The 70976-nt window shown below is 42.2% G+C and overlaps 4 protein-coding genes and 1 long non-coding RNA gene across 8 annotated transcripts in view; 1 reads left to right on the forward strand and 4 right to left on the reverse strand.

Moving 5' to 3' along the window:
- Nucleotides 1–4645: 4645 nt before the first annotated feature.
- Nucleotides 4646–14240, forward strand: Znf3 (zinc finger protein 3). Of its 3 annotated transcripts, XM_015491529.2 has the most exons (6): nucleotides 4656–4797; nucleotides 5955–6070; nucleotides 7770–7906; nucleotides 8809–8900; nucleotides 9188–9314; nucleotides 11995–14240. In XM_015491529.2, the coding sequence occupies exons 3-6, from the start codon at nucleotides 7852–7854 to the stop codon at nucleotides 13062–13064; spliced, it is 1344 nt and encodes a 447-aa protein (XP_015347015.1). In that variant the 5' UTR covers nucleotides 4656–4797; nucleotides 5955–6070; nucleotides 7770–7851; the 3' UTR covers nucleotides 13065–14240. The 3 variants fall into 3 exon arrangements, with proteins under 3 accessions (XP_015347016.1, XP_015347015.1, XP_048645999.1); XM_015491530.2 differs by lacking the exon at nucleotides 5955–6070 and having other exon boundaries at nucleotides 4646–4797; XM_048790042.1 differs by lacking the exons at nucleotides 4656–4797; nucleotides 5955–6070 and adding an exon at nucleotides 6182–6762.
- Nucleotides 14241–17471: 3231 nt separating this feature from the next.
- On the reverse strand, nucleotides 17472–26279 carry LOC125612394. Its single transcript, XR_007342766.1, has 3 exons — nucleotides 26230–26279; nucleotides 21309–21343; nucleotides 17472–19288 (listed from the first exon to the last, which is right to left on the reverse strand). It is a non-coding gene; the product is annotated as an uncharacterized LOC125612394 (long non-coding RNA).
- A 282-nt stretch (nucleotides 26280–26561) lies between these two features.
- LOC125612402 (endogenous retrovirus group K member 19 Env polyprotein-like) lies at nucleotides 26562–31492 on the reverse strand. Its single transcript, XM_048790099.1, has 2 exons — nucleotides 31370–31492; nucleotides 26562–28490 (listed from the first exon to the last, which is right to left on the reverse strand). Exon 2 carries the CDS (start codon nucleotides 28443–28445, stop codon nucleotides 26562–26564), a length of 1884 nt encoding a protein of 627 aa, XP_048646056.1. The 5' UTR covers nucleotides 28446–28490; nucleotides 31370–31492.
- Nucleotides 31493–50114: 18622 nt separating this feature from the next.
- On the reverse strand, nucleotides 50115–60962 carry Zscan21 (zinc finger and SCAN domain containing 21). Its single transcript, XM_015491533.2, has 4 exons — nucleotides 60837–60962; nucleotides 55332–55824; nucleotides 54887–55076; nucleotides 50115–51307 (listed from the first exon to the last, which is right to left on the reverse strand). Exons 2-4 carry the CDS (start codon nucleotides 55728–55730, stop codon nucleotides 50466–50468), a joined length of 1431 nt encoding a protein of 476 aa, XP_015347019.1. The 5' UTR covers nucleotides 55731–55824; nucleotides 60837–60962; the 3' UTR covers nucleotides 50115–50465.
- A 9673-nt stretch (nucleotides 60963–70635) lies between these two features.
- Zkscan1 (zinc finger with KRAB and SCAN domains 1) overlaps nucleotides 70636–70976 on the reverse strand; it is a 20826-nt gene continuing 20485 nt past the window's right edge. For both annotated transcript variants that reach the window (XM_015491532.2, XM_015491531.2), the window contains one exon: nucleotides 70636–70976. This exon is cut by the window's right edge and continues 6782 nt beyond it. The gene's annotated coding sequence lies outside the window, so the exon portion shown is untranslated.

Consider the following 70976-nt stretch of genomic DNA (forward strand, 5'->3'; position numbering starts at 1 on the left):
AAGTCTGTAAAGCACCCACCCCTTTCAGACTGCTCATTACCCAAGAGTTGGACAAGAAGAAAAGAACTTTTTGGAAGAAGGTCATGTTCAGTGACTAGACTGTCTTCCTGACCTCCAAGAGGAGGTCTGATGTTGATGGAGGCTCCTCCAGTGCTTGACAATCAGATATCACAATAATGGGTAGTGTGGAGTGTCCACTGAACACCTTGATTACAGACCCAATGTTGAGTGGCCTTTGCAACAAAAGGCACAATGATGGTAGACTGCAGAGGAAACCCAAAAATATGAGACGGTGTAGTTTCTAGGACCAGAGGGCCAGAGGATGTGGCCTGAGTCTATGGGTTGGACTGGAACAGGCACACAGTAAACTGAAAAAGTGTGGACAGAGGCCAGGGGCAGTGGTGCATACCTATAATCCCAGCAAGTTGGGAGGCTAAGGCAGGAGGATCACAAGTTCAAGGCCAGCCTCAGAAACAGTGAGACCTGGTAGCAAAATAAAAAAATAAACAGAACTGGGGATGTAGCTCAGTGGTAAAATGCCCCTGGGCTCAATCCCCAGTAACAAAAGTGTGGACAGAAGTGAGGCCCTGTGTTAGTGTTTAGCTGCTGTTAACAAAATATCTAACAAAAACTTGAAGGAGGAAAGATTTATTTTGGCTCATGGTGTCAGAGGTTTCAGTCCATAGTCAGCTGGTTCCTTTATTTCTGGGCCTATGGTGAGACCAAACATCATAGTAGAAAGAAGTCAAGGAGCAAAGCTAGTCACCTGGTGGTGACCAGAAAGCAGACAAAGGGATAAAGGAGCTAAGGGCATGCTCCCAAGAATCCACTCCTTTCAACAAGTCCCACCTGCAGTTTCCACTATCTCCCAGTAGTCTACTCAGTTATGAATCCCTCAATGAATTAATCTGATGAAGTCAGAGCCTTCGTGATCCAATCACTCCTCTAAATTCTTACCTCTGAACATTGCTGCACCTGGGGATCAATCCTTCATCACATGAGTCTTCAGGGGACATTTCAAATCCAAACCTAAACAGGCACCAAGAGTAGCTTCTATAATAGGTGTCAAAGGTCCCATGCTATCAGTTGACCCAGAGCAGGAAGGGGCTTCTGAATGGTGTATGTTTGGCCAGCATCTTGGTGCCAACCATTCTGATCAGAGAACAGGTCCCCACCTTCAATAATCACATGAATTTACCCAACTGTCAGATAGCAGGTAAGATTTGCTTCCTTAGCTTACGGCCCCAAAGAATGTGTCTTTAATTTTCTGTGTACTTTTCTAAGTGGTAAACCAAGCAACAAGGCCATTCACAACAGCTCAATTCAGTAAAATGTGGGAAGGCTCATCCAGGGCCAGGTTCACCAGACTAGGAAAGGGACAGCTTTGAGCTCTTTGCCTATAGAGCAGAGCAGTGGCGTCCACTTTCAGTTTACATGCTGTTCCTGGGGTTACACAGCCACAGCAGCCCAATGAACCCTATCAGGTAAAACTTAGCTAAGCAATTAGTGAATGAGGCCCAGGCATTTAGGGGAATCTCTGAGACTGGTAGTGTCCATTGAGCCACATCTCTGCCTTAGTGGGTTTCTCCCAATGCCATAACTGTCAGTTTTTCATATAAAACTCAGATGCTGCTGCTTAGGATCAGGGGATGACTGCTCTCCTAAGTACACAATTTCTATTTGGCTAGCAATGCCTTTTAGACTCTTCCCGTTTTAAAAAATCATCTGGTTCTACTTGTCTCCATACAAATGAGAATTTCAGTCTGAAGAGTGCCAAGCCTTGGCTAACAGAGTAATTGGTTTTTCAAAAGGGGTGTATGTGGTGGCCATTTCCAGCAGGTGGCGCTGTGATGGTGAAAATCACCTGAGTACCTGGGCTGCAATCATTTGAAAGTAAAGCTGGGATTTCCTTCTCTGGATTCCTTACTGTTCTTGCCAGACCACTTGGGAGGGGAAAATGGAAGTGGCTTGAGGAATGATCCTCAAGTCCCTCTATCACCCCCGAATGGGAGAGTTTTCTCTAACACTTGCTGGGTCTGAGTGCAAGCTCTTGTCCCACTGCTTCCTACTATAAAACATGGAGCCCTACTGTTGAATCTGGGTAGCTTTCCCCTACAGGAACCAGAGAAATCTAACACAGGCATGTCAAGAACTGGAGCATATGACAGCCATCAGGAAACTCTGCTAATCTTACTCCTTTCCCCCATCACCCTGGGCTGAAAGATCAGGGGGGAAGCCAGCCAACCTGCCTGCTGGGCATGTGGAGACTGCAGAGGGGCTATAGGAGTCCTGCTTTTTGATCTGTTAGTGCATGACCTACACAGAAGTAACTTTTTAAAAGCAGTCCACCTTAATTTTTTTAGGGGGGATGCTGGGTGTTGTGTTTCTGCCCCCATTGTCATATCATCCCTGAAAGCTTGCCTGGTTTTAGCATAAGGGTAGGTCTTCCAGGGCAGCAGGGCTTATTTATTTTATTTTATTTATATTTTGCTCCCTGATGAAGGCCCCAGCTTCTCTGCTAGCCCCCTATCTCATAATCAAACAAACTTGTGGTACCATTTGGGCAACCTTTCACACTGCTCAGCCTCTAAACCATGACCCCACTTCAGTTTGTTATCAAGTACAATGGTAGGAGATCCTGACTCTCTCCCCACCCTTCACTTGAGCGAAGGCTTTTGCTGTTGGATCCCAGAGAGACTTCTTTTATCTCTAATCCTGACCCATGTTTTACTTCCTGTTCCAGAGAACCATGTCTATTGGTGTCCAATTCTTGTTGCCAAAGCTATTGAGTTTGGGATTTGGCTTACATGCTTTAATAACTTAGCCTGTTAATGATTCATGGTTATTGGCAGAAAACACAAAAATCCTGATTCAGAGACAAAGGACTTTATAGAACAACAAGCAACATAAGCACCAGCAAATTTGTTTGGTTCCCTTTGCTTCCCATGGGAGATGTATGGGCCCAGATGGAGCCTACACATGCAGTAAGTTGCTTTGCAGCTGAGATGGGGAAATGTACAGCTTTTACAGCAAGCAGTAGCAAGCCTGCTCTTTGTACAAGGGAAGATGTGAGTCTTTTTTGTAAGGAAAGAACTGAATGAAGGAAATAAAGAGAGAGGAGAGGTGGCTCAGCAGTTACACTGGTTTATTCAGGAACAAATCTGTGGAGGGGGGCACAGTGGAGACTGAGACCCCTCTTCTGCTTACAGCCTCAGAAAGTTATAGGAGTATGAGGGAGTAGGGGAATTTTTGAGGTTAGCCCGTTGCTAGAAGGTTGTCAGAGAAGGATTCTTGTTGAGTCACATCCATTCTTTGAGGTGGTCACTGTTCTATATTGAATCAGGTGTTTTTAGGATTCTAGTCCCAGATAATGATTTCCTTTCTTTTTATGATGATGGAATATTATCTGGGGTTTAAGGTCAAGCTGAGTCAGAGTGACTATGAGGTGACTCTTGTTCTAAGATGGAGGCTATGCTTCAGAATGGCATTCCTGTGTCAAGTTCTCCCTAACATTCCTGCCTTTTTCTTTTTGATAAGAAAGAGGTGATGTCTCTTTAAACTATTTCCATATTCCTTTTGATGGATAGCTCAGAGGTTCTGATCCCTCAGGGCAAAGCCCCACTGTAAGATTTGGGGATAAAGAGTCTATTTTTTGTCAAGTGAGAAAGCCACTTTGAAAGGGGTTAAGTAACCATGAGAGTGTTTTTCAGGGTATCAGTTTTAAAGGTGTATTATAGAAAATGAGGACCTGGAAGTTGATTCTTTCACAACTGTATCCACACATACTTTGGAAAGATGTGCCGATCCGCCATTGCACACTTCTACCCTCCTGTCTGAAGACTGCTGCTTTCTGACATGAGGGCCAAGCAAGACTACCAGTGCCCATTCTTCCACTGAATTTTGGTGAGGCTTACTTTTTAACTTTATTTTTAAAAATTTCTTTTATTTAAAATCCATACAGAAGTTTAAATATTTTCTTCTCCACCTTGGTGGACTACCTTCAGCATCCCTTGGCTCCTGGCACCGCAGTTCAGGAGTAATCAGTAGCACCACTTCTGAAAACTTGCTGGGAGTTATCAGGCCAGGTTCTGGGACAAACACCGTGAGTGAACTACAACTGGACTGAGCCCCAGAGCAATAGAATTGATCGTATGGAAGGTTCTGGGAGCCCACGACCTGTCCCCACGACTGTCCTTGGCAGAATTTTTTACAAATCTAGCCACCCCAGTTCGAGGAACTTCACTCTACTTGCATCTTTCTTTCCTTGACACTGCCTACTTTGACCTGTTCTTCTTGCTCTAGAGGAATAAGCAGAATAATAAGGACTTGAAAAAAACAAGGGATGCCTAGATCTGAGGGGGTATCTGATCTTTTGCTCAGATTCTCACTAGGGTATTGCCCCCAAGACCGTGGTGCACATGCCTGCGCCCTGAGGCCCAGGGCCTCTGTCGGCCTTTTTCCTCGACGCGGCCAGCAGGCGGCGCAGCCGGCCGCCTGCGTGGGGGCGACAGGCCCCCGAATGCGGTGTTAGCGCTCGGGCCTTCGCCCCTAGCAGTCGGTCTTCTGCCCAGAGTCAGCAAACCATCGAGAGTTGAGGACCTCCCATTTTCCTAGAGAGAACAAGTGGGCGTTGGGGGCCGGAGGCGTGGGGGGTGGCTGGTGAAAAGAATGACCCGGAAGCGAAACGCGAAGAAACTTCCGTTCTTTGTTCTGTCCCGGGTGTGTGGGTCTGTGACAGGGTCCAACCGGGCCTGGTCCGTGTCCGCCCCTCCCCCACCTCCTGTCCCTGTCTCTAGGGTAAGTCCGTCTGTCCCCGAGGCTCGCGGTGAGGCGGAGGCTGTGGTCGCCAGGGAAGGGGGTGACGTCCGTGCGGCTTGCCGCCTGCGGGGGTCCCCAGGCCCGCCGGAGCAGGGTGCGGGGAGGCACCCCTCCCTCCCCTATAGCTGGTCCCCGGGGACCCCAACACACGCGCACACGCCCACATACACACACACAGACACGCACACACACACACACACACACACACACACACCACGGACCTTGCGTGGCGCAGGGAGGAAAGGGGCTCCAGTTCTGATTTTGTGGCTTAAACAGCTCCCAGCTCGAGTGTTTAAAAGTTCCAGTGTAGCCGTAGAGGCGTCCCTCTGTAAGACAGCGGATGACAGCGACCTCAACTTGCTGTTTGATGGTAATAGTTTTCGGCGATTGGGCAGGAGAGGAAGTTGACTTAGCTGACTTCATGGATCAGAGAGTGAACAATTAGAACTAAGGCTGGGAGCCGGGTGCAGACTCAGATTCTGGGCACTGTCCCGCTGGGAGCCGCCCATAAGTGGTGTCTTTTATGGGAGTGATCCAATAGGCTCTGGTTCCCGTTTTCAATCATATTGATCCCTAATTTGATCTGCTTTGGAAGTGGGATTGAACACAGAGTGGTGTTTATGCTCTGAAGGGCATGTGTAAACTCCACAAGAGGACAGCAGGATGATGAACTTGAAATTCATGGAATAGTTAGAGGAAGTTAAGGTATTTTGCCTCCAGAAGAGACGTCTGTGGAGAGTGGACATTGTTTGGTTTCAAGTGTTTGTTGAATAGCTGTTGAAGTTCCATGAGGGCACTAGGTCTGGGGGGAGGTGAGGGTCCCCTGGAATGGGTTTTAGCATCCCTGAAGTACTCTCATAGCTATGCTATGCTGTGCACAGGTGGAGCAGACTCACTGTTGAAATAGCTGTGTGTCCAGCAAGTTAGCTGACAGAATGATGGGAACTTCTTACCCTGGGTGAAGGTTCACCTGGAGAACCTTCAGCTGCATTTCAGATTTTTCCAGGTGCAACAGAATTATCAGGTTTTTTAAATATTAATCAGTATTTATTATTGTTATGTCCTCTTTTTAATCTAAATATTTGTATTAGAAATAAAGTTTACATGAATATTCCTTTTTCTCTTTAATAATGTAGCATTGGCATCAACTAAAATCAGAATTCCCAGGAACTTGAATAGAGGCTGCTAGATTCTCAGTCATTGTGACTTTGAATTCTAGGGAATAACTTCAAAGAAGGAAAGGACCAGACAGGTAAAGTTTTTCATAACCCATTCTCACTGCCAAGTGATCTTTCTTAGCCCCCAGGAGCAGCACCAGGGAAAGGGATGGGCAGGGGAAGGGCCCTGTCTGGGCTCAAAGCTTTGGGGGCACAATGGAGAGTTTCTTTCTGTGAGAAACGTTGTTTACTGATACAGACACAGGGAACTTGTTTTCAACAATATGCCTTTGAGTTCCAGCTTTGTTTAACACAGTTGTAAAGAGAGAGTATTGCCTTTTTCTCTGGATTCAGAGCTTTGACTTGCCTTTCTAAGGGAAGCTTGTTGTTTTGTTTTGTTTTTGGAGATGGGGTCTTGCTGTGTTGCCCTGGATGGTCTTGAGCTCATGGGTTCAAGCTAACCTTCCACCTCAGTTTCTGAATGTTTGAAACTACCACTGTTTCCAGCTTCTTAAGAGTTTGTTCTAAGAGTTGACTTGTTGTGGGTGTCTGCTTACAGTCTTGGAAATTGTAAAGGTGGTTGATAGGAAAAAAAGATGCCTGGCTCTGAAACAGCCTGACTCACCTTGATTGCCAGTGGGCCTGCCTCATGCCTGATTCAGTGTTTTCCACTGTGAAATGCCATTGGCATTGGCATTGGGCATACTGTATCCTTGCTATCCCCAAACTAGACTTGTGTGCTTTCTCGTGACTCTCGGACAAGGCTCTTCGCGCTGTTATGCCTTAGGTAAATAAAGCAGCCTATAATGACGAAGCAGATACTTTTTTGCATTTCTGATTTTTTTTTTTAACTCCTTGCTATAGTGCCTTGCAGTATAGCTGGCTTTCAACAAATATGTGAGCAAATGACTAAATAGATAAAAGGTAGTGGATAAAACCTTGAGTAATTTTTTGTTTTGTTTTGTTTTTGTGTTGGTATGCTCTGGTGGCTGCTGAATATGCTGGATGTACTGATCATGTCACAGCCATTATCTGAAGTAGAAACTCCTACTTGAGGTTCAAACCTTACTAGAGAAACAGAGAGGGCTGGGGATGTGGCTCAAGCGGTAGCGCGCTCGCCTGGCATGCATGCGGCCCGGGTTCGATCCTCAGCACCACATACAAACAAGGATGTTGTGTCCGCCAAAAACTGAAAAATAAATATTAAAAAATTAAAAAAAAAAAACTAGAGAAACAGAGAATAGACTTTTTGATGATATCAACTGAGGAGTGAAGACATTTGTGGGGGATAAAAGCAGAATAATGAAGAACCTTATGTTTAAAAAAAAAAAAAATTTGGTCCCTGCTGGAGAAACTTATATTCTGATCCAAAGAAATGTCTTATTAGAAGAGGAAGATAAAACAAAGCTGCTGCCTTCTCAGTGAGAGGAAGCACAGAAACTGGGATTATTATTTTCATCCTTGTGAATATATATACTCACTTTTCGTTTTTATAAATATCACTGAGAAGCCAGGTGTGGTGGTGCACATCTGTAATCGCATAAACTCAAGAGATTGAGATAGGAGGATCTTAAGTTCGAGCCCAGTCTCAGAGAGTTGTCAGGAGAGTTGGGATAAGCCCTTTTTGTGATTTTTGTGTAATTTCATTATAGGGAGTGGGTGTCGCCAGTATCAAAAGACCAGTCCTAGTTGCTGGGATGCTTACTATTGTGGATATTAACTGAGATGCTTGTTCCCCTCTTTGTGTATTCAAGAGATGTTTTTTAAATTATCTTTAAACTTTTACTTCTGCAGTGCTTCCTCATTCTCATTCAACATCTGCTTCCTGCTGAGTCTTCAGATAGGAGACCAGAAACCAGAGCATCTAGCCCTACCCATGGAAACTCAAGCCAATCATGTATCTCAGGAACCTCAGGCCCTGCTTGAGAGTGGTGAGGAATAGGGATTCACTTATTTCTATTCCATCATTCAGAAATTGTTTATTGAAATCTCTCATTCACCAGATACTAGAATAACTGCTAGAATCCAGATGTGATAAGACATACTTCTTGCTATTCGGTAACTTACCATCTAATGGGGGAAGTTTAACAGAAATTTATTAATTGAATTAATAATTAATTTAATCTTTAATTAATACACAGCTTGATAGGTGTTATAAGTGAGGCATTTTGAAGGATTGTAGGCACCTCGTGCAGGATTAAGAAAACTCAATCCCTTAATTCCATTTTTCAGGCATCTGTAACAGACAACTTCATGGTCATAATTTGGGCTCTTCAGGAGCAAATTCTTAGAATAGACTCTGGGGAATCATTTTGTAGGTGGGCAAAAGGATAAAGTAGATATTTACTAAAATATATCTTGCTTTTATAGACTATCTCTAACTTTTGAACTAGTTTCAGCCTGAATGGGAATTGTTTTCATGCTTATCAGGAAAAAGCATTTAGGACTTTTTTTGTCAGGACTAGTATATCTAGTGGTTTAGAGTCTCTAAGAGACGAATATGAAAAGTTATGTGGTCAAGCACAGGAACAGGAAATATTTATAGTATATAGATTTTATCTGGGAATAAAGAAAAAGTAGATGAGCTTTATTTTCATTCAGGGCTGGGGAGAAGCTGCTCGTTTTCCTCTTCCTGAGAACTTCATGTAGGAATTTGATCTCAGAGATGTGGAAGAATGATAGAAAAGATGTGAGAGTGTAGCCTGTTCCTGACTCAGCTTGGGAGAGTGGACAAGAACACAGGAAAGATGAAACTAGGCATTTTCATTAAGAAGAGTGACCAGAGGTCAGAGACAAGACAGACTCACTTCTGGGCCCTTTTATTATCTTTCAGCTCTTCCTTCTTCGAAAGTTCCTGCCTTTTCTGACAAGGACAGCCTGGGGGATGAGATGTTGGCAGCTGCACTCCTAAAGGCCAAGTCCCAGGTGAGCTCTGGTTCCCTTTACCCATTTTCTTCCCAATTTGTGGGCAGCTTTTGTGCAGTGACATCCCATTCAGTGTCCTAAATCTGGATTCTGACCATTAGGACTACTTTCCTACTGAGTCACAGTCCTTCACCTTCTGTCATAGACTCTTACCTCTCATTCTCTATTCAGACCTCCTTTCCCCACTTCCCAAAGAGGCATTAGTCAACCCCATCCTGAGTTGTGTTCTTGGTGCTGCTGGTCCCAGCCCTCACCCTAAAATTGTGTGCATTGCTGTGTTGTTTCAGGAGTTGGTGACATTTGAAGATGTAGCTGTGTACTTTATCCGGAAGGAGTGGAAGCGTTTGGAACCTGCTCAGAGGGATCTCTATAGGGAAGTGATGCTAGAGAATTATGGGAATGTATTCTCACTGGGTAAGGAGCTGCATATTCTCAACAGAGCTCCCGGCTGTCTGGTGGCTTCCTTGCTTGCTAGAAACAGTCCAGTGACTAAAAACAAGTAGTGATTGACTCAGCCTCAAAAAATTCTACTAATAATAATTATTATTATTATACAATTTATACAATAATTTGCACATCTACACAATAATTTGCAGTTTTCATGTATATTCTCTCATTTAATTCTCATAGTAATGCTGTAATTGAGGTTGCTAGTATTATCCTCTTTTTTTTTTTTTTCCTTATACTGGGGATGGAACCCAGGGCCTTACACATGCTAGGCAAACACTCTACCACTGAGGTACATCCCAGCCCTATTGTCCTCATTTTATAGGTGAGGAAAGTAAGATCAGAGATCTCAAGTGCCTTGTGCATTGTCACAGAGCTATTAAGTGGCAAAAATTGATACCCAAGGGTCTTTTAACTCCAAATCTGATACTTTTCCACATGTTCTCTGAACATACAATCCAGAGATTTTTCTGAAGAATAAGTATGTTGGGATCCTTGCGTCCAAGTGAAAATTCTGGGACTCTCCTTCCCTTCTCTGTTGAATTGCCCTAGGGACCTCTCGCTTTGTTTCGGTTCTCATGCACCTGCTGCTCTTACAGAAATATAAACTTGTAAGTAGAAATTACCTTCAAGATTAATTCCTCAGGGCTGGGGATACAGCTCAGTTAGTAGAGTGCTTGCCTTGCATGCATGAGACCCTAGGTTCAGTCCCCAGTACCACCAGCACCACAACAACAAAAGATTAATTCCTCATCTCTTGCCCCACTTTTAGTGACACTGTTTTCCTGAGCAGAGCCAGGGGTCTTCCTTACTCCCAACTGAGACCTGCCTGTACAATTCCTTTCTGTTCATAGGAAATCTGAGATCTCGAATTGCACTCTGGGACAGCTTAGTATGAGCAGGATAAACTTCCTTGTCCCAAGACTCTCTCCATGAGTAGGATTCCCATTTGTGAATCCTGATACCATCTCTTGGCTGGAATGAGTGGAAGAGTTCAGGGTCCTGAGTTGGAAAGGAACTGAGAACAGAGAAGTCCAAAGAGATACCTGTTCAGGCCAGGGAGAAACAGCTGTGTCTATTTCTGACCCTCAGTGCCCTGTCTGCTTTAAAAAAAAATATAAACTAAAAATGCTAACTATCTGAACCCTTTACAGTTATTCTCTGTGCCTGAAGTTTCCTTTGGAAACTCCAGCAGAAGTAGTGAAAACAGAGGTCACATATGGTTTACATAGCCTCCCACACCAGCACAGCTTTCTAGGCCTGGAGCCCAGAGGTGGACTAAGCTGTCTTGCCTACTTCTGTGGGTGTTGCTTATGTGACGTGACTACAGATGGGATTGTTCTGCTCACATGGGGCCATTGAAATCCTCAGTATCTTCACCCTTCTGCTCCTTTCCACTCTCCCACATGTTTCTTAGCGCTCTCATCAACTTTCTCATCAGGTATCTATGTTAGTTTTTCATATTTGCTTTCTTCTCGTTTTTTCTTTTTTCTTTTTTTAAAAATATTTTATTTATTTATTTTTATGTGGTGCTGAGGATCGAACCCAGCGCCTTGCAAGTGCTAGGCGAGCGCTCTACCACTGAGCCAGAACTGCAGCCCCCTTCTTTTCTTTTTTTCTTTTTTCTGCAGTACTGAGCAGTAAGTAAGGGGAAGGATCTCAGAGCCTTGCACATGCTAGGCAAGTGCTGTGCTACTGAGCTACATCCCCAGTCCTTTTTAGTTTGAAACAGGATATTGCTAAGTTGCCATGCTGGCCTCAAACTTATGATCTTCTTTTCTGTCTGTTTCCCAAGTAGCTCGAATTATAGTCATGGGCCACCATGTCCTGTATCCCCATTATTTTTGTTTCAGTGGTACAGGGAATTGAACCCAGGGATGTTCTACCACTGAGCTACATTTCCAGCCCTTTTTACTTCTTATTTGAGACAGGGTCTCACTGAGTTGCTTAGTCTGGCCTCAAATTTGAGATCCTCCTACCTCAGCTTTCTAAGTCCCTAGGATTATAGGCATGAACCCTGACTCTCCTGTTTTTGTTTTTTCTTTTTCAATTTTGTTACTAGGATTGAGCACAGGAATTGAACCCAGGTGTGCTTTATCGCTGAGCAACATCCCCAGCCCTTTTTAAAATTTTTTTTTTTATTTTGCCTCAGCATCTCACTAAGTTGCTTAGGGCCTCACTAGATTACCGAGGTGGACCTTGAATTTGTGATACTCCTGCCTCAGCCTTCTAAGTCACTGGGCATGCCCAGCTTCTCTGTCATTTTTTAAATTGTCTTTGCAGTAACCATCTATCTCCTGAGTTATATATGTAGACTTTGACTTCTCCTTGGAAGTCAATATGGCTTTCCTGTTAATAATTTTGGTTCCCAACTCTCCACCAAATCCATAAATCCTCTTTACATCCTCAGCTTTCTGTGTACTTTTAACTCTTTTCTCCTTGATTTTGCTTTTTGCCTTGCTCTTTCCCTGTTTCCTTAGCCTGTTTATCTTGTTTTACCTTAGCTACACTTAAGTAGGCCTCTTTTAGGTATGTACTTTTAGCACTACAAATACAAGTCACACAATTATCTTGTCCTCTGTATTTTATTCTTTTTTGCACAAGGAACAAGTGACATTTGCTTTTTTTTTTTTTTTAATTGTGCTAGATGGTGAATCCAGAACTAAAAATGATCAAGAAATTTCTGAAGATACAGGATCACGTGGGGTGCTGTTAAGACGATTCCAGAAGGATATTTCTCAGGGTCTTAAGTTTGAAGAAACCTATGAACAAGAAGTTAGTCTAAAGAGGCAACTAGGGAACTCCTCTGGAGAAAGATTGAATAGGAAAATACAAGATTTTGGTCATGTGACAGTTAAGGAAAAGCTTACCACTGTGGCAGAGAGAAAGGAGAAACATAATGAATTTAGGAACAGCTACACTGTGAATTCCAATCTTATTTCCCATCAGAGACTTCTTATGGGAGACAGACCCCATAAGTGTGATGAATGTAACAAGAGCTTTAATCGAACTTCAGACCTTATTCAACATCAGAGAATCCACACTGGGGAAAAGCCCTATGAATGTACTGAATGTGGGAAGGCTTTCAGCCAGAGTTCTCATCTTATTCAGCACCAGAGAATCCACACTGGGGAGAAGCCTTATGAATGTAATGATTGTGGAAAGACCTTCAGTTGTAGTTCTGCTCTCATTCTCCATCGGAGGATCCACACCGGGGAGAAACCTTATGAATGTAATGAGTGTGGAAAAACTTTTAGCTGGAGCTCCACCCTGACTCACCATCAGAGAATCCACACTGGTGAAAAGCCCTATGCCTGTAATGAATGTGGGAAGGCCTTTAGTAGGAGCTCTACCCTTATTCATCATCAGAGAATCCACACTGGAGAAAAACCCTATGAATGTAATGAGTGTGGGAAGGCCTTCAGCCAGAGCTCACACCTCTATCAGCATCAGAGAATTCACACTGGAGAGAAGCCCTACGAATGTATGGAATGCGGAGGAAAGTTTACTTATAGTTCAGGCCTTATTCAGCATCAAAGAATCCACACAGGGGAGAATCCCTATGAATGTAGTGAGTGTGGGAAAGCCTTCAGGTATAGCTCTGCTCTTGTTCGCCACCAGAGGATTCACACTGGAGAGAAGCCTTTGAATGTAACGGGTATGAGCAAAAGTTCCCTCAGAGTTACTGCTGAATTAAGTATCAGAGAGTCTACATGAAAGAGAGCCACATATTATTTTCCTCACTTCCCCTGAGTTGAAAGAGCTCTTGCCTTACTGCATAAGTGTGAACAAGTTAGGATGTGTCCCTTCCGCCTCAGACCTTTCACTTTAGAAAAGGGACAGATTGGGTGATCAGCAACCTACTAGATTTCTCAGCAGTGACACCAGCCTTGAAAATCTGTAAGGCAAGCAGTGGATAAAGTGCAGGGAACAGAAGGAAGCCTGGGGTCCAGTGAAACTTATTTGGGTGGGAGATTGCACTAACCATTCTTCTTGCACCAGAGGAGCCTTTCTTTCCAAGGTGGGGAGTGGAAGCTTAGTAGGAACAAAATTCCAAGGATTCCACTAGTTGGAGTCATGTACAGTGAGCACAGAAGGCAGCAGAAAGAATGTTCTGGGTCCTCCTATTTGCTGGGAAGGGAAATGGAGACTGTATTTCAAAGCCACTCTTCCCAATTCAGCTTTAAGATTTGTGCTGTTTTGTGATTTCATAACTTGGAAAAACTAGGTGTTGAGGGGTTTGCTATTTTAATGAGGAGGGGGAAAAGACTCCAGAGAGAATTTCTGTGATGACTATATCCTGTAGGGCTCTTGGCGCAGCAAGACCGCAAATCCAAGAGCAACATCCCCAGCCCTTTTTAAATTTTTTTATTTTGCCTCAGCATCTCACTAAGTTGCTTAGTAAGATGGGCAGACCCCTCATGGTCCTCTCGGTTGTAGTGGGACTGAATGGGAAAGCCATGTAAGCAGTGAATAACCTGAGGGAACAGATCAGAAGCGTACAGCATTGGCCTCTGATTCCTGTCCCCTCTCCCTCTTCCTACTCCTGTGAGGAAAAGTAATTTAATCCCACCCTCTAGTTATTAAGGATGCTTTTGAGGAGCTTACTCAGCCAACCTGTTCTGTCTTCTGTCATCTCGAATATCTAGCCCCAGCAGTCTGAACTCTCCTGACTCCACCTCTGACTTCAGCCACGGAGGATTAATGCAAATAAAGAGAAAGCCCAGAGGAGGCAGGCTGTGGCCTGAGCCTGGTGGAGGGCTCCTGCTGGGTTAGGATGGTGCTCCCTGAGTTTTCCTGGGCCAAGGGATGATCTTCCATTGTGTTTCCCTGATCCTGCTCATCCTGTAGCATTAATGAAGTGCACTATTAAACAGAATAGTTTTTTCAGAAGGAGATTTAATGTTTTTTGTGTGTGTGTGTGCAGGGGCCATATTCATTCAGCTAAAACAGGACACAGTGACTATAAGTGGAATTTGACATTAAACTTGATACGGACAGCCATTTCTCTTTAAATTGCAAACATGAGATTTCCCTTTCTCTCAGGCTCATTCTTCTAAGACTATCTCAGAATCACTCCCACCCTCATATCACATTTAGTATTTTATGAGTTACAGATATTCTGTGTGGCACAATACTTTTTTTTGTACCAGGGATTAAACCCAGGGACACTTAACCACTGAACCACATCCCCACCCCTTTTTATTTTTTGAGACAAGTTCTCACTAAGTTGCTTAGGGCCTTGTTAAATTGCTGAGGCTGGCCTCAAACTTGTGATCCTCCTGCCTCAGTCTCCTGACTTACTGGGATTATGTGGTGTGCTATCATGCCTGGCTGTGGTACAATATATAAGACCAGCAACCAAAAATAGAATGGTGGTACTGGGATATGGGGTCCCTGAGACGAGAGTACTTGGTTGTTGGGTAATCGTGGGCAAATTTAGATTTCTTGTTTTGCCTATTTGCAAAAGGATGTTACAACCATGAAGGGTAGGTTGAAAATCTGAAGAAGTTCAGAAACTGTATGGAGCTCTGGCCTATTTGAAAAGTTTTGGATTGTATATTGTGATTGATCATCTGTCATTGATTATCATTCATTAGTTTCACAAAACTAATGAAACTGATCATTTTGATTTTAAAATTTATTTTTTATTAGAGATAAATGGTTACACATAGCAACTGGGTTCATCCTGACAAACTCTTACATGCATGGAAATCAATTTCAGTTAGATTTCCCTTTTTCTTACCCAGTTGTTTTAACTTTTAATATTTGCCACATATTTGCAGATTCACTTTATTATTCAAAGTGTGGGCTTGAATTACCCATATTGGAATTATAGATTTTTGAGCTCCAAGTCAGACCTATATGATTCTGGGAATAGAGTTAAAATTTACACTGAGAAGGAAGAAATAGTCATTTAATAGTTTAAATTTTTCTTTCTGGGTAGAGATTAAAGCTGAGCTAAATCTTGGAAGACAGAGTGAGGTGGAATTCATTTTGTGGGTCTCTGGAAAAGATCTCTTAGCAGGTAAGATAGCTGTGTGATGGGTAGTCACTACATATGAAAGCTTAGTTCATCTGCTAAGATGTGGAAACAGACTGAAATCACCCCAAAAGGATCTCATGACTGAATTCTTCAGAAGGTCCTAGTAGGGCCTATTGCTGACCATGGTGATTATGTGAAAAGTCAAGATTTTAAAAATAATTTTGAAACTACATTTTACTTACTTTATTTTCCTACATATCATCCCTATTTTCCATGATTTTTTTCTATACTATTATTGTTGGAATCTATTTATTCCCCAGGCTTCAACTAAATGAGTCGTTAGTCTGCATGTGTGGTACTGATCTCACAAGTTCAGTGTTGGGTCTCCAGCATAGCATTCACACTGTGACTTGTTCATTTCAAACTAGATACGCCTTTCCCACTTAGTGTTCCCCTCAAAATATCTGTAAGCTCTTGAGTCAAAACCTGTAGTTTTCTTCATACTCTGTAACCTCCCACATCTAAGTAGTGTTGAGTCTGGGGCAGGTTAGGTAAGCTTGGAATGAGTGGAAAGAGATTATTGTTGGGGAAGTTTTCTGGTTTGAGGAATAGAGTGGCTTTCCAGGTGATGGTAACAGAAGCTGACACTTGGCCTTTCTCTATGCTAGCCTTACTTGGCCCCTTTCCAAGTGTTTTCATATATTCAGTCATTGGATCCTTACAACAATCTGTGTGAAGCAGGTGTTGGTATTATTTCCAATTTATAGACAAAAGCAGTTACCCAGTAAGATAAGATGGTGAGATTAGAGAATAGATCTCCCCTGGGCTGCTCTGCTTGGTGGGTGTCTGGGCCACATGGCCCAAATGATGGCTGTGAGGTGGGGAAATGTGAAGGTTGGCACTACACCAGTCTTATCGTTCAGTGGTTGGAAACCTTTCAGTGGCTTCTCCCTTATAGAAGAATAAAATTATAGAATAAATTTATAGAATAAAAATTCTAGCTCAGCCTTAAGAGTCCAGGCTGTCCTTGAGCCAATCTCTACATATCAGAGTAACCTTATGTCTTCTTGTTGCTCCTCTTGACACATGAAACAGCAAAATAACAAAGCCTCAGAAACATCCAACACTCATGCCCGTGAGTTTGCCCACAGGCGTTCTGATGTTCAGCTCTTCACATGCAATCAATAAAAACCAGAGTCAAAGAAACCATTTTTGAGGGGGCGGGGGTTGCTAGGGATTTAGCTCAGGAGCGCTGAGCTACATCCCTAACCCATTTATTTATTTATTTATTTTGATTTTTTTTTTTTTTTTTTTAATTTATAGACAGGTTCTCACCAAGTTGATTATGGCCTCGATAAGTTGCTGAGGGTGGCCTTTCTCTGTTAACAGCTGCTGGGATGGGAGGCTCTCTGTTGCACAGGGCAAAAGCATACCTACCACTCCAGTGTTCATCCTTCTAATTACTGGAAATTAAGTTGGGCTGAATTCTAACCCCTTTTAACTTCCCCTGGTAGCTTCTGATGTTTTCTTCTCAACCTACACAATGTAATCATTTGTAAAATAAAAGAGGGGCTGGGTTGTGGCTCAGTGGTAGAGGGCTTGCCTAGCATGTGTGTGGCACTGGTTTCAACTCTCAGCACCGCATATAAATAAATGAATAAAATAAAGGTCCATCAACAACTAACATATTTAAAAAAATAAGAGGGACAGACAAGATTTGCAAGGACATATTCAGTCATAGCAAAAATAATTTCATTATTAATAGTTCCATTCCAAATCATTCCTGTTATTTGAAATACAACCCAAAGGATTTTGACAAAGGATATGTTGCCAACTAAGAGAAAAGTCCAGTTTAATCTGAACATTTCAGGTAACAGAAGTATGAACCATGGAGTGGTGGAGAAGAGCATCTTAATGAACTGTTCCTTTTTAGTAAAAGATTGTTTTTTAAATCTCCCCAGAGATATTTTTATTTATACATTGTTTTCTAGAGTTTAATAATTTTCTTCCACTTTAAAAATAAAGCCCAGTTAGCTGCTTTGTGTTTGTGTGTTTGTGGTACTGGGGATTGAACCCAGGGATTCTTTACCACTGAACTATATCTCCTAGTCCTTTTTATTTTGACACAGGGTCTTGCTAAATTGCCTGAGCTGACCTTGAACTTGTGGTCCTCCTGCCTCAACTTCTTGTGTCAATAGGATTACTGGTGTGTGCCACCATACCCTGCTAGTTGCATTGCTTTAAATGTAGTCATGAAGAGAAAGGTTCTGAGATGAATAAAAAAAATTACATAAGTATTTTCATATGCAAAGATAAATATGGTCACCAGAGTAGTTTTCCAGAAATAACACAGGATTCTTCTGAGCTTCCTCCACAAGTGTTTTTTCTTTTGTACTCCCTCTTGGGTTGCTGACATCACCAACTTCCCATTCAGCCTTAGCTAGAAACACAGGAATTCCAGAGGCATTGTTTCTTTCCATCTCCTCACCCTGCCGCTGTCAATCAATATCTGACCAGTCCTTTGTTCCCCATTCCTGTGACTCCCTTGTTGCCATAGGCCATCCTTGACTCTGTCCAGGATTTTGACACCAGCCTTAAGTCTATCTGCTTCCTTCATTCTCCCTCAGTCCATTCTTCATTCCCATGTATGAGTTCTCTTTCTAAAATGCAAATTGGAAGCCACCATCTCAGAATTTTCCTTGGTCCCTCTCATCCTAGGTCAAAGTTCAGATTCTTCATCATGCCATAGGAAGTCCTAGCCCAGCCCCCTTCCCTGTTCTAACCTCTTGACATTGCTCTCACCCACTCCTTCCTACCACCTTCCCCTGGCAGTTTTGCAAAACTACAGTCACAGGGACATAAATACGGTGCAGCGCCTCTGTCCCACTGCACCTGCTATTCCTTCTTCCTGAATGCCCTCCATTCCTGTCCTGACAAACTGTCTTTGAGAACCTTATTATAAGCTTTGCCTGTGCTGTGGGGCCTTTCTGGTCCACTGCGCATACCACCTTCCACCCTGACCAAGTTAATCATTTCCTCGGAGCTGTCTCTGCATCTAGTACATTCATTATTGTGGTTGGCCCCCCAACCCCCGTCATTTATTACACGTTAAAACATTGGACTCCCTCACTGTGGTGGTTTTTTCCCTTACATTTTCACACTTTTCTACCACAAATATATATTACTTTCATAATCAGAAAAAATAGCAGTAGATTGTGTTCTTAGGCCCTGGGTTTGATTTCAAGCATGTGCATGTGTGCATGTGCACACACACAAAGTAAAAGTAATAAATAGCATCCACTGAGCATTTATGATGTGTCAAGCATTCTTCCAAGTGTGTCACAAGTTAACTAATTTAATTTTTATATAAATTCTGTGGTACCTTTACTGCCTTCCCTTTCCCCCTTCAGGAAGGTACAAAATAACTTTGCATATGTAATTTTTTTATTCATCTCTTCATGACTACATTTAAAGTAATGCAACTAGCAGGGTATGGTGGCACACACCAGTAATCCTAGAGACACAGGAAGGCTGGAAAGAGAAGGGAGTTCACCAGATACACAAAAAATGGTGCAGTGAGATTCAGATACAGTTGGTGCCTAAAATCCAGGCTACATCTCTTTTATCCCCAGACTCCCAGAGGGATACCCAACCCTCCTCAAACACCCTTTTCTCTCACCCATGCTTAAAGCTCTTCAACAGCAGTTCAATAAGAAAGCACTTGTACTGTACAGGAACACAATGACGAATGAACCATACATAGTTCCCGTGTTGAAGGGCACCATTCCAGCAGGACATAAAGCCCATATTGATAACACAAGGTAGAACGAGACGCCAAGAGAGGAACAGTAATGGTAAGAAGAGCTGATCCTTAATAACTGCTTACCCAAGTGCCAGCCATTGTTGTAGCTTGTCTTCACAACAATCCAGTGTGGTTTTAGTCCTGTGAATAACCCTGTTTACAGATGCAAAAACTGAGACACAGTGGTTGAACCACTTGCCCATCGCTCCAGAGCCAGGAAGCCATGGCAGGGACCAAGCCCAGTCTGTCTACAGAGCTTGGGCCTTAATCACATCACTGTACTGTCTCTCTGTAAATACCATGGGGGTTTCAGAAGAAAGCAAGCTTATGTGCTGCTTGAGGAGGAGCAAGGCACATAGCAGTCCCGAGACTTCTCAAGGAATGGCACAGATGCTCAGCTGGGTACACAGACAGGCAGAATGTGTGCCTGACAAAAGAGAGGTATAAAAATAACTATTCCGTGTTGCTCAGGTAAATAAACACCTATTAAATGCATACTATGCTTCAGGCTTTGTGTCAGGGAAAGGCAGATGATAGTTAGAAGTAGGCATGGGAAAGGGCAGTGAATGTCTGTGTGGGTCCCCTGGACAGAAGGGACTGGAGTGAAAGTTTTTGATCCATGAATAGCTAATGGAGATAGACACAATGCAGACATCTCTCTGAGAACACCGTATTTAAGATGGGTCTGGCCCTCCAGCACCATGAGTGAAACTCACAAAGAAGATGGTTTGGAGGTTTCTCAGAGAAGCTGGGCTTTGGGCCAGTGTTGAGAGCCACAGCCAAAGGGGCCCCAGCAAACTTCCAGCTGCCAGCAAACTTCCAGCTGCCGGCTGATGATTGGCTCACAGCGGCCCCAGCAACATCTAGCTGATTGGCTCCTCGGCCCCAGCAACATCTAGCTGATTGGCTCCTCTGCGGTGATGCTCATTGGACTGTTTCCCTGCCCTTTCAGACCACGGAGCTGCTCATTGGGGGACTTTTTTTGGCTCCGCCCACGTGACCCAGCCAATCGGCCTCAAGAGCAGGAGGATTGTGGGAGGTGGAGAGAGGCTGGTGTGGGAGAGAGAGGCTTGTGGAAAGCCGGTGGTGGCAGTTGAGGCTCTGAGGATTTTTCCTGAGAGGCTGTTTTGTTTGGCGTGTGTGGTTCTAAAAATAAAGTTAGTTTCTTTTGACAAGTGGCTCCTGATTGTGCCCAGCCAGACTGCGGCAGGCCAGTGTCCCAGACACATCTGGAGAGAGATGGTGAGAACTCAAGGGAAGGACTCCCCACACTCTGCCTGTAGCATGGTAACCCTAGGGCTACCATGATACTCTCTCCCAACTGGACTGGCCTCCCCGCCCCATGATGGGCCCCCTCAGAGCCAGATCCTGTGTCTTGGGTGCTTTGCAGAGATCAAGTATGCTCTAGGAAAACAGGATGCTGTCACCCCTAGTGACCTCAAAAGCTCATTGCTACAGACTGACCAGGATCACAGGACCTCCTATACTGACCAGGAGCAGGACTGGGCATTTTAGGAGTGGAGCCTAGAATGTTCCAACTAGTTTAATGTCTTCTTCTTTTTTCTTTTCTTTTTATCTTTATTTATTTATTATTGGGTACCAAGGATTGAACTCAGGGGCTCTTGAGCACTGAACCACATCCCCACCCTTATTTTGTATTTTATTTAGAGACAGGATCTCACTGAGTTGCTTAGTACCTTGCCATTGCTGAGGCTGGCTTTGAACTTGTGATCCTCTGTCTCAACCTCTCAAGCCTCTGGGTTTACAGGTATGTGCCACCACACCTGGCTTCTAGTTTGACTTTGGTGCACAATCAAGTTTAGGAACCACCAATGTAAGTCCTCTTCGGGGTCCATTGGCAATACAAAAGATGGTCCCCTAAATAAAAGGAAAACCAACAATCTCCTCACCTTGTTTCCTTTATCCACTTTTTTCCTATGAAGCTTGGATGTCTGCTGAGCCATTCAGTCCTCTTTTGAGCATTCCTTGACCTCCTGTACACCAGGACCCCACCAGTGACCCAAAGCTCTCTCTCTAAACTATCACCTCATCTCCACACAAAATGGCTTAAGGGCTTGGCACTGGGGCTGGTGTGGGCGACAGCCGCAGCAAAGACAGGTCAGTGTAGGACAGCAAGGAGTTCTAGGGCCTCTAGCCATGGGGATAAACTTACCAGAGCAGCAGGAATTGCTCCCTGGGATGAATGACCTGTCAGAAGAGAGGATATGAAAGGGTAAAGAGAGAAACAGCTATTTTGTGGTCGACAACATCAAGTGCATTAGTCCCATTTGGCTGGAACAGGTGTGTTTCTGGGGCGAGGGAGGTCATGTGTGGGAGAGGATTCCCACAGGAGATGAGGTGGGAGTGCTTGGTAAGGGTCAGTCCACGTTAAGGACCTGGCCTCTTTCCTTTCTATAGCAGGCAGTCCAAGGAAGTTGATAAAAAAGAAAGTTCAATGAAAAACAGGAGTCTGCCTGGTTTTAGTTGGATCCCAAGATAAAAGGTACCTGGCAACAAAGCCGCTGGGATCTGAGGCTGTTAATGAAGCAGAGCTCCCGGATTTCCTCATGCTGAGAATAACAAACTTCCTCATGCTGAGGGCAGATGCCAAGGAAATTAAGACTGGCATGTTCTCCAGCTGCACATAGCCTAGCTAAATCTCCGTGTGTATATCACTCGGCTTCTGTTTCTGTAAATTGTAACCCCTTCTATGGATCCAGGCAGGGAAGTAATCTAGCTGCTTTTCCCCAGTTTGATCAAACTGCATAAAATTCCTTTTGTCTATATCTTACCCTGGAGAGTGGCTGAAACTGGACAGTTGGGATCCAAGCAGTCTCCCTGGCTGGGCTGCCAATTACAGAATGGTGTCTCTGGTGGGATTATAATGCCATTCATGGCTACTGGCCCTGGAGGAGGGGAACAGGTAGGGAATGTCCCTGCAGCTGTGAAATTAATATTGTTCCAGCTCTCTCCTTTCCCTTGAACCAGAATTGACTGCCCTTTGCTGCTTATTTATTTATTTTTGTCCTTAGAGTGTTGGGAATTGAACACAGGGCCTTGCACACGCCAGGCAAGCACTCTGTCACCTTTGCTTTTTTTTTTTTTTTTGATAAAATGGAAAAATGAATTTTAGAAATCTGTGGGCCCAAAGTCTGGTTGTTCCCTAGTCTCACTGGCAGTGTGCATAGACCCTTGTCCTTCCTTTTTTGTTTTCTGGGGTTATTTCATAAATTTGGGATTTCTTTTAAACTAATGTGGGGGTTCTTGAACTATTTGGTAGTCCAGAAATTCTGGCCTTGTCCTTGGCAGGTTTTGTTTGTCTGGTGCCAATTCAGTTTGTTTGGAAAAGACCCTAAGATAAGTAGAGATCTGGGGTGTTTGTGAGATCTCTGTTATGAAAATGGAAAGTGCTAATTCTATCTTGGAGCTCCTTAGACAAGTTTTGATCACAACATGGCCCATATATCTGAAAGTGCATTTTTTTTGTTTGTTTTTAATTTTAATCTTTATTTGTTTTAATTAGATACACATGACAGTACAATGATCTTGACATATCATACATTTGAATCAGATGGGGTATAATTTCTCATTTTTCTGAGTGTACAGGTTGCAGAATCACATTGGTCATGCAGTCACATATATACATACAGCAATAATAATGTCTATTTTATTCTGCTGTCCTTCCTTTCCCCCAAGTACATTGTTTTAATGCAACTGTTTCATAAGTTTGTTAACTTGATAACTGACTTAATAGGCTAAATTCAGATGGCTTCAGCAATGGATTTATCTACTAAAGCAATTTCATTTCAGAGGAGTATACCTCATTTCTGGGTAAACAGATTGTCGAGAAGTTGTATATAAGGTTCTGGTCACTCCCACACCCTAAGCTACCCCATTTACCATTTGGTATTTGGGGCCTTTCCAAGCCTATTAGAAGTAATGTACAGCCCACTGTTGATACAATGGGAATTAATTCCTAAAAGCAGCACATTTTATTAACCCAAAGTATTTTCCAAGCCAGGCACAGTGGTGCATGCTTGTAATCCCAGCAGCTCAGGAGGCTGAGACAGGAGGATCTCAAGTTCAAGGCCAGTCTCAGCAAAAATGAAGCACTAAGAAACTCAGTGAGACCCTGTCTCCAATAAAATAAAAATAGGACTGGGGATGTGGTTCAGTGATTGCGTGCCCCTGAATTCAGTCCCAGGTACCAAACAAAACAAAACATTTCCCAAGCATGAGCTTGCTTCAGTTATTAGGTGACCTCTCTCTCTTTCCCCTCACCTATATATGGTATTATATATTATGTATATGTATATATACATGTATATTATATATGTATACATATGTGTGCATATATTTTTTGTATATATATGTATATATTTTGTATATGTACACACACGCATATACAAAATATATTTGTAATAGCTTTATTGAGCTTGAAGTATATGGAAAATAAGTCCAAGGACATTTCCCCCAAGCTTTTGTCATTTAAAATCCCAGGCCTCAGCCAGAGCAAGTGACACAAAAGGAACTCCACCTGACTGGCACCTGACCCCCACCCTAATGAGTCACCTGATACCAATACAATAAGCCCCATAAAATTTCCTACTCACATTCCTGTCCCACCCTAATGGGTCACTGGACCCCAATATAATGAACCCCAGGAATCGCCCTCCTGTCCCAACCTAAAGGAAGCCTATAAAACCCAGGCCTTTGCTGCAGCCTGTTGCCATTTTCTGCCCCCAAAATGAGCCATGCCTGAGTTCCACCAATTGTCTCCCCTGCCAAATACTGAATAAAAAAAAGCCTGCTGATCTGAGGTTTGCTTCCCGCTTCCCGCCTTCGTCATGTGTCCATCATTTGTCCTAACACTCTGTGAGAATTTTAAATTTGGAACTTAATGAATCAAAAAACACAACAAAAGTTACATCTTATAGTGAATGAGAATTCATACTGGAGAGAAACCCTTTGTGTGTTATGAATGTGGGCAAGCTTTTGGTCAAAATTTAGTTTCTGACACAACAAAAACAGGAGAGGAGCCATTTACATGTAGTCACTGTGGAAAGTTATGTAGCAGATTTCTCAATTAGACATCAGAAAATTCATACCACAGAAAGGCACATAAACTTTGAGTGTGGGAAAGCATTCAGTTATAAGTCACACTTTACTTATCATGAGATAACACACCATGGAAGCAGAGCCTATGTGTGCAATGGGCATATGACAAAATCATTTTTCTTAGCACAGATTGTATAAAACTGCACACTGGAGAGGAAACTTGTAAGCTCTGAAATCAACTTCATGCTGGAGAATCTATATGTGATCACAGAAAGAAGATTGCATTACTAACCCATGTCAGGGAATCCCGAACACGGTAAGAAATGAAGTGATTGTGGAACTTATTGGCATCAGATCAATATTAGCATCAGATCCACCATTTTAGGTTGGAGCCATTTTTATCTAGGGCCTGCTAAGTTCCGATTTAGGAGCCATTTTATTCAGGGACTCCCAAGTTTCCATTCAGGAGCCATTTTGTCTAGGGACTCCCAGGCTTCTGGATGTGCCTGCTAAAAGGCCAACCCCACCCCAGCCCATGACACAACCCCTAAGCGCGTGTGTGAAATTCCTCTTGTGGGCTAAAAAGCTGCTCTGTGAGTGCCAACAGGCTGCTGTTCTCCTGAAAGGGACAGCCTTATCAGTTTGCTCCATGCTACTGACATAAATCTCTTACATGGGATTCTGGTGTGTGTTGTGGTCCTTGGACTTTGCATGGACTTTGCAGGTGTCCTTTCTGTTAGGTGCAGGACAGGCTGAGTAATCTGTCTGCAGGGCATGCCAAACAAAGTTAGCTGCAGGGTGACCTGGCCACTCAAACCCTCTGTCTGGTTCTTTATTACCTGTTTGCTTCAAGCCCAAACGCCCAAGCCCCCACTCAAGGCTGAGCGCTTTGTCCCCCTGCTCAAGGCTGAACACTCAGCCCCCACTCAAGTCCAAGCACTTAACCCCCTTGTGTGCCAACAAGGCAGCTTGCAGACCCAGAGACCCCATTAGATTTGGGCTATAAAAACTCCCTCCTGCCAGGCCTCTCTCTCTTGCTCTCTCTCTCTCTCTTGCTTTCTCTGTCTCTCTCTTGCGTGTGCTTTCTCTCTCTCTCTCTCTCTTTCTTTTCTCCTCTGTTACACTGCTGCAATAAAGATCTCTTGGTTGCTCTGAGTGTTGTGGTCACTTTTCTTTCATTGGTGCTGAAACCCGGGAAGAGGGTTAAAACCCACTTTTGGGTCCCTCTTCCTTCGGAAGTGCCACTCACCGGATGACCTGAACCCATATTCTCGACCGCCAGAACTCCATCCATCACCAGCCTTCGATTGGTGAGTTTCCCCTTCCTGGAGTCCTAAATCCAATGGTGGTGTCAGGAGGATTTGACCGTTGATTGTCTGGCAAACCTCTTTGCCCACCTGCGGGGAGGAAAACACCCCACCACAGCCTTCAAGGCCATGGTGGCCCTCAAGGGACTCCTTCCTTGGGCAGATTAAACTCCTGGGTTCAAAATTATTCCCTTCCCTTCACAGCTGGTAGTTTCCCAGCATAGGCTTTGTAGGTCTCCCTCGAAGGACTGTGTAACCTCCAGGGACACATAACAGAGAACTGAACATCACACCCCACCCAGACCTTCATGGTCTCGGTGGCTCTCCTAAAATCCTAGTCCTCTCACCTCCAAGACTCGGCCGCTAGAGATACGCTTACCCTTCCCTTCCTCTCTCTTCCCCTGTCTCCCTCTTTCCCCTCTTTCTGGCCCTGGGAGTATCTGGCCTCTCCAGGAGGGGTCCCGAAAAGCCTTGGCCAAGGTCTCCCATGGCTCCGGCTCCATCCAGGATGGGAGCCTCGACTGTCAGGATTTGGTGAAGACCAATCTCTGCAGCTCGAACCTGCCATTAAGGCACTCCTGATTTTTGGCTCTAGTGGGGATGCCCCTTTTGCCAATAAATCAGTTTCCTCCTTTTCCACCATGCGGCCTGTGCAATGGTTTCATTAATGAGGTTCTTGGCATAAAGTTAGCTAGAAGAGATCGAAATAAAACACACAGACTCAGTTACCTTATTTCTATTGCCAGGTCCAAGACGGCTCCCCTCTCTGGCTCCAACCTCTAACCGCCCAGCAGGGCAGCAAGGATTACTCAGGGCTAGCAGGAGAGAGAGAGAGTGAACACGCCTGGGAGTAGCCTTTTATTGGGGAACAAGAAATTCAGGGGATAATTCCATCCAATGAAGGTTGAGGGGGGACTGCACTCCAAGGTCAGGGTCAGTGATTGGGCCCCCGGGGTCAGTGGTCAGTCACACCCCCACACGGACAGGTTCTCTCATCAGGAGAGGGCCGGGAAAATTCCGACACAGCCAGAAGCCTCAGACCCAAACCGGGAGTCACCCAGTCACGCGTGAGAATGGCTTCCCACATAGTCCCCCTTTCTATTCTTAAAAATGAGGTGGCGGTTCCCTCTTTGGAGTTTCTGTATTCTTGTTCCAAAGACTCGACATCCTATAATTACAACACAAAAGAGAATTAACAGCAAAGAGAATAATCCAATAATGTACCAGGCCAAGTGTTTAAGAATATTTCCAGGGTTGAATCCATTCAACTCCTTCAATATTTGGTTTGCCAAAGAAGAAGGATCTGAAAAATCAGCTCTATTATTTTGAATGTCTTGGATATGGTGATGAAGTTCCAGAATATCCAAGCTATTATTACTATTTTGCCAAATACCTAACAAATGGTTTTTAACCTTCTCCCAATCCCAGAGAGAAGCATTGTACTTGGCAGCTGTAACACAAACATACTTATAATTGGCATGGCATTTAAGCCTTTCCTTAAATTTTAAGGCTGAAATTTCATTACCTATGTCTATAACAGTCGCCTCTAAGGCGTTTAATTTAGTCTCAATCCTTTCATCAATATTTACTTGATTACGCAGAGCCTTGGAAGTATTTTGAGCTAAATTATTAAGAAATTTTGCATGCTGAATATTCTGAGACAATGTCAGAGACGCAGAGACAGTTGAGGCAATAAAGGAGACTAGCGCCAAAACACCAACAATTATAACTCCAATAGCACGTTTAGGTCTTGCTAACTGGGCATGAATTTGCTGCAAGACTTGTAAACCAGTATCAGCATACCATGGCTCTGAAATATTAGCAGGCAATAAAACGAAAGAGGGCTGATGTAGTATCAGCACTCCTTTTCCTCCATTATACCTAGTAATACAATTGGTTAGGTTACATTTATTACAAGTAACAATATATCTGTCATCTATCCATTTAACTTTTACATTTCCAATAATTAAAACATAAGGATATTGGACACAGGCTCGTAAGCCATAGCAAGATCCCTCTTTACAGTTCTTGCCAACAAATTTTGGTAAAGGTTTGTCTGTAAAATGTAAGAATTCTGAGGCAGCAATTAAACGCCAAACATCTTTCTGAACACCACCTTCACTATAAGTTAAAATATTACTAACAAATCCTGCAGGAGTCATAGCAGAATTTCTTCGTAATTGTCTCTTATCAATTTTTGGAGACCAGTCTAAAATATACCCACTATCTTTAGACACCTTATGTTGTACAGGAAAGGTATTTACACAATCCATCCATCTAGGAAAGGTGCCAATCTCAATTGTAGAACTATTTGGACAGTGGGGTATCCGTGGAGGTTTTGCAGAAATGACTGGCTTGTTATGGGAAAGTCCCATCTTAATTACTGATCTAGTATAAGGTCTTAAGTCCCCATAAATAGAATTATTTGTCAGTCTAGGTCTACCAATCGCTGTCTTTTCTTCGAATGATACTTTCAGACAGCCAGCATGTTTATCGTGTGACCAACACAAAGGTAATTGGGCACTGTAGCCAGAATAATTAAATCTAGTCACATGATTGGGAGTAATATGAGTATCTGTAAATCCTCCCATCATGAATGAGTCATTAGTAAATACTGGAATAGATTCTCCAGTCCACACAGCTGGGTGTACCAGGGGTGGATCTGGGAAATATGTCCAGTAAGTGTCTACTTGATCCCCCTTTACCTGACAGCCCAGCAGGGCAATTACTGTTGCTACCATCATCACTGGGGTCCTGTTCTCTCCTAGGTGTCGAAGTATTCGGGAAGCCTGGGTTGTTAGCTTCTTCACGTCTTCCCATGAAATCAGCTTTTCGGCTGGGTCAATCTGGTCTTTCTTCATCCTTTTCCGATATCTCCTCCTTTTGGATAGGGGCTCCTCCGGGTTGATCCTCAGATGCTTGAATCTGGGTTCTATCTCTTCCATGTCCGATAGCACGTTCAGATACCCAAATAGGACGAAAAGAGCTTTCTGGGAAAATACAAGCATGACCTCTGCCCCACATAAGCACCGGATCTGGGCCTTTCCACTGACCAGTCTGTAAATCTTTCCACAAAACTCTGCCTAAAGGGCCTGTTACTGAGGGAGACATTTGCCTCTCAGCAGCAGTGTGACCTTCTGTGTCACAGTTTAAAAAATTTAAAACAAACAAGGCATGATTAAGGCTATTTTGGGGAGTCATAAACCTATTCCCCCCCTTTAATTTTTGTAATTGAAGCTTAATAGATAAATGAGCTCGTTCCACAATGGCTTGGCCTTGGGGGTTATAAGGAATTTCTGTTTTATGATTAATTTTAAACTCTTGGCAAAATTGTTGAAAAGAAGAGCTTACATAAGCTGGAGCATTATCTGTTTTAATCTGCATAGGGCACCCTAAAACAGAAAAAGCTGCTAGGCAATGAGAAATTACATGTTGAGTATTTTCCTTAGTACGTGCTGTGGCAAAAATAAATCTAGAATAAGTGTCCACTATGACATGCACATAACATTGTTTACCAAATTGAGGAATATGAGTTACATCCATTTGCCATATTTGATTTGGTTTTAATCCACGGGGATTTACCCCTGATGGCAGAGATGGAGTGTGAATAACACACTTAGGGCACTGGCTTACAATCTGACGAGCTTGTTCTCTAGTAATATTAAATTTTTTACGTAAGCTAGAAGCATTTTGATGATGCAAGGAATGGGAAGCTAGTGCACAGTCATATGAAGACATCTGTTGACAAAAAGCTACTAATTTATCAATCTTGTCATTACCTGAAACTAAGGGTCCTGGAAGATTAGTATGAGCCTGTATGTGCCCTATGAAACATGGGTACTTTCGCATTAGCACTGTCTTTTGTAAATTATGAAATAACTCAAATAACTCTTGTGATGAAGTATACCCAATAACTGAAGTTTCAATATTTTTAGTAACTCCGACTGCATATAAGCTGTCAGAATAAATATTAATAGGCTCATTTGAAAAGTAATTTAAGGCACAAATCAGAGCTTGAAGCTCTGCTCTTTGGGCAGAAGTATAAGAAGTTTGTATTACCTCTGTGTGAACACGACTATAAAAACTTGCTTTACCTGAGTTAGAACCATCCGTGAACACTGATAAAGCTTCATCTATAGGATGTGCACATACAATCTTTGGAAAAATAAGTGACATTAATGATGCAAATTGTATAATCTTATCACGAGGATAATGGCTATCTATCTGGCCAGGAAAATCAGCAAAAGCTATTTGCCATGAGCTAGAAGTTTGAAAAAGCCATTTAGTCTGTTGAATAGAAAATGGAATAATTATGATATCAGGCTCAGATCCAATTAATTGTAAAATCCTAGTTCTACCTTTAATTACTAATTGAGCTATAGAATCATGAAAAGGAATTAATGTCTTTTGAGGAGAGTGGGATAAATAAATCCACTCAATAACTCCTAATCTTTGCCATATGGCTCCTGTTGGGGTATGCTCAGTTGGAAATATTAATAAATACACTATTTCTTTAGGATCAACTCTAGTAAGCTGTGCATTTTTAATTGCATGTTCAACTCTCCTTAAAGCCATTCTAGCCTCTAAGGTTAGCTGACGTGGAGAGGTTGGAGAGGGATTTCCTTGTAATATCTGAAATAGAGGACTTAATTTAGAAGTAGTTAGTTTTAAGGATGGCTTCAGCCAATTAATATCTCTTAAAAGCCTTGAAAATCATTAGGGGTTTGTACGGAAACTGCTTGTTTCGCTCCGGTAAAATTAAAGATGGCGGCCCCCATGGTTGGCGCGATGACGTCACATTGCGCGATTATCACCTACTTCCTCATTTTCGGCCCGGGGGCGGGCCGACTGGAAGTTTGTGTTTTGGCCAGGCGGAAATGATGACAAGAAGGCGGGCTCATCCGCGCCATCTTGATCTACCGCATGGGGCTGAGCCCTGCAATATCTATTATCGCCAGTAGATGGAACCCTGAACTTAAAATTGCGCATGGGACACTCCCGCGCAAAATGATTATTTCTCCCGCAAATGTAACATTTTCCGCTGGGTTTTCGTACTAAATCCCGTGGTTTCAAAGTTTCTTTTAGTGCTGCAGCTAGGGCTGCTGTTTGTAAATGAGTAGAGTCTATGTCAGAACATAAGCGAATAAACTCGGAAACTGTCCCTTTTTTACAGTGTGGTCTAAGAATATCCTGACAGTATTTATTTGCGTTTTTGAATGCCAATTGCCTAACAATGAACTCACTTGCTCCCGAGTCCCCGATTGACCTGTTTGCAGCCTGGTACAATCGGGCTACAAAATCTGAGTAAGGTTCACTCGCACCTTGCCTGATTTTGGTAAGAACTAAATTGGATTGGTCCTTGGAGACGATCTGTCTCCAAGCACGTTTTGCACAATCAGTTATTTGATTGTATACTACAAAATCATAATTTAACTGTCTTTCTAGGTCAGTAAATTCACCTGTCCCTAGAAACATTTCTACTGGCATTTCTATATCCTGTCTTTTGTTCTTTTCTGCCTGTTCAGTACAAAAATCAGTCCAATAAGTCCTCCAAAATAAGAAATCTCCCCCGCTCAGACAAGATCTGGCTAAAGAAATCCAATTGCTAGGAGGAAGGGGTTGTGAGCAAATATTTTCTATCAGGCTCTGTACAAAAGGGGAATTTGGACCATACGTCTCACATGCACTTTTTAGTTCCTTAATGGTTTTAAATGGGATTACAGCATGAACTCTAACTCTCTGATTTTGCTCATTAATTTGCTCAAAAACTGGAAAAAGGTGAAAACCACTAGTATCCTCCCCATCTTCTTGTGCTTTCTTAATACCTCGCTAGAACGGGGTAAGAAAAGTCATTGTTAACCCAGCGTACCTGTTAAATTTTGTCCTTTTAGCAGGTACCGGCCGAATTCGAATAGCCTGGGCAGGCGGTGTTAAACGCAGTCTGTTAAAATTTCTCTGTAAGTCCTGAATTTCAATGTCTGATTTTTTCCCCTCAGATTGCGAGTCATGGTCAGACTCTGCACTATCGCCATTTTGAATTTGGGTTTCTAAACCACGTGGCGGAGAAGAACTCTGTGCCCCTCTAGGAATCTCTTCTGGATTTTCCTCTGCAGGAAGATCCTCTACCTCTTCCGGAGGGCTTTCTAAGATCTCGGAGGTTTGTCCTCTATGATATTCGTCCCTAGAATCTCCCTGTGGGCTAGTCTGGTCTTGCAAGTTTAAAGTCACATTCCTAATCTTCGGTTTGGCCCTTAGCATCTTTGTTTTTAAAAGGCTTAAGGGAAAAGGAATTAACTTAGCCTTAGGCAGATTTTCCATTTGAATAGACTTAATAGCCCTCTGCAAGCCTTTTAACAGGTCTTCAGGGGGCCATGAATTTTGACCCATATACTCAAAAAGATAAACTTCCAGAGCTGTCCAAGTTTTCTGAATACTTTCTATGCCTCCAGGTAGTTCATTTGAAAAATAAACCTTTTGTAACTTTCTTTTTAATTTCTCCCAAGTAGATAAATTTGGAGACTCTTGTTCACAAAACCAAGGACAATATTCGCCTACAATCTTTAAGAATTGTAATAACTGAGCTTTCTTTATCTGTTTTCCTTTCTGATTAATTATACTGTCTAAAATAGTTAGATACATTTCCTTATCCGTAGAAGTTGAATTTCCCATTTTAATTAATTTGACGTCTCTTTCCCTCAATATCTCCAGGTACTTTTGTGACTCTAAATTGTCATCACTTCCTTTATCTTTATCTTTATCTTTATAGCACACTCCCACTCAATCTAGCTAATCTAGAATGCCCCATGTTGGGCGCCAATTCCACCATGCGGCCTGCGCAATGGTTTCATTAATGAGGTTCTTAGCATAAAGTTAGCTAGAAGAGATCGAAATAAAACACACAGACTCAGTTACCTTATTTCTATTGCCAGGTCCAAGACGGCTCCCCTCTCTGGCTCCAACCTCTAACCGCCCAGCAGGGCAGCAAGGATTACTCAGGGCTAGCAGGAGAGAGAGAGAGTGAACACGCCTGGGAGTAGCCTTTTATTGGGGAACAAGAAATTCAGGGGATAATTCCATCCAATGAAGGTTGAGGGGGGGACTGCACTCCAAGGTCAGGGTCAGTGATTGGGCCCCCGGGGTCAGTGGTCAGTCACACCCCCACACGGACAGGTTCTCTCATCAGGAGAGGGCCGGGAAAATTCCAACACAGCCAGAAGTTCAGACCCAAACTGGGAGTCACCCAGTCACGTGTGAGAATGGCTTCCCACACTCCTTCTCTCTTATACTTTCTTTGCGTCTCCTTCCCTCCCCCTATACTACATTTGCGTCCTCTTCCCTCCTCCTTATACTACATTTGCGACATGGGTAATGTGTCTTCTTTGCCGGTCGACTCTCCTCTACAATGCCTCTTGGATAACCTCAAAACCCTCTCCTTGACACCAGACATCAAATCCAAAAAATTGATCAGATATAGCACCCAGGCCTGGCCCACTTATTCCTTAGACAACCAAAACAGATGGCCCCCTTTTGGGTCCCTGGATCCCTCCATTCTGAGGGATCTCTACAATTACTGTGAGCATTCTAAAAAAATGGGTAAAGATCACTTTCTTCTTTCTCCGATCCAATCCTGCTCTCTGCACCTCTTGCAAACCTCTACAAATTCTTCCAGCTTACAAACCAACTCTCCCAACCACCAATCCCCCAACTTTCCCCCCCTCTGGATTCATCCACTATTTTAACCCTGCTGATGAACCTCCACCCTGTTGCCTGGCTCAAATAGGTCCTCCCCCTCAGCCTTCTGCCCCAGCCCCTCCACTGTCTCCCCCGCCTCAATAACCTGCTTTCTCCCCTCCAATTACTAGATCAAAAACCCAAACCACCGCCCTTCCTCAGACCGTTGCCCCCTTGCTGAGGTAGCAGGTACTGAGGTTCCCCTCCACCCACTCACTCCTTTCTTCTACTGTCAGCACCCACACCGGGTCCCACCAGGTCCTTTTACCAGCTAACCCAAAGCTCAAACGAGCTGAGGAGAGCCCTCAGACCCCTATCCAAGATCTAATAAAAATAGCCTTTAAAGTTGCTTTGTTATCACTGAAAACAGGTTACTAAGAATTAAAGTCCCTTACATGCTTTTTGGGATATTCACTCCTGTCTTCCCCTCTGTTCTACTGTTCTGCTACTCAAGTTGTCCTTGCTAGGGAAAATCCCAAACCCCTTTCCCACTATTCTTTTACATCTCCTTCCTCATTCTTAGATCCACTGGAGCTGCTCTCAGCCCCACCTTCCCGTCTTCCCCCTCCCTACCCAGGCCCACAGAAAAGTCTTAACTGACCTTCTCCAGCAATTTTCACCATGGCTGATTTTAGGACTTTCAGCAAAAGAACCTGTACAAAAGAGTTTAATGTAGATAAATTTCCTATTTTCGTGTTGCCCTGTTTTACTTGGCCACTGTCTGAAACAATCAGCACTTCAAGTGCTGGACACCCACTTACTAGTTTTTCACAAAATATGTAAACAAGGCCTCTAGCCTTGAGCTGGGCTTCATAGTGCTGACTACATTTCTAAGATAAGGGAGTTACTAACTGGGCTCCGTGGTAACAGCTGGCAGGGGGAGGAAAGAAAAGGGAGAAGAAGCTCTCCCCTTCCCAGGTGTCCTTGAAGGGTTAACTTGCCTAGAACAGAAAAAAAACAACAACCAAAAAAAAAAAAAAAACAAAAACAAAAACAAAAACTGCTTTTTGTGAACTTCTGCAGACTGTAAACTTCTGAGCCCCACCCTTTACATGCTAGGTGCAAAATTCTGAAACTACCTAAACTTAGGGATCAGGGGATTAATTGATTACAGCAGAAGCTGTGTCCTCTGAATCTGGCTGCAACTGTTTCCCTATCTTCACTGCTATCTTAGGTGCCTTGCCTTGTCCGTCCCTACAACGGTATAATTCTATATACTTAAACATTGTTCATGTTTTCATGAAATGGTAAACAGATGTGATTAATTGTGTACTGCATAATAACAAAATATCTCTTGTTGAAATGGAATAACTTGCCTAAATTCAGAAATTTACAAGGATTTGTTCAAAGTGTGAATAAAGAAGGAGTTAACAGAGGGGAAAGAGAAATTAGAAGGTTCTAAGTGTGGATTTAATAGAAGGAAAAGATGTTTCTGGATAAGAGAGTCTATATGATTAAGTAAATAAGAGAGTTTAAGCAACTGATAAAGAAGGTCTGTGTACACTGGCTATATAGGTTTAAGTAAGTGCTAAAGAAGGTCTGTGTATACAACTATGGTTAAACAACAACTGTTATTTTGCAATATTGTAATATGTTATTTCTTTAAAAGCTAAACTTGATTAAAATAAAAACATCAATGTAATTGTGGTACTATTACTCTTCTTTGTATATTAAATGTGTTCATATTTTCCAGGTATATAAGTCATTAAAATAAGAAGCTTTAAAAAAAACATTATATCAAGCTGGTATTCTCCAAAAGGTTGCATGGTAATTTTAGGCTTATAAAGATAACATATTGGAAATTTATTTATATCATTTAATTTTCTATAACTGGACCTGTTATCAATAAGATTAATATAAAGTTCTATAAACTGGGTACAATTTAAATGTAATATCATATTGTGTTAGCTAGTATTCATGTGACATCAAGCAACAATATATGTAAATTTTATAAAATGATATTTAAAAACAAAGATCAGCTTCAATACTAGAACACTTTACTTAAGATTTATAAAGAGCCCTGGCTTACCTGAGATAAGGCTGTGCCTCCCATATTACTACATGTCAGAATGACTCCAAAGTAGGCCAGACTTCAGCTAAAGCCCAATACTCTTAATTTAAGTGAAACTGACTTTGCTGGATGTTTAAGATCAAGACTTAAAGTTAAATTAAAAGGGCCAAGAAAACCAATATTTGGCTCTGGTCCTCTGAGTCAGTCTGAATCTAGGGAATAGGGAACTTCTCTAAAGAGCTTTGCAACTCTGGGCCACATAATCTCCTGATCAGGGAGATTAATGAGACCACTGGAGAATGAAAAGCCAATCCGTGCATTTGCTGTGAATAGGAGGGTCATTGGAGACAGGAGACATCCCTGATGCTTCCAAGGGAAGCCATATGGTCAAGCAAGACCTGGACCCATCCTAGCGCAAATGGCACTAGCAGAACTAAGAAGCTGTTCTCAAGTTCCCCCACGAGTGACCCCTATGGGAACTCAGCTGACTCTTAACAATAGATAAAAACAAAGTCAATTTGACCAGTTTGATCTTAAACACCTACCAAAAACAGTTAAGCCAAAACACAGTCATTCCTAGGAGTAATGAAAGACAAGAACAGCTAGAAAAGAGGAGACAGCAACTAGGCCAACAGGCTCCATGAGGAATGTTTAGTCAAATATGGCCTTGGTTTCTCCCCCTCACAGGACTCCTATTAGTCTTCTTTATGTTTCTCCTAATAGGACCATGTCTATTAAATTGCCTACAGAAGTTCCTGCAAGATCAGATACACAAATTCACCAACCAGTCAATCAACTACTTCTTTAAAACTACCAGCCCCTGATGCCCAAGACAGAGACCTACGACTCATGACCAACTCCTCTAGCTGCAGAGACTCTGCCCCCACCTAAAACCCTCTCTAACCCCTTTTCCAGATTTTACAACTCTTCTTTCACTTCCTAGGAATGAGAACTACTCTCTAGCAGGTCCACTCTGCTTTTTCTGTCTGCTCTACAGTATCCCCACAAGGAAGCGTCAAACCTAAACTCCCCACACATCAGATGAGGAGCCACCAGCCAGACGAAGACTGATAGATCAACTTCACTCACATGCCTAGGCACAAAAAGCTTTGCTACCTACTTACTTTGGTTGATACTTTTTTCAGGTTGGATAGACGCCTTCCCTACATCTAGGGAAATTACTGACACCATCACCTCCATCCTCATTGAGGAGTTTATTCCCAGGTTCAGACTTCCTGCCTCCATCCAGTCAGACAACAGTCACACATATTGACACCTATGAAAAATCACAGTTATACTATATATAACATTTGAATGGAAGTTTAAATGGGTTCAGTGTCTCTCTTTTTTTTTTTTTTTTTGCAATTTGGTGTATGTATACTGAGTATAATAAAGTTTGGGGAAACTTCAGAAACCAAAACACTTATTATTTTTAGATCAAATAATAAGTGTTCCTAGTTTTAAAATATGAGAATCAAGTTAAACAATAATATTTCTTCTTAAATTATTCAAGGAACATTAATTTTGCATGGTTATATATCACATGGCCTGAACCAAAAGCAGATTCCATCTTTTATTTTGATTCTATTTCAATGGGCAGGTGAGTGCTCCATGAAAATAGTTTGCTTTCTGCCAGGCTGGCACAGAATGGGAAGCACACGCTATGAGAAGAGATTGGACCAGAAGGAGCTAGATGGTTAAGTGCTGTGAGCAAGAATTAAATTAAAGTTTTTAAATTAAAAACTCCTCTCTTTTCTTCATAACCCACTTAGTTTGTTTCTGTCAAGATTGTTCAAATATCAATTTCATTATTCTATTCTAGACAGGTGCTTATCCAATGCCACATCCACATCATCAACATCCAGGCTTGTCGCCTTCTGCTTCCCAAGGTGGGTCCTGGACTCCAGCCAGAATGATTTTCCGTGTACTCCTTCCCTGTCTCCTGTCTGCTGCCTTATTTACTCCTATCTGAGATGCTTGTGCATATAGCTCAGTGGTAGAACACCCCTGGGTTCTGTTGCAGGGGAAAGATGAGGCAAGATACCAAACAGGAAGAGGAAGCAGGTTTATTTAGCTGTAGCCAGGTTCAGAGAGCAAAGCTTTCACTGTAATCAATCAATCCCCCTGAACTCTGAATTCAGGCAGTTTCAGAATTTAATACCCAGTGTGTAAGGGGAGGGGCTCAGAAGTTCACAGTCTGCAGAGGTTCACACAAAAACAGCTTTTCTTTCACTGTTCTGGACAAGTTAACCCTTCAAGGGCAACACCTGAGAAGGAGAGAGCTTCTTCTCCCCTTTCTTTCCTCCCCCTGCCAGCTGTTACCATGGAGCCCAACTGGTGACTTCTCTTATCTTAGAAATGTAGACATCTCTGTGAAGCCCAGCCCAAGGCCAGAGGCCTTGTTAAAGGATCTATTTTTTAAAATCACACTTTGCATTTGCAAACACACTTCTACAAACTACTATACTGAATAAATGTTTGTGAAAACTGGTAAAGGGGTGTTCAGCACCTGCAGTGCTGATCTCTTCCAGGCCAGTGCCAAGTAAAATAAAGCAACAGGAAAATATGAACTTTAACTACATTGAACTCTTTTGTAGAGACTCTTTTGCTGGTAGTCTAAAATAAATTATGGTGAAGATTTTTAAAGAAGCTTAGTTAAGATTTTCTGTGGAGAAGGGGATACTACCACTATAGTTCAATCCCCAGTACAAAAAAAAAGAGTCTTTATTTAAGAAATGGTCCTAAAAGGGCATTAGTCAGGATCTGTACTCCTAGAAAAAGTAATTCACTAGAAAGTAGCCATATTATCTGTGAAAGTTAATGGGCTCAACTGAGTTATCTAAAGAAGCATTTAAAACTGTTACTAAGTATAAGATCTACTCAATTACTATGTGTTTTTTTGAATCCAGCAAGAAATATTGTAGTGCAAAGATGAGCAGGATTGCAGAGTCTCATGTTGCACACCAAGAGGATGGACTTACCAGTTCCTTATTGGTGTTAAAACTAGCTTCCATTTCTGAATAAATGTGGATATGGTGGCACATACCTGTAATCCCAGTGGCTTGGGACACAGAGGCAGGAGGATCATGATTTTTCAAAGCCAGACACAGCAGCTTAGAAAAGCCCTAAGCAATTTAGTGAGACCCTGTCTCAAAATACAAAATAAAAAAGAGCTGGGATGTGGCTTAGTGGTTGAGCACCTGTGGGTTCAATCTCCAGTACCAAAAACAACAACAACAAAACAGCAGCTTAATGTGTCAGGCACAGCACTTAGTGATCTCCTGTACATTCCATAACCAAAAGAATCTGAACCAGGAGGGAGTTGCATCCTGATTTTCCCCAGGAGGAAATAGGCTCCAAATTCAAAAGAGTTGCCCAGAGACTTGAAGCAGTGAAGTGGTGGAACTAGAATCCCCTCAGAGGTCTGTCTGCCCCCAGTACACAGGCTGCTTGTCGGTTTTATTGCAGTTTTGTAAAGAGTCTAGTCTTTTCTGTAAAATGTTTCTTTTCATGACAACAGAGATAAATGATATTTGCTTTTTCTGTGTGTTATCTTAGGCCAAAAGTTCACAACCAAGTCCACAATGATCTAAGTAGCTGGGTGTGGTGGTGCACACCTATAATCCCGGTGTCTCAGGAGGCTAAAACAGGAGGATTGCGAGTTCAAAGCCAGCCTCAGCAACAGTGAGGCGCTAAGCAACTCAGTGAGACCCTGTCTCTAAATAAACTACAAAATAGGGCTGGGAATGTGGCTCAGTGGTTGAGGGCCCCTTCAATCCACGGTACTCCCCCCAAAAAAAGAATGAGCTAAGTATTCCAAGGTGGAATATTTGTGAACCAACAAATACTAATGGAAGGTTTGAAGAGTCCTATAAACCTCTGAGTTGTTCTGAAACAGCATTAAAATTCCATGAGAGAGGGAAAAAGTACTTACTTCCTCCTGGTTACATTCTAACAGAGCAAGTAGGTCCCTTCTTGCCTCTGCAAGAATTGTTTCTATTCTTCACACTTGAATAAATTCTACTGTTTTCACTCTTTAAAAAATCCCATATCGGGGGTTGGGATAGAGCTCAGTTGGTAGAGTGCTTGCCTCGAATGCACAAGGCCCTAGATTCAATCCCTAGCACCACACACACANTATATATATATATATATATATATATATATATATATAAAATTTATATATAAATTAGGTCATTCAGTCATTGGAAATCCCCAGAGTAAAGAAATTCAGAGTTGGGGTTGTGGCTCAGCAATAGAGCACTCTTCTAGAACATGCGAGTCCCTGGGTTCAATCCTCAGTACCACATAAAAATAAATAAGTGAAGGTATTGTGTCTAATAAATATTTTTTAAAAAGAAAGAAAGAAAAAAGAAAAAAGAAATCCTGTGTGTGGGAGGCCATCCTCGCACGTGATTTGAGTTACCTCCCTGGCTGGGTGAGAGGCGCTTAGACGCAACTGTGTCAGAGCCTTCCCCACCCTGTCCCAGGTATGAGGGCTTGTCCGTGTAGAGGTGTGCCTGGCCACTGACCCGAAGACCAATCGCTGGCCCTTGACCTTCATTGGATGGGATTTTCCCTTGAATTTTTTGTTCCCCAATATAAAAGCTCACTCCCTGGCGTGTTCTCTCTCTCTCTTGCCTCTTGGGTAAACCTCGCCACCGCATTAGGTGGCTGGAGGCGGGAGCTAGGAGAAGCCATCTCTGGAGCTGGGAATTAAAGGTAATGAGAGTATGTCTCTTTAATTTTAAAACTCACTAGTAAATTTCTATGCTTCGAACCTTCTTTTATGAAGCTCGTGCACTGGTGGCGGCAGAGCTGTGTATGGACTGATTGTGGAAAAGCCTGCCATCAGAAGTTAAGGACTGTCACAAGCGGTGCTATTAATAATTACTCAGAGGCAAATTGTCTTTAAATGCAAGCATGTATTCAATCACACAAATTATCAAATATAAACAATTAATGCAAAAAGTGTTGGGCACACTGGAGCACTCCAACTAGCTTTCAATGCCCACTAATTAAACACTATAAGCAAATCACACAATCCTAGGGAAACTTCGAGCCCCAAGATACTTTCGATGCCACATGACTTCTCTTAGCCAAAGAAGAGGCATTGTCCTTGTCTGGTGATTTCCTCCAGCCAATGGCTGGACATCAAGGAATGGTGGAGTCAGTCCAGGGACTGACAGCAAGCTAGCCAGTCTCACTGATGTCCTTGGAGCAAAACTCTTCAATGTGGCAGGACCAGCAATTTAAATACAGTTCCAAGTTGGTGATGTATGTTGGTGATTGGTTACACTCAGTGAAAATCAATGTCCACTGGTTATGTCCAGTGAGGTGATGTAATTGAAGCTGGGCATGTTCTTTGTGCATGTCCATGTAGCTGTGCTCCTTCTCAGCTGTAACCAATTGGTGCTAAGCATGTCTATGGCTAGAATCCCTTACAGCTCTTTATTAATTGCAAGCAGACATGACTAAGCATGTCAATGGCTGCTGTTCCTTATGGCCAGCAACTTAGTGAGTCCCAGCATGTCCCAGCATGTCTATGGCAGATGTTCCTTACAAGGAGCAAAACTAATAACATCTGACTTCAGATGAGCCCTCCATGGTAGTTTCATAAGGATATGGACCATCTCTTGTAAAAGAGTGTTTCAAAAGCAGTTAAGTTGACCATCAAATAATCTGTTGTGTTTTGTGGTAAAATAGCACATTGAAAGCAGATTGTGTAGTCAAGAGAAATAGGAAATAACTCAATTGTTCATGTTCGTGAGGTCAAATTAAAATCATTCTCAATTCCACCAAGATTTCATCTCATTGTGAGTTCATCCTGCTACTCATTGACTCTAATAAGTAAAAATTCGAAAATACTGAGTTCCCGTTGCCTTTCAACCACAGTTAAGTAAAAGTCATCTTTAGGATATTTCAACCCTATTCCTAGTCAAACTTTTCTCTTTTGCTTTCCAACATAACTTTGTGGTGCTAGAGCGAGCTCTCAACCATGGAAGTTAAATAATGGTCGCTTTGCTTGAGCCCTCCAATGACTCTCGGCTCACCTAGGGTACGGGCCAAGATCTTAACTGTGGCTGACAATGCCTTACATGACAGGCCCCTTACCTAAGTCTGAGGAACAGAAGTAGTAGGAGATCTAGGTTCAGAGGTTCATGCCACAAAGTGGCTCAGTCCAGTGTGGGGGCTAGGAGGTATGTAGGGAATCCTTATGGCAGGCCACCAGGGAGGGAGGGCCAGAACTCCCAGGTCTTAGGCTGAAAAGGCGCCCACAGGCAGAATTTTCTCTTGGAAGCTTCGGCTTTTTTCTTAAATCCTTGCAACTGATCAGTCCCACTCAGAGTACTGAGGACCATCTTCCCTTAAAATCAACGGATTAAGAACTTGAATCACATTGACAAAATACACATTGCAGCAACACCTAAAGTAGATAGGTATGAGGGGATGACCAAGGATTGTGTGTGTTTCAATTGAAAAACTGATGTGACTCCAGTTTTGAAAATAAATAACAGCAGCTTTTACCTCAAGACCTGTCCTAAGGAAGGGGGCGTGACCCTTGTCCTTGGAAAAATCCACAGAGCCTTTCTAGGCAGATAACCACTCTGCTGAGTTGTTTGTCTGCAAATAACAGGAGAGGTCTGTGGCACCAGGTGTCCCTGACTCAGTTAGGCTAGGTGAGGACCCATAGCAACCCCCTAGCAACCACCAATCAGCATGAGACAGGGAAAATACCTGGGATGATAGATGACCCCTCCACAGTAGTTTATGGTGGTTGATAACATGTTGGGAAACCATGTAGTTCAGCACGTACTCCGCTCGTGGCTTAAACCAATCAGTTCAAAGGAATCACCCTCTTGTACTAACCAATCACCCCAATCACCCCTACCCAACTTGTTCCTACCAGTGAATATGCTAATCAATGTTAAGAGTTGTTGTTTGATTTTCCCGTGGTATGGAATGATTTGCTGTGTGATGTTGTGACGCATAGAGAATCCCCCCAAAACCTATAAAATCTCACTGAACAAAGGACTGGGACTCACTCCCTGGGACCACTGTGTTGGGAATGGTTGTGAGTCCAGGCTCCAGCTTGCAATAAAGAATCTTGTGTGATTGCATCAGATATGGCTCCTGGAGGTCTATTGGGGTCCCACTAATCTGGCATTACACAACATCTGGCAAATTTGGTATCCCCTTTATGGCATAGTCCTCATGTTGTAGGGACAAACGAGGCAAGGCACCGAAGATAGCAGGAAGCAGTTTTAATTTGGCTGCAGCCAGGTTTAGAAGGCACAGCTTTTGCTGTAATCAATTGATTCCCTGAACCCTGAGTTCAAGGAGTTTCAGAATTTTATACCTAGCATGTAAGGGGAGGGGCTCAGAAGTTCACAGTGTGCAGAAGTTCACATAAAAGCAGCTTTTTCTTTCACTGTTCTGGGCAAGTTAACTCTTCAAGGACAACACCTGAGAAGGGGAGAGCTTCTTCTCCCTTTTCTTTCCTCCCCCCTGCCAGCTGTTACCATGGAGCCCAATTGTAACTTATCTTAAAAATGTAGGGGCTGGGGATGTGGCTCAAGCGGTAGCGCGCTCGCCTGGCATGCGTGCGGCCCGGGTTCGATCCTCAGCACCACATACAGACAAAGATGTTGTGTCCGCCAAATACTAAAAAATAAATATTAAAAAAAAAATTCTCTCTCTCTCCCTCTTTCTCACTCTCTCTCACTCTTTAAAAAAAAAAAAAAAATGTAGACATCTCTGTGAAGCCCCAGCTCAAGGCCAGAGGCCTTGTTTGCACATTTCTACAAAGCACTCTACTGGATATGTTTGTGAAAAACTAGGAAGGGGGTGTTCAGCACCTGGAGTGCTGGTATCTTCTCGGCCAGTGGCCAAGTAAAACAGGGCAACATGAAAATAGGAAGTTTATCTACATTGGACTCTTTCGCAGAGACTCTTTGGCTGACAGTCCTAAAATCAGCCATGGTGAAGAGGGCTTTTCTGTGGAGAAAAGGGGTGTCACTTCATTCATACTGTTCACAATCACAGTGTGAACAATGAACATTTCATATTTATATTATTCATAACATTTATTGCCTGAGTACACCATCTGGTTATCTGATGATTGGTAAAAAAAAAAAAAAAAAAAAAAAAAAAAACCCTGGCTGAGAGTTTTCTCACACTGGCCACATGTTAATTCCAATATAGTAAGGATAATCTGATATATAACAAAATGTGGACGCTGAAAATTGTTCCACAGTCACTTTATTTCTTTTCATGTTGGGGATTCCCTGACATGAGCTGCAATGCAATCTAGCTTCTTCCTGTGATCACATATAGATTCTCCGGGATGAAGTTGAGACCAGAGCTTACAAATTTTCTCTCCAGTGAGGAGTCTCTGATGTTATTGTGGTGTGAACTGATCAATATAATTAATAAGTCATAGACATAGATTATAGATTATAGAAATAAAGTAAGATAACATAGATAAGCAACAGTAAGACATAAGTTCATAGGCAAGTTCATCAGGAGTAAGCCTAAGTAATAGTAATAAAATCACGTAATAGTAAGTCATAGGGTTTAAAGCACAGGAAAAAGATACAAACAGTGAAAGGTGATAAGTCAATATGCCAGTATAGTTATAGGTGAATATAGGCTGACAGGTTAATATAGATATAGACAAGGTTAAATCAATACAGTTGTGAACAATTGTATTAGCTTGATCATGTAGACAAGGCTTGTAGATTTCAGCAGTAAAATGATGAGTAAATGAGATAACTGCAAGCATCAGATAAGTTATTAGAACTGGGATAGAGGGAATGAAGTCAATGTGGCTATACAAACAAAAAAGTGTGGCCATAGGGACTCCATCTTAGCTGTTCTAGATTCCTTCTTAGTTTTTCTGTTACTGCTTCTGTGAAATGCAGGACTCATTTCTGAGAAACAAAAATGAAAGCTGTCTTCTTTTTTAAAAAATTGGTTTTTTTTTTTTTTTTTGTACTTTGTACCCCACCGAATGTACCCAACTCAGGATATGGTGGTAGTTGTGGCTTTGAAATAGATTGTCACCCCAACTCAGCTGAAACTCAGGATACAGTTGTCTAACATTTGTTTGGACCTGAGATGGAGTTCAGCTAACTGCTTTTTTAAGCTTCTGTAACTTGCTTGCTTGCTAACTGGAAAATTCCAGTCCTGTTTAGGTCCCACTGGTTACTGTTTTAACTTCTGTGATTGGCTTGCTTACATGAGGCTAAACAAGCCACTGACTTGTGGTTTTTGTGCTTATATTCCCAAGACACAGGCCAGGAAGCAGCTGTTCTCCCACAGAGCATCAGTCTCTACAGGTGGGTGATAGTCCCTGGCTAGGTAAATAAAGCTCTCTTTTGTTTGAATTCAGACTTAGAGTGTTTTCTGAGGCAGCTCCCCATTACAATGTTTTATACAAGCTGTGCTAAGAAAAATGGTTTTGTCAAACGCCCATTGCACTCATAGGGTCTCTTTCCATGGTGTCTTGTCTCATGATGAGTAAAGCGTGACTTAAAATTTTTTATTTTATTTTATTTTTTGATTGAACTCAGTGCCCCAGGGATTGAACTCAGGGGCACTCCACCACTGAGCCACATCCCCAGTCCTATTTTGTAGTTTATTTAGAGACAGGGTATCACTGAGTTGCTTAGTGCCTTGCAGTTGCTGAAGCTGGCTTTGAACTTGAAATTCTCCTGTCTCAGCCTCCCAAGCCACTGGGATTACAGGCATGGGCCACTGATAAGTGTGATTTACAATTGAATGCTTCCCGCCCCCCTCCCCGCACTCGATGTTTATATGCCTTTTCTGTGGTATGAACTTTCTGATGTCTAATTGAGAAGTCTATAACTTTCCACAGTGACTACATTTATTTATTTATAATATTTATTTATTTATTTATTTTAGTTTTTGGCGGACACAACATCTTTGTTTGTATGTGGTGCTGAGGATCGAACCTGGGCCGCACACATGCCAGGCGAGCGCGCTACTGCTTGAGCCACATCCCCAGCCCAAGTGACTACATTTAAATAGCTCCTTTCCTGTTTTTGTTGTGTCAGAAACTAAATTCTGACCAAAAGCTTGCCCATGTTCGTAACACACAAAGGATTTCTCTTTAGTATGAATTCTCATCCATTATAAGATGTAATGTCTGTCAGCATAATTTTCTTTTTTAAAAATTTTTTTAAAGAGAGAGAGAGAGAATTTTAATATTTATTTTTTAGTTTTTGGTGGACACAACATCTTTGTTTGTATGTGGTGCTGAGGATCGAACCCAGGCCGCATGCATGCCAGGCGAGCATGCTACCGCTTGAGCCACATCCCCAGCCCTGTCAGCATAATTTTCTATATTTGTTACATTCATATGATTTATTTTTTTAATATTTATTTTTTAGGTGTAGATGGACACAATGCCTTTATTTTATTTACTTATTTTTATGTGGTGCTGAGGATTGAACCCAGGGCCTCACCCGTGTTAGGCAAGTACTCTACCACTGAGCTACAGCCCAGCCTCAATCATATGATTTCTTTTTGTTTTGTATTTTTTGATTCATCAAATTCCACATTTAAAATTCTCACAGAGTGTTAGGATAAATGAGGGACATAGAACGAAGGCGGGAAGTGGCACGGGAGCAAACTTCAGATCAGCAAGCTTTTCTTTATTTGGTATTTGTTGGCAGAGTCAACATCTTTGTTTGTATGTGGTGCTGAGGATCAAACCAGGGCCGCAGCATGTCAGGCAAGCGCGCTACCGCTTGAGCCACATCCCCAGCCCAATTCATTATTTTTTAATTAATTAATTAATTTGGTGCTGGGGATTGAAACCAGGGGCACTTAACCACTGAGCCATACCCCTGTCCCCTACTCCCCCTTTTAATTTTTTTTTTTTTTTTATCTTGAAACATGGTCTCTCACTAAGTTGCTTAGGGACTCACTAGGTTGCTGAGGCCGGCTTTGAACTTGTGATCCTCCTGCCTCAGCCTCCAAATTGCTGGGATTACAGGTATGTATCACCATGCAATGTGACTGATAGATTGTAAGGTGAAGTTTTGTTTTGTAAGAAACCACTAAACTGTTTTCCAAAGTGGCTACACCATTTTGTATTCCTGCCAGAAATGAATGAGATTTTTGAGTTGCTCCACATCCTCACCAGTTTGTAATATTGTCTGTGTTCTGGATTTCACTAATAAGTGTGTGGTGGTATAATATTGTTAAAACTCCAAAATTTCTGACATGATGTGGGATATCTTTGCGAATATGCTTATTTGCCTTCTTCACATCTTCTTTAGTGAGGTATCTGTTAAGGTCTTTGACCCTTTTTAAAATCAAGCTATTTGTTTTCTTCTTGAGTTTTTTCTTTGTGAATTTTTGGGTGACAAGTCTTTCTTTTCTTTTGGTGGTACTGGGGATTGAACCTAGGACCTGAGCATGCTGGGCAAGTACTCTACCACTGATTTACTCCCCCACTTGTGGATGACAGTGATTTATTAGATATTTCTTTTGAAAATATTTTCTGCCACCTGTGGCTTTTTAAAAAATTATTATTCTTAATAAAAATTATTATAGTCCTTTATTTTTTAATTTCACAGAGCAAATATATTTAATTTTAAAAATAAGAGACAGTGTCTTCCTATGTTTCCCAGGCTGGCCTTGCACTCATGATCTTTCTGCCTCAGCTTCCTGAATAGCTGAAATTACAGGTGCATGACACCACACCTAGTAATTTTAAAGTTTATTTGTTTTTCTTTCTTTCACAGATTGTGTCTAAAAAGTCATTGCCGAACCTAGGGTTATTTAGATTTCTTCCTGTTATCTTCTAGTATTTTTATAGTTTAGTGTTTGGTTAGATTTGTGACCTAGTCTGAATTTCTGTGAAGGGTGCGAAGTCTTTTGTTTTTGTGAATGTCTAGTTGTTCCAGCACTATTTGTTGAAAAGACTACACATCAGCTCATTTTTTATATTGTTTCCTAAGTAGTTTTTTTTTTTTTGATGTCTTCAAACACCACATACACATAACACACAAACACCTTGGGTCACATATTTCTAATATATCTTTTATTGGTGTGTGTGGGGATTGAACCCAGGGTTGCATTACTTCTGAGCTACATCCATAGTCCTTTTTTATTTTAATTAATTGATTAATTTTGGTACTGGGGATTGAACTCAGGGGCACTCAACCACTGAGCCACATCCCCAGCCCTGTTTTGTATTTTATTTAGAGACAGGATATCACTGAGTTGCTCAGCACCTCACCATTGCTGAGGCTGGCTTTGAACTCTCTGTCCTCCTGCCTCAGTCTCCCAAGCCCCTGGGATTACAGGCGTGCACCGCAGCACCTGGCAGTCCTTTTTATTTTTTGAGACAGGGGCTCACTAAGTTGCTGGTGCTGGCCTTGAACTTGTGATCCTCCTGTCTCTCTCCCGAGTTGCTGGAATTATAGGCATGTTATAATTGAATGCCCTTATTGTTAATATTTATTTCTTCACTTCTACTCAAGCCATCTGCTTCTGCCCCACCTTCTTTATTTAGGGCTGCCAGATTTTTTTTTTTAATGTATATATTTTTTAGTTGTAGATGGACACAATTCCTTTATTATATTTTTATATGGTGCTGAGGATCAAACCCAGTGTCTCACACATGCTACCACTGAGCCACAACCCCAGTCCCTAAAGGTTGCCAGATTTAACAAGTAAAAATACAGGACATCCAGTTATATTTAAATTTTAGAAAAACAAGTAATTTAATATCCCACTTCCCCTTCACCTTCAGGCTTAGCAAAAGCCTTCCTCCTCTCTTGCTTAAGTCTTTCCCCTTCTTCCTTTTTTCGGTGACCATACCAAGATTTCTCCTGGAGAGATGCTTCAGCAGATAACGTTTCTCTTCCTCAAAAATCATCTGTCCCCATCTTTCTGAATACATAACAATAACTGGGGTCAGACCTCAGCATAGTCCCACTGGGAAAACAGTGAGTGCTGCAAGAGAAAATCTTTCTCATGGAAGCATTGCTGAACCTGGCTAAGATTACTGACAGGAACCAGAGGAACACACGTGGGAATGGCTCCTGAGGTACTGGGCTGGGAGTGGAGGCCATGGTGTTGGGGTGTGAAATATAAAGCCAGGATGGGGAGAGAATGGCTGCAAACCTGCTGACCTCAAGATAGGGAGATTACCTAGGGAGCCCCAGTGCCATCAAGAGGTTCTTTAAATATGGAAGAGGAAGGCAAAGAGTCAGATTAAATGTGCATATGGAAGAATGGCCAAAGAGATGCAACATTGCTGGCTTTGAAGGTGGAGAAAGGAACAATGAGACAAAGTGGGCTGCCACCTGGGTGGCCTCTAGGAGCTGGTAAAGGCAGGGAAACTGATTCTCTCTCGCCAGGACCTGCCAGGAACTCCCCAGGGGACCACACCCCTGCTACCAGCTTGATTGAGACTCATCTCAGAATCCTACAGATCTGCAAGGTAACAAAGTTATGTCGTTTCAGGCCATTAAGTCTGTGGTAATCTTATTTTTTTGTGGTGCTGGGGATTGGACAGGGTCCCATTTGCCAGGTGAATGTACCACTGAGCTACATCCGAAAGTTCGAAGGAATTTGTTAGAAAACAAATAACAGCCCTGATGTACTTTAGAATGGTTCTTCCAGACTTGGCCATAAATGAAAGCTTATGGTAAATGAGGTAGATTTAGATTAGAATTACCAGAGTTCTGAGAAGAGGGTCAGCAGGCCCAGTGCATGTTAAAACTAACTTATTGCTTGAGACCTGAGAACCCCACGCTGGACTGTTATCCCAGAGGAACCAAAGAACTCCTGGTTCACTAGGATAACAGGATGCACCATGACAGGCGCCTGGTACTGAGTTCAGTGGTGGCTGTCCCTGAGGCTAGAATTAACAGCAGATTCTACCATGCAACTCAGTTCCCTAATGTTAGTGGGGATGACTGAATTCTGGATTAGAAGAGGCGGTGGCATTTAACCATCAAAGGAAAAGTAGACCTCCTAATGGTGGGCTCCGCTGCTGCCTAAATGCTCTGTGGGCCTTCATCATGAATATACAGACAAGTCGGCATTACATGTAGAGTTTAAGGTGCTGGCAGGACACCCAGATCTTTAACAAACTACTTGAAACAGAAAAAATTTCTTTTTCCAGTAATTACACCTTATACCACCCCAAATATATGGCTGATACATGAAGACTATCATTTAGAACTGTGGCCTAATTGGATCCTGGGATGGCATACAGGGCAGCTTCCAGAGACCAGACTTGGTACTAGCATGAACCTTTCTTATTATCCCTGCTTGGCAGAAGGCAAAAAGATATTTCAGTGACTACTTAACAAAACAAAACAAACCTATCATAATATGAAGATAAAGCAGTTGGGTTTCTAGGTTTCTGGACCAGAAACACCATAAGGAAAAGTGTTTTAAGAGGCCACAGAGATTGCAGTCAGGACAGACAGGATGGATTTTTTTTTTTTTTTTTTTGACAGGATGGATTTAAGATAATCAAATTGTGTTTTACTTCTCGAGTTTTGGAAGAAGGAAGCTGCCCAGGGAGAGTCAATTTTAATAGACTCTGGAATGGACAGGATAAATACAACCAAAATGCAAATGAAGTTGATGAAATGATCCCAACAATAAAAAAAATGTACTTAATAAAGCACAATGTAGACCAAAATGTAGCTTCTATACATACTCTACCACAACCCCTCATATATACATTCACAAGTAACAAAAGCTTTACTTACCCCCAACTCAAAATTTCTAAGAGCTAAACCAGTAGGAATAGTTTCATTTATAGTCAGTTTTGATAGTACATCATTTATCACAATAATAGTCCTGAGGCATGATATGATGTTACATGTTTATTCTGAATTCAATCAAACTGTGTTCAGTGTTATCAATTCTTCACAAGTTATAACTCTGGAATATACATTGAAAGGTTAAACAGTTTTAATATTTCTTAATTATACTGGGTATACCTCAGTTTATGCAGAAGGCAATGCTGGCATGGTTTGCTGGGTCCTGAAGTATGGGGAGGGGACCTCCTGCCTTTGAGTGCTGTGGAGCTGTCACTCCACAGGCATCCCTGATGGTGGGTGGAACAAAATCTATCAATAGAGTTTACTGCATCACGGGCTTCTCCCTACCATTTACGTTCCAAAGTTTACGAAAACAATAATGAAAGAGGGATACTTGACAATTATAGTACTTCTCCCTCTCCAGTGTGGACTCTTTGATGTTTGGAAAGATTTGACTTGCTACAGAAGGTTTTTCCACAATGATTACACCAATAGGGCTTTTCCCCAGTGTGGATTCTATGATGTTTATTAAAATTTGAGCTGTGGTTGAAGGCTTTCCCACACTCCTTACATTTATAGGGCTTCTCTCCAGTGTGGAGGCGCTGATGTGAACTGAGACCTGCGTGCTGGCTAAAGCTCTTTCCACACTCATTACACTGATAGGGCTTCTCCCCAGTGTGGATGCGATAGTGTCGAATGAGGCTGCCTTTACCACTGAAAGCCTTTCCACAATCTTTACACTGATAGGGTGCCTCTTCCGTGTGCATTCTCTGATGCTTAAGGAGGTCTGAGCTCTGCCCAAAGGCTTTCCCACACTTACAGTCATAGGGCCGCTCCACCAGGTGTGTTCTGTAATGGAGGGTAAGGTTTGAGCTATGGCTGAAAGCCTTCCCACACTTGGTGCACACATAAGGTTTCTCCCCAGTGTGCGTTCTCCGGTGTTTGGTAAGATTCGAGCTATTACTAAAGGCTTTCCCACACTCGGCACATATGTAACGCCTCTCTCCTGGGGTGGGTTTAGTGTGTACTGATTCTGCCCCTTTCTTGGAACCTGTGTCTTGAAGAGGGGTTTTTGCTCCTCTTTCCTTTCCAAGGTTCCCCCACTGCCTTTCTGACCTGGCCCCACACTTATTGGCAACAATCACAGGAATGATATCCCCTTTGAGTCCATCTGCATGAGACTCTTCTTCAGAACTTTTCTGCTCATCTGCTGATTCCTCATTATGGGGATCCAGTTTATAGTCTGAAACAAGAAATGGAGAAAGGATATGCTTGTTGTTTCCTATTAAGAGGAAGAAACAGTTAAAAAAGAAATAGGATCGTCACACATAAGCTCCGTACCACAAGCTACAATGGTCTGATGAGTCCATGAACATTTCTGCCATGAAAGCTTCATATATATATATGGCACAAGGTATAAACAGGAAAATAAGCACATCTGAACAGGAGCAAAGGAGACGAATGATGCTCAGGCAGGAACAATGACCAAAGCTGATTAAGGAACAAAAATAACTTAAGGGAGATGAGGCTAAGCGGCAAACTCACAGAACCCGCATTCCCACAGAACCGAATATGAAAGCGATGAAGAACATTCAGGGCATTCAGTCCCATTTACATTCATTCTGATTCCAGATCAGGACTAATATGAATGGGGGTTAACTCACCATTTAACTAATGCTGGCTATGTCTTATCATTAGTGACAATATCAGACTGAACCAGTTTAAAGCATTTTGCTAGGTAGTTAACACTTCATTAAAGTCATTTTAACCATTTGTGGAAAAGGGGTCTATGAGACATGTACTCTGAAAAACAGGCTCTTGCGGAGAACTGTTATCCCTCCATGGAACCCGTTTCTCTCTCTCTCTCTCTTCATCCTCCTATTCACTTTTCATAAGAAGCAATCACTTGGCGACATTTTGAGTTACTGCATGAGCCATGAGCTATGTGTAGCACGTACATCTTACTTAACATAAATAAAAGTAACTTAATACAAGTTAAGATTTCGAAAGTAGTCTAATGAAGCAGGCTTTGAAAAACAGTTTTCTGGGGCTGGGATTGTGACTCAGTGGTAGAGCACTCGTCTAGTACATGCAAGGCCCTGGGTTCGATCCTCAGCACCATATAAACATAAATAAATAAAATAAAGATTAAAAAAAAGAAAAATAGTTTTTTAGGGACATTTAGCTCAGGGACATTGGGACATTCAGCTCACTTGGTTTATTTCCTGAATTTGAGTATTTGTGTCTTTCATCACTTCTGGACAATCTCAGTCTCTCCCAACTCTATTCTCCCCTGGAACTGATGTTAAACAGAGCTGTATGGCCTGCCCACTCCCCACTACCCTCGGCGCCTTCCATCTCTTCTTTCCATGCAGCATTTCAGGTAACTTTCTCAGTTTACCCCGCGGTCCACTAATCATCTCTTTAACTGTTTAAAATAGCCACTGTGTTCATTTTATTGACCACAGTTTTCATGTTCAGAAACGCTATTTTTTTTAATCAAAGCTGCCTGTTTATCCCTCCCCCAACAGCTTCTTACTATCTTGAGATTGCAATGATTTGTATTAATTTATTTGAAACCAACTTATAAAGTGATTTACATCAATGTTCCATTATCACAGATAATTGAGCTTTAATTTTCCTTCTGTTGGGTCTACTGACTCTTATTCTCCCTTGGATATTTCATAATTTTATAACTTTTATTTCTTAGAAAGGCTTTATCCCCCCCAACTCTCACTCTAAATAACTGTACAGCCTGGAATAGTCTAGAATTTGCTGGAATACACAGTCTGTGGCTTCACATTTGCTCTGTCACGTACTGAGAACCAAGGCTTATGTTAACTTCTTAGCTTGGTGGTTTCTGTACCATTCAGGTAAAATAAAGTCCGATCTCCTACTAAGGTAGCTGTCTAGGGTTTCAATGTCTCTGGGTATGCTTCTATCTCCACTTAGATTGGCAAACTTCGGTTCTGGATCCCATGCTAGTAGGATGGTTCTTTGGGCCTAACAAGACTTTTCACAGTTAGTGTATAACCTTTTGGGTCTTCTTCATGCAAGGCTTTCAGAAACTTCCTTTCCCTCAGGAGGGCTCAAGAACCTGTCTTTTCTCCCCATTTGGACATTAAAACCTGAGCCTGCTACTGGCTCTGATAATCCTTCCTCTCTACCTCTCCTCTGGGTAGCACTGCCAAGTGACTATGCCAAGAGAAACAGAAAATAAAACTAACCATTATGGCTATCTATAACTTTAAGTAGTCTAGAAACTCCCAGAAGGCTCCAAATGACTAGAGAGGAGAATTGGCATTAAACATTTAAATTTAGCCAGACAGTTCCATTTTTTTTTTTTTTTTTAACTTTTCCCAGAGAATATGATTAACAGAGATCAAAACTCTGTTTCCAGCCAGGCATGGTGGTGTACACCCATAACCCCAGTAGCTTGGGAGGCTGAGGCAGGAGGATCACAAGTTCAAGGCCAGCCTCAGCAACTTAGTGAGGCCCTGTCTCAAAATAAAATATAAAAAAAGGACTAGGGATTTGCTAGTGGTTAAGCACCCCTGAGTTCAATCCCCAATACAGAAACAAACAAACAAACAAAAACCCCACCCGTTTCTAAGATGGAATTCCATGTGTGTGGGACATGGTAACATCTCATGGAGATTTCTGAGGGCTATGGACTCTGCTCATGAAAGTACAACATACACATGATTAGCGATGACACCACCTACACTTGAGCAAAGCCCTGGTGGACTATAAGATCTGGAATAATGTCCCATGTTTTCATAAACATAACTAAAAATTAAATATTTTAAGATTTAGTTGTAATTCTTCTAGGAAACGACAGTATGAGCATAGAAACCATTAGTATGAAATAACAAAGGGGAAAACCATCTATAGTGTCTGAGACTGTTCTGTAAACTATGATTTGTGGATTTGAGCAGGGAAGTACGGCTACCCCAATACAGCTGTGACCTGCTAGCTTCAGAAAGGAGGCTGCCAGTTATCTTCCATTCATTCTCTCCCGATCCATTGTCTCTTGCTCTGTACCCGCAAGAAACTAACTGCTAGAGGACTGTACAACTGTCTTGTTTGTCCTGATCTGGCTGCCAGGGGGGTCTGCCAATAGGGAAACTAGCAGAAGATGTGTGGGCAGGAGCAGCGTCAAACTGGGGTATTTATTCCCTTTGCTCTCTATCTGATGACAGGGTCTGCAGCCACAGCGCCTATCAAGTGACCTCCCTCCTCCCTCAACCAAGGCTACAGCTCCCATCAGACTCTGGTGACAGGTCCTCTTTCTCAACCCTTTAGGCTCATAGAGAGTAATGCCTCCCTCCCTTAAATGGTACTGGGGACTGAACCCCGGGGAGCTTAACACTGAGCTACATTCCTATCCCTGGTCCTTTTTATTTATTTTTTTGACAAGGTCTTGCTTAGTTGCCCAGACTGGCCCTGAACTTACAATCTTCCTGCCTCAACCTCTTGATAGTTGGGTTATTACAGGCATGCACCACCACATCTGGTGATAATAATACCTTTACATTGCTGTCTAGGGTGCTCTACCCGTCACTGGCTGTCCACACCTCTGTAAAGTCCTTTATCTAACTCATTTCACTTGGCCCTCTAAGAGTGTGCCATCTGTTCCCACACCAGGACCCTGGCTGATACAGTTAAATGCGGGGAAGAAAGGAAACTACTTTGCTTAGTTAGCCTGCTAGTCAAGTCAATCCAGGAGTCACTACACACCAGGAGTCACTACACACCAGAAATTATGGATCCTTCTCCTTCTTCAACTATGAAGGCCAGGGCCCTCTGAGATGGTGCTCACCTTGACTTTTTCTTGGATCCTGAGTGTAATCCTGCTCCTCACCAGTCTCTTGGATATACAGAGGCCCCCAGGATTCATACTTGGGACTGGTCTCCACAGACTGTGTCTGCATGCTGCTCAGGGATGCCTTGGCACTTCCTGAAGATGACGTCTTCTCCCACACTTGTTTCTGTTCATTTGGAGTTGAAACCTAGAAATAGTAAGAAATGGCTGGGTTTGTGTACAGCTCACTATTAGAATGAAATATCTCAGGGAAAAACTAGGGAAAGAAAAGAAAAACATCCATCCTACTGGATCCTCAAGATTAAAGAAGAAAACTTACAAGGAAAATGGTCCAACTCACAGTAATTCTATCCAGCTAATTTGGTTGAATGGACAAATCCGTGTTCCTGCAGGGAATGCTATGCTTTTAATATCTGAAATTTAAAAAGCCCCCCTTCCCTACCTGCAGTGCTGGTTCATCCAGTTCTCGCTCCAGATCTTCCAGGAGAGTGACGGCCTCTTCGGCACTCTCTGGGCAATGGTCCTGCACCCAGGCCTGAAGTTCCTGGGGCAGGATGGTCAGGAACTGCTCCAGCACCAGCAACTCCAGGATCTGCTCCTTGGTATGGATCTCCGGCCTCAGCCACTCACAGCAGAGCACCCGGAGCTGGCTCAGGGCCTCCCGGGGCCCAGGGGTGTCATGGTACCCAAACTGCCTAAAGCGTTGACGGAACATCTCCAGGCTGGGAAGGCACTTCCCTTTCTCTTCTTCATCCTCGACTTTCACAGATACAGGCCCCACCTGATCCTGAGGGGGCCTGGGGCCCAGAACTGTGGCCATGCCCACCACCTTGGTCATCATACAGACTCCAGAAATGGCTTCTCTAGGGCAGGCTTTGTGGAGCAGGAGTTTTGGTTCTTTTGGGTTTCTGGTTCCTTAGGGCCACACGTTAAACCTATGAAAATACGGTCACCATAAAATCACCAAAAGAAAAAGTGACTTTTTTTGTTTGTTTTTATAGACATACTTTTAGTACAGGAAATTGTAGAAATTATGACCAAAATTATTATTCAAAATTATTCTGGAGTCAGCTTGTGATAGCCTACTTTGATTTTACTGTGTTGTGTCTCTATCTTCCTAAAAAGTGCTGTGTGGCATAATTTTAAAATCAGATTAATTTGCTCCAAAAACTGTTTCACAATCTTACAACTAGAGATACCTTAGTTTCTGAACATTCAACAAGCTATCTAGTGGTCAAATACTGTCTGTTTGAACCTAAGACATTTATTTAACTTGAACATTAAAAATTTACTAGTCAAGGGCTGGGGTTGTGGCTCAATGGTAGAGCACCTGCTTAGTATGAGGCACTGGGTTCAATCCTCACACCACATAAAATAAAATAAAGTTATTGTTTCTATCTATATAGAAATATATTTTAAAAAAATTTAGTAGTCAAATAACTGGGTTTGTTGGCATAACCAGGTATGAGGTTGGAATTAACTAACATACAATAATGAAGTATAATTAAAGACATAATTTTGAGCTTCACTTGACCCATTTTAAGTAGGGCATATGCAAGTTTTTAAATGTCTTTAGCTTTTTAACAGAAAGGCAGGTGGAATGACAGAGAATAGACTAAAAGTGACATGTATTCTTATTGTGATATTTATTTTGACAAAATGTCACTCAAAATAGAGGATACAAAAAAAATGCTTAAAGTAAGGCTGGGGTTGTAGCTCAGTGGTACAGCATTTGCCTAGTATCTATGAAGCACTAGGTTTGATCGTCAGCATCGCTTAAAAATAAAGTATTGTGTGCATCTGCAACTAAAAATATTTTTTAAAATGTTTAAAGTATCTTTTAAATTTTAAATACTCTATAAATCTTTCAGGCTATTGACACATGTGAATACCAACACACAAGTAATAACATAATCACTTCGATTCTCTTCATTTGCCATGAAGTCTATTCATTCAATATCTGAATACCTGTCATGCAGATGGTACTAGGGCTGCAGTGGGCAAGTACGACACACACCCCACCCTCTGGGAGCTTTCAAACTTTTATAATAGGGGAGATGGTAAATAATAGACAAGAGAATCAGTCTAAAATTACTGGCACTTATTAAGCATATTTAAAAATTAATAAATTAATCAAAGTCTTATGTTTGTGACTGATCTTCCTGTTTTCAAGTCTTAAGCAGCATCTTTCAAGACATCTAGGCATCCTATGTTGAATATGGCTATCTAGAAGAACAAAATTCTGCCAGTCCTAAAAAAGAGAAATACTTAAAACACCTACATGAAATTACACTGATAATAACTGTAAAGACTATAAAGAGGATCTATAAATACTTTATAAAACCTGAAGGAGGACTTGTAGTACATCTCGACCTAGCACATTTAAAACACCAAACTTAGCTAGTTTTGTACATGCATCAATCTCCCTGGATCTGGCTTGCCAGCACCTCGAGGTATAAAAAGTGATAAATATGTGCATAGTACAAACATAACGAGGGAAAAAGACCAAAACTTAATTAACAGTGACACTGCTGGGTTATGTAATGATAGAGAATTTCAACATTCTTTTCTTGTTTGGATTTCCAAATTTTTTAAAAAGAATGTATATTACTTCTTTCGTAATCAAAAAATCTTTAAAGGTATTACAAATAGTCCTTTGACAAACTAAATAGTTTTTATTGCTGGTGCTGTGCGGAGAAGGTTTGTATTTATGAAATTAATGTTGGTGGAATGCTTAGCAATAGAATCACAAACATCAGCAAGAAGCTCAAAACATGAGAAGGGAAACTACGGCACAGCAAGAAAAACATACAGCACTATTTCAGAACTAAAGCCAATCATCCAAATAAAGGATTCTCTGGCTAAATTTGAGTCTAGGAAATAAGGGGTTAGCCAACACCAAACAAGACTTTTAGCTTTTGTTGTTATGGAACTTCTTTGGATATTTTCAATGCTACCAATTTCCCCAAATACTCCAAAATAGGAAAATGCCATTCCCCATCTTCAGGAACTACCAATGAATAATCAGTTTGGGAAATGAAAGCCAACAGTCTTTAAAAATTTGCAGAAAAGATGAATATGGAGAGTTTGTGGGATCCTTTGATGTAGTAAGAAAAATTTAACCAGCCAAGAAACTTATTTATTTCTATGGTACGAGAAATCAAACCAAGGATTCTCTACCACCAAGCTACGTCCTCAGCCCTTTTTATTTATTTTAAAATTTTGAGATAGGGCCTTGTTGTTGCTCAGTCTGGCCTTGAACTTGCTATTCTACTGTCTTCCAAATCACTAGGGTTATGGGTGTGGCTGCTGTATCCCAGCTGAGGAATGTTATTTTTAAATAATCAAAGTATTTTTAATACTAAAAAAGAAGAACTACTTGGATCTGGGGTGTGAACTAGCTTGGGAAATACACTGCAGTTGAGGGTAAGGCTGAAGAATCACTGAGCAGCAAAAAGCTCAAGTGATAAGTTGTAGCTGAAGGTAAGACAATATAAGGTGGAAAGAGAACAGGAGCTTTAGTTTACTATGTAAACTATTCACTGAGGAGTGAATAGAATGGGAGTCTAGCACATGTCTGGTATATAACAGATGCTCAATAAAGTGGAGTGGAGACTGAGGCATGAGGATTGCTTGAGCCAGAGTTTGGGGCTAGCCTGGGAAATAGAAGAAGACCCTGTCTCTTAAAACAAAAGATTTTGTGGAGTGTATGAATGAATGAACTGGACTTAAAAGTAACTACAATGCTCCCTTAGTGAGATAAAAACAATAGCTCTAGGTTTGAAACCAGTAGAGACCAAGTACATACTGTGCCTAGAAAAAAGATCATGTCCTACCCAGATTCTTTCCTCATGAACCCTGGATGAAGCAATCTAGCACTGAACAAGGCAGCCTGGCTCTGATTCATTTTTTTAAAATAAATAAACACACACACACACAGTTGTAGATGAACACAATACCCTTATTTTGTTTATTTAGCTTTTTTTTTTTTTTTTAATTTTATGTGGTGCTGGGGATTGAACCCAGTGCCTCATGCATGCTAGGCAAGCACTCTGCCACTGAGCCCCAGCCCCCCTGACTCATTTGTCCCCAAGGACAGTTGTTTCCCTCATGCTACACAACTTGCCCTGGTCAATTTAACTTGCAGACTTTTAAGATTGTAATTCTTTCTCTCTCTCTCTTTTTGGTACTGGGAATTGAACCCAGGGGCACTTAACCATTGAGCCACGCCACATCCCCAACCCCCACACCCTGTTTTTTTTTTTTTTTTTTGGTACCAGGGATTGAACTCAGTGGCACTCAACCCCTAAGCCACATCCCCACCCCTATTTTATATTTTATTTAGAGACAGGGTCTCATTGAGTTACTTATCACCTCACTGTTGCTGAGGCTGGCTTTGAACTCAGCATTCTCTAGCCTCAGCCTCTCAAGCTGCTGGGATTATGGCACCTGCCACCATGCCCAGCCTCATACACTTAGTTTTTTTAATTAAAAACACAAATCCTGAAGCATCCTAAGAGATGCCATTAGATGTTCTGACAGAGTGGACCAGCTTCAGCACCTTCACACTGATCTCTGTCTGCACCTAGTTTAGCCACCGAATCACCCAAGTGCAAGACTCCTAGAAAAACTGAGGCAGGGGAGACGTGCCATCTAATCTCCTAGAATAAAGCGCCATGATTGTGCTGGACAGACAGAATCACAATTGGCCCTCTATCTCTCCACTAGGTCTCATCACTCCTCTCCTTATTCTCTATGTTCCACTAAGATCTAATAATCATGTAGGATTCTGTTTCATTCCTGTCTCAGCTTACTAATTAATTCAGGAAAACGTGCACAATCTTAGTAATAAGAAAAGAACTGTCCCAGATGTGGTGATGCATGCCTGTAATAGGAGCTCACTGAGGCTGAGGCAGGAGAATTACAAATTCAAAGTAAGCAGGAACAACAGTGAGTGCACGCTACCAAAAAAAAAAAAAAGTGGCGGGAGGGAAGAAGAGAAAGGCAAATCAAAGCCTCAACGAAACGGTTCCACGGACGTTGGAATCTTCTATGGCAAGAATTTTAAACATTTAAAAATTGGATAATAAACTGTCTTGACATTATTTTTTTTTTCCCTCCCTGAAGCAAACCAGTAATTTAACATTTGGTCACGCGGAGTTTGTGTAAAGATTCATTTTGGGATGCTCTCCTGGTCTTGGCATTCGAGTTTTTCTTAAAGTGTATATAAACTCAAAAAGCAAGTGAAGAGAAAACAAAGGCTCACACAACTCACATGGTCTTCAACTACAGTGAACTTTTGTTTGGAGCTACCTAGATTGTTTCCTCTCCACCGTGGTTTTTATCCCCCGGTCCACAGTACTTAAACTTTTCCTTATATAGCATGGCTTTCCAAATCTCTCTCCCCAGCCAAATCACCTCTCTTTACACCCTACTTATAATCGGTCCTCTAAAAACGTTTCCAAACCGGACCAGCTCTCCGCTGTGCGTAAGCTTTCCAACCTGGGCGCAGCCCGAAGTTGCTGGGCACGGCCCGCGGCTGCCAAGATGCCGCTTCCCACAGGAGGTTCCCACCCATCGGACGTTACTTCTAACAATGAGCCTCGAGTTCAGACCTAATTGAGAGCCACGGAAGGAAGGGCGGGCAGCCCCAGGCCGACTAACGAACGGCTCGGCTCGAGAGAGCACAAAAGAAAGCTCCTCTGGGGCGCAGAGGAGACAAGGTTTCATTTGTTAAAGCCCTAGGGGGTGGAAAAACCATTCCAGAGAGCCGGCGCCTCCATCAGCACGGGCTGGGCAGGGACCGGGGCTCCTCCCCACAGCCCCGCTAGGGCCAGTCGGAGATTCCCGGAGACCACAGCCGCTAAGCCAGTCCCCCTGTCCCTCCCTAAACCTGGCCACCGACCCCTCCCCACCCGCCGCGATAACCGGGGACCAACAGGCTCACCGTGAGTCACAGCCGCTCCGGGCGCGGGGAGACCGTTCGGCGGGCCGCGAGACGGCGCAGCCGGAAGTGCGTCAGAGCCCCGCCCCCGCGGGAGTTGCTGAGGGGCCGCGTGGCCCCTCTAGGAATTCGGGAAACTTCTTGATGCCCTGGTTCAGGAGCGTTTGGAGAAGCGGAATCGCCCTTAAAGGAGATTAAGGCCTTAAGGAGTCAGACAGCTTTCTGCCCGTTTTTACCCAGACGGACCGACCAGGCGAACGCTTCGTCGGGTTTCCAGCATAGCTCCCGACACCCTGGGACGAGGGTTGGGGGGCAATACCGGCTGAGCGTGGTGACCTAGGGCCCCTTGTCGACTGCCTCAGGCCCATCACCACGTTTAGGTACCTGGGCCCGTGAAGCGGGAGGTACAGATATCACTTGCAGATGCGGGTCATGGTGTCAGTCCGAAGTGGCCGTGTGCATTTGCGAGTCCTAACCTTCCCCTGCAGAAATAAATCATAGGGGCTGCGCTTCTCTGGATGTTGCAGGACTTGATAAGGAGGTCTTTGCTTGTCTTTTCCCCTGTGGTCTTGTGCAGCTGCAGGTTCCCAGACTGAAGATGCTGTTTTCGACCTCAGTTCCACACCCCCCCCCCAAAGCATCCCTTAGAGAGATTGCTTTTGTCTGGTGTTGCAAAAGTCACATATATTGAGGGACAGGAACATGAATGCATGCCTGAGCACGGAATTCCCTGTCCATATATATCATAAATTTAGACATTCCCCCTCGACATGTTCTAGTATCATTTTTTAAAAATTATTTTCAAAAGCATAAAAATATTTTAAAAAGTGACATGATAGTCAAAATTAGTCTCATTTTCTTCATTCCGTCATGGACTTCCCACTCCTTACCAAATTATTTTGCAGTAAACCTCTGACATAATTATTTCCTTAGGATTTTTGAAATAAAGCCAATCTTTCAGCATTGGTCAGATGTCTGAGATTGGCCTGTCTTAGGTGCCATATCCTAAGGGGAGTGTTTACAAGCTAGTGGTCATCCAAAGATCACATTAGCAAATCTAAAGATGTAAGGCCTGAACACCATACATCCATCCTAAGAGAACTTGCAGAATTTGTCTTTATCCCTTGTCATAGAAAACAAGATGGGGAATACCTTCAGATTGCCTTAGTTTCAGCTGTGGGAGTTATATAGCATAGTTATAAAGCAATGTTAGTTTTCAAGTACTGGTGAAGTGCTGTCATTTGGAAATACAGTTTGTTTTAAGAGATCCCAGAAGGTAGGATGAGACCAATGAATAGAAATAATGGAAGTATTCAATAAAAGGAAAAACATTCTTTTAGGGTTGTTCAAAAGTGAAGACATGTCCTCCAACATCCTGTGCCATTCTGAAGAATGGGAGAGCACTTAGGTGATGGGTATGGAGGTTTTGCACAGTGAATTGTTGGGCTAGATAAACTTCAACATCTTTTTTCTATTGTTTGGCCAGATCATATTAACTTTTTCCCTTCTCTCCAACTTTTTCATAATACTTATTTACCACTGCCATTCCCTGCATACACCTCCTTTGAGTCCTTACCATGGGCCAGGTACTGTTAGGCATTTTGTTAATTCTTTCTTGCTGCATAAAAGACTACCCTAAAATTTAATACCTTAACACAATGATTGTTTTAATATTTTCCACATCACCTGAAAAAGATACAGATTGGCTGGCCTGTTCTGCTTTCCATGGTGTCACTTGAGCAGCGATGGCTGCCAATAGGTGCTGGGCCAGAGACTGGAAACTCAGCTGGGGATATTGGCCTGGGGGCTTGGTCCCTCCACTTCACTGCTTGGGTCTTTTTGTGGCTTGATGACTAGATTCCCCAAAAGGAGCATTTTAAGAGGGTAGGACTTGTAGATGCCTTTCAGTGGGAGTTATATAGCATAATTTCTACCGTTTTTTTTTTTTTTTTAATAACAGGTTAATTGCCCAGAATCAAGGGGTAGAAAAGTGGATTATCTTTTGGTCACGCTGCAAGACTGATAATGTAAGCATCTTTGGAAACAATGGACTACACACACACATTTATCTCCATTACTTTATGAAATATTAATACCATGAAATATTATAATCTTGAGAACACTTACCCCTGTGAAATATTAAAATTTTCCATTTTTAAAGATCAGAAAACTTGGACCCAGAAAAGTACCTTTTCCAATATCATACAACTAATTGGTGGGAGAGTCAAGATTCAAACATTTATTTATTTATTTATTTATTTTTGCATTACGATTCTTAATACACCATTATACAATAATTTATCATATCTGTGATTATATATAAGGTATGTTGACACCAAATTCACATCTTTATACATGTATTTTGTATAATGATGAGGGTTTCCTTTCACCATCCATGCTATTCCCCTTCTCCCTCCCTTTCCCTCCCACCCCTATTCCCTATCTAGAGGTAATCTTCCTCCCTTGCTCTCCCTCCCAACACCAATTTGAGTCACCCCCCCTTATCAGAGAAGACATTAGGCAAGATTCAAACTTTTTTGAGCTGGGGATCAAATCCAGGGCATCATGTGTGTTAGGCAAATGCTCTACTACTGAGCTACCTCCCCAGCCCTCAAGAGATTTTTTAAAAAGTCATTAAAAATTATTTCAATGTTATTCATCTAAATCGTACTGTATTAAAATGAGTTAATATAAGCGGGTGTGGTGGTGCACTCTTGTAATCTCAGCATTTAGGAGGCTGAGGTAGGAGGATTGCAAGTTCAAGGCCAGCCTCAGCAACTCAGCAAGACCCTCCATAACTTAGTGAGATCCTGTCTCAAACTAAAAATGTACCTCAGTGGTAAAGCATCCTTGTGTTCAACCCCCAGTACCAAAAAAAAAAAAAAGTTAATTTAGGATGATCCATTGTTTCCTTCCATTAATATAACCACAACCACATGACAAAACCCCAAAAGAGTAGACAAGGAAAAAGTTAGTAGATGTGACTTATGGTGCACTGTGATGTGTCATATGCACTTCCTCTTCAGAATGGTTTTGATTCCCAATCAGTTTATGTAGTGGCATCCCCTCCTCCACAGAAAATCTTAATTAAGCTTCTCCAGAAATCTTCACCATAATTGATCTTAGGACTATCAGCAAAAGAATCTCTACAAAAGAGTTCAATGTACTTAAGCTTCCTATTTCCTGTTGCTCTATCTTACAATTAAATTTGGCCAGGGGCCTCAAAGAGATCAGCACTCCAGGTGCTGAACATCTTTTACTAATTTTTCACAAACATTTATGGAATATATATATATACACACACACATACATATATATGTACATACATACATATATACACACATACACATTCTGTACATGTACAGCTCTCTATATAGTTATATATTGTAACTATATATGTATATATATACATATATAGTTATATAACTATATATTACAATATTTAACTATAAATATTGTTACTTTTTGTAAAGGTTTTCAAGGGAAGTGTGTCTGCAAATACAGAGTATGATAAAAAAAACATTCTTTTAAGGAGGCCTCTTGCCTTGGGCTGGAGCTTCACTGAGATGTTTACATTCCAAAGATAAGAGAAGATGTTGCTAATTGGGCTTCATGGAAACAGCTGGCAGGTGGAGGGAAGAAAGGGGAGAAGCAGCTCTCCCCTTCTCAGGTGTTGTCCTTGAAGGGTAAACTTGCCCAGAGCAGTGAAAGAAAAAGCTGCTTTTGTGTGAACTTCTACAGACTGTGAACTTCTGAGCCCTACCCTTTACACACTGGGTATAAAGTTCTGAAACTGCCTGAACTCTGGGTTCAGGGGGATTAATTGATTACAGTGAAAGCTTTACCCTCTGAACCTGGCTGCACCCAAATAAAACTGCTTCCTGCTGTCTTCAGTGTCCTGCCTCATCTGTCCCCTTCGACAATTATTAAGAACCTATAATATGCCAGGCATTGTGATAGGACAGGAAAAACTTAAAATGAAAAATATACAATTCTTGGCAGATATCTAAACAAATAATTACTGATATGGGCAATGATGAATGAGAAGGCCCTAATAAATGCAGACTGAATGAATGTCATTGTGAGTACCCACAGTCCAAGCTCTTTTTGCCCCATCCCTTCTATGCTGGCCTGGACTTCTGTTTCTGTGGCCAGGTACAATTCTAGAAGATAATTTCCTTCTTTTGGAGATGGATAATTGCTTAAAGTTCTTTAAATGAAAGCATAAATATGCTTCCCTATAATTGCAACTCACTGATCCTAGTCTTTTTATCACAAAATACCTCTAGTTGTGCAGGGTGTGGTGGTCCCAGTGGCTTGGGAGGCTGAGACAGGAGAGTTGTGAGTTCAAAGCCAGCCTCAGCAACAGTGAGGTGCTAAGCAATTCAGTGTAGACCCTGTCCCTAAATAAAATACAAAATAGGTCTGGGGATGTGGCTCAGTGGCTGAGTGCCCCTGGGCTCAATCCCTGGTATCCCAAAACAAAACAAAACAAAAAAACCTCTAGTTGTTCTTGTTAGCCCTTTAAAATGTTTGAAAAATAATCACATGTGTTTGTCCTAAAACTCGCCTAGAGGTAGGAGTTTTATGATTAGAAGCTGCTTCTGAATCCTGGAGCATAAAATGTGGTGCCTGGGGACCTGAACTCCCTTAAATGACATCTGGACAGTCCCACTTTACTTGCTGAACATTGCTCCATTCTCTGTTGTCTTGGGAGATTATTGTAGCTTGACAAAAGAAGTCAGATTCCTGTGCCCTTTGTAGCAGAAATCCAAAAGGGGGAAAAACTACCCGTGTTCAATGCTGTCCCTGACTCCCTTCCTCCTTTTCCAGCATGGTCATGTTTTTCTCTAAAATGGTTCTTTTCTCAGTTTTCCTCGCTCATTTCTTCCACGTTTATTTTTGTTGCCATCAGCAGGCTTGCCCAGTAGGGGGTGATCAAAACTTGATTTTTCTTAGAACACAGCCAGGCAAGCTTCCCGTCTATTGCAACTCTGAACACTTCCCTATCTTCTTCCTGGAAAAAGTTCACAGATACAGTATGCTGGAGTGCTGCAAAGACATTTGCCAAAGAAAATGAAAAGAGAATAAAACTAGAGTTAGACAACTATAAAAAAAAAAAAATTGGGCTGGGGTTGTGGCTCAGCGGTAGAGTGCTCACCTCACACGTGCAAGACCCTGGGTTCCATCCTCAGCACCACATTAAAAAAAAATAATAATAAGTGAAATAAAGGTATTGTGTCCAACTACAACTAAAAAATAAAATATTAAAAGAAAAAATTATTGAGTCCTTGTTAGAGTACAGCAAGGAACACCTAATTTGGGGACTGGTACCAACAGGGACCACTGAAATGGGATTTTTGCAGTAAAAGGCAGAGATTGGGCCTTACTCCAAATACAGCATTGGCAAGTGGGAATTGATAGGATCGGAGGGCAGGGATAATTGGATGGAAAATTACTAAGAATAAACATCAGGTGTAAGAAAGATGTTTGTATATACGTGACTCTATGACCATTGTGATTCTGCAATCTGTACAATTAGAAAAATGAGAAATTATACCCCAATGATTCAAATGTATGAATTGCCAAGATCATTGTAATGTCATGTGTAGCTAAAAAAGATAAAATATAGGAAAAAAAAAAGAAGAAGGATTCTGGCTAAAGCAACCTAACAGAATTATGGACAAAGGCCAGGATATCAGACATCACCTAGGGCATGGCAGAGGATGAGGAACTCAATCAGGTATCTAGGAGATAAGATATGGAGAATGGGGGGACGGATTTCAGCTAAACTGACTTAGCAGGGTTTATTGCCGAAACAGAATTTTACAAGAAGTACACAGGTGGGTCTAAAAGATTTAGTAAACTGACTAAAGTTTGGTCAAGTAAAGAATCTGTCAGAACCCTCTACCTTAGAACCAGAATTCTGTTGCCAATGAAACTTGGAAGATCTGGGTATGCAATCTAATGATCTGAAAAATGGGCAAATTAATGCCTGCTCCCACAACTTTAAAATATTTGGAGAAAGACTAATTATAGCATGCATGTGAGAGTTAACTGGCTTGGTAAAGAAACAACACTCACAAATAGTAAGGGATTTTAAATCCTCAAAATGCTTTGCTATGATATTATTTCTAATCTTCTGTTGTTTTGTGTTGCTTTGGTGCTGGGGGTTGAAGACAGGGTCTCATACGTGAGCTCTACCAATGAGCTACACACCCAGCCCAATCTCCTTTCTGTTTTTAATGTCAATCTACCAGGGATAGATGTGGCTCCATCTACCTCATTCCTTCCTCTGTTCTGCCTTCTCCAGAAAAAAAGAAAGGCAATATATCCTGCCAAGACCTTTTCCTTCTGTAATAACAGTTTGCTGACTTGTTCTCTTGTTTGTGAAAAAACCCAGAAAAGGTCTGCATAACCCAAGTGAAAGGAGATCACAATGGGTACTTGGTCTAGCCCTCCCCATGCAAATTCCCTTCCTCCTCAAGGACCTCCAGCAGCACCAGACATATTTGAATATCTAAACTGCTGCAGCTCCAAATGCTTGTGTGCTTAACCATTAAGCATAGATGCTCCATAAACATAATTTGGGGTCACAGTAGTGATGGATGAAAATGGGAGCATCGTCAAGCTCATAAAGGAGGACAAGAGACAGTAGTGAAAAGAAACTAGTTGCTGGAGCCAGATAAACTTGGCATTATTTATCTATCTATGGTAACTGGGACTGAATCCAGGGGTGTTTTACTACAGAGCTATATTTCAACCCCTTTTTTTTTTTTTCAGGTGTGCTGTGCATGTGAGGCAAGTGCTCTATCAACTGAGCTATATCCCCAGCCCATATTTCAACCTTTTTAATGTTGTATTTTGAGAGGGGTCTTCGTTAAATTTCCGAGGCTGGCCTCCAATTTGCAATCCTCCCGACGCAGCCTTTCAAGTCGCTGGGGTTACAGGTGTGTGCCACCATGTCTGGCTTTATCTTAGACTTTCTATAACCCATCTATCATTGTGTGATGTATGACTTGAGTATTACAGATATTATTAAGATTGTAATGGAATAAAAGAAATTCTGATCATTGCTACCAAGTGAACCATGAGTATTCGGTGAATTAACGACAATGAAAGTGTGAATTTATTATGATTCAATAAATTGTGACATTGTGGAAAGATACAAACACATGTGGTCTATGTTAAGGGCACAGCTCTTGACAAAGATTAAGCAAAGACAACAAAGATTTTTTTTTATGTGTGTATGTGTGTGTCTGTGTGATGCTGGGGATCGAACCCAGGTCCTCACAACTGCTAGGCAAGCACTATTGTATTTTGTACATTTACAACTCTTTTCATTTTATTTTGAGATGGTCTAAATTGTATAGGATACCTTTGAACTTGTTATTCTCCTGCCTCAGCCTCCCAAGCAGCTGGGATTATAGGCATTTGCCATAATTTTTAAGAATTTGCTTTTGTCCCTTAAAAACCAAAGGTTTATGCTTATTCAGACATAGGGTAAGTGTCCAGGGGTGAGGAGGAGCCTGGAGGCACTAAAGTGGGAGGTCCTGTGCCTCGAAGTCAGCAGGGCAGGCTAGCTGGGTCAGACCAACCAAATAGGAAGCACATTTGGATAGGTGAGGTCCTTGGAAAGAATATTGAGGGACGTCCACTGAAAAGGGGTGAGGCAAGGCTGTGGGAGGCATGTGAGGTTAGGAAGCAGGAGAAACTCAGAATGTTGAGGGGCACGGAACATAGGATTGACCAAGGGCAGGGGTTAAGAATGAAGGTGGCCTTCATTCTTAACAATAATAATAATGTCTGCATATTTTCCTCTTGCAGCTCTCAGGGCCAGGCCCAGGAATGGAGGAAGCAGAAGAAGCTACCAGGCTTTGCACTCGACAGGACAGGAGTGAAGGAAGAGAGGTCTCGGGAGGTAAACCCTGAGCCTTATGACTCAGTGGCTCTTGGGTGCCGTGGGGACAGTGTGAGCCTCTGTTCCTTTCCATGCCCAACCTAGACTCTCTCACAGGGGCCCCTCATCAACAGATTTGGAAGGTTCTGTCCTACAGAATCACAGATGGACCAGCCAAGACAAATACAATATGATCGTGCTACCTCAAGAGCACGCAGTTTTCAGAGTTTTTGAAGGTATGATACTACGATAAAAACAAAAACAAACAAACAAAAAACACAACTTAGTCTTTGTTCCTAGTTCCTGGCACACAGCTCCTAAAACCTTTGGACTCTCCAGAGTGGTGGTGGGTTATTTTGGTTGTTGTTGTTTTTTATACTGAGGATTGAACCGAGGGGCACTTAACCACTGAGCCACATCCCCAGTCCATTTTATTTTTTGAGACAGGGTCTCATTAAGTTTCTTAGGGCCTTGCTAAATTGCTGAGGCTGGCTTTGAATTTGCAATCCTCTTTGCCTCAGCCTCCTGAGTTGAGATTACAGGTGTGTGTCACCATACCCTGCCCCGAGATGTGTTACTTGTATGTTGATGAGATGACTGGTGACTGGGGTCCCCTAGATAGCTTCAGCCTAGGTGTTGATTGCTGGAGAGACCAGAGAATGGTTAGAGGGTTGAAGCCCCTGATCAGACCCACTGATTGCTGGGAACAGAGGGGCTGGAGTGTGTTATCACCAATGATTAAAGATGTAACCATTCATGCCTACATAATGAAAACTCCATAAACTCCCCAATCCCCAGGCTTGTGAAGCTTCTTGGGTAATAGTGAAGTGCTGGGAGGGTGACCTGCCCAGAGAAGGTATGGAAGCTCCATGCACCTCCCCAAGCCCACCTTAGACCAGGCCTTCTGGCTGTTCATTTGCTTGCTTATAGGACATCTGGTGTTGCTGAGATAAGTGGTGTGGGGAAACCCCAATTTGGTGTCAGCAGTCTTGTGAGGAGAAGCAGTTCACAGATCATGCTTTGGACACTGTAGATCCTGCCCTGCATCTCCCCAGCTCACTTTTCACCCAGGCCATTGGAGTGAACAGTTTTTGCAGGTGCACCCAGCAGCACTTGCTCCCTGGCCTCCGTGGTGTGCAAACCTGGAGTAGGAAGTTATCACTCCCTGGAGCAACTTTTGAATAAATGCTCCCTCATGCAGTTCCCAGAGTAGGCAATCTTGTCATGGGGATATTGGGCTTCACTTATACCCGTGACCAAACTCAATACATATTGGATTTCTTCCCAGTATCTTCTTGTTCTCTGGAATTATTTCTTAAATTAAGTCATCCGCACACCAGCCCTTACCTCGGACTCTGCTTTCTGGAGCCCTCTGCTCAAGGATGGGACAAGATGGGGTGAAGTTCCCTTGACCCATTTATTCCATCATTGTTCTGAAGCAAGCAGGGGAGGACTGAGCACTCTGATATTAAGGAGCCTGAGACAGACAGAACCAGAGTGGCTTCACCTCTACTCAGGTGAAGTAAATCACTAAATCTGGTGAAATGTTTAAATAGACAATGTAAAAAACTAAAATTGAGTTTTGTGGGTTGCAGTTCCAGTTCTTAACTTTGAAGTTTTGCTTTTTTCTTTATCCCAAATTTGTGCAATTATTATTATTATTATTGGTACCAGGGATTGAATCCAGGGGCTCTTAACCACATCCTGGCCCTTTTTGCATTTTATTTAGAGATGGGTTCTTGCAGAGTTGCTTAGGGCCTCGCTAAGATGTTGAGGCAGGCTTTGAACTCCTGATCCTGCCTCAGCCTCCCTCACCCTTGGGATTACAGGTGTGTGCCACCACACCTGGCAAATTTGTGCAGTTATGATGACTAAGTGGATCTAAAAAACCAAACACAAGTATTGCCACCTAGAGATGATAATTTATTGTTTTTACCATGACCCAGAAGAGAAACAACAAAGAGAATATTACAAATCCCCACAATTTCCTTTCCCAACTTCACTACTCTAACATTTGTCAGATACCACTGGCCTCCTAAAATGGACCACTATGAATTTTTGCTGCCATTTCTCTGATTGAAATTTTATACCTCAATCAAGGTTTCAAACTATTTTAGTGAAAGAGTTCCCTAGTTCTTAAACCAACCACTTTCCTCTAGGATGTCATTATTTAGTGAAAGAAGCCTTTCTGGAAATGTTAATGAGGATTGTAAGCAAACAAATTCAATTTTAAAATCATTTAT

Source organism: Marmota marmota, unplaced genomic scaffold (genome assembly GCF_001458135.2).
Source record: "Marmota marmota marmota unplaced genomic scaffold, marMar, whole genome shotgun sequence".
NCBI lineage: Eukaryota > Metazoa > Chordata > Mammalia > Rodentia > Sciuridae > Marmota > Marmota marmota.

Coding starts and splice junctions, on each gene's coding strand:
- LOC125612402 (XM_048790099.1), bottom strand. CDS start 28,445: ATGGAAGAGATAGAACCCAGATTCAAGCATCTGAGGATCAACCCGGAG.
- Zscan21 (XM_015491533.2), bottom strand. CDS start 55,730: ATGATGACCAAGGTGGTGGGCATGGCCACAGTTCTGGGCCCCAGGCCC. Junction 55,077..55,331: donor TGGATGAACCAGCACTGCAG/GTAGGGAAGGGG, acceptor TACTATTTCTAG/GTTTCAACTCCAAATGAACA. Junction 51,308..54,886: donor GGATCCAAGAAAAAGTCAAG/GTGAGCACCATC, acceptor TTCTTGTTTCAG/ACTATAAACTGGATCCCCAT.
- Znf3 (XM_015491530.2), top strand. CDS start 7,852: ATGGAAACTCAAGCCAATCATGTATCTCAGGAACCTCAGGCCCTGCTT. Junction 7,907..8,808: donor TCAGGCCCTGCTTGAGAGTG/GTGAGGAATAGG, acceptor ATTATCTTTCAG/CTCTTCCTTCTTCGAAAGTT. Junction 8,901..9,187: donor TCCTAAAGGCCAAGTCCCAG/GTGAGCTCTGGT, acceptor GTGTTGTTTCAG/GAGTTGGTGACATTTGAAGA.